Genomic DNA, 72,089 nt, shown 5'->3' with positions numbered 1-72,089 from the left:
GGGCAGAGGAATGACAGAGGAACAGCAGCCGTGGACAGCAACAGCAGCCGAGGTAGGAAAGCAGAAGAAAGCTTCGAAAATTCGAGAGTGTGTTGGATTGTGTCTGATGGAGTTGAAGCTGCCTCTGTTTATAGGCACTCCAGTTCCATATGAATGTAACTGTTGGTCATCCGAAAGGCCAAAGGCCAGCCCAGCTGGAGCACCAACCGTCACCCAGCTGGAGCACCAACAGTCACGCAAGCCATATGAAGAGTTAGGCAGCTGAAAGGTCATTCATAACTGAAATTTCGAAAAAGAAAATTAGCAAAAGCCAGGTGAACTTTGGTGGGAAATTTTGCCTTGATCGGTCCGACATTCGACGCACCCAGGTCGCGCTCGTACGCTTGCACACAAGTCAAGCCTTTTTCCACTGCAAATCGGGCCCATGATTTGCACCCCCCTGCGCCGGCGGGCGCGAGAGAGAGCCTCTTGACCAATCTTACTTACACCTCTACAAAGTGTAAATCAATATAAGCTCACCAATGCCTTGTTCTTTTTCCTATGTGGGACAATTCCCACTTACCATCCACTAATTTGTCCAATTTCTCATTCAAATGGACCAAGCCCAATACACATAAGTCCAACAATCCCCCACATGAATGGAAATTGAAAGATATTCAACGGTTTTCGTGATAAAGTTCAACAGTTGAATCTTGCATAGGATAGGTAGGTATTACCCTTTGAACCTTCCCTTGTGAAAGCATAATAATTCACTGGTTGACAGTAGACATGATGTCTTTGAACTGTACAACCGTTTGTGTGAGTTAATATATACTTCACACAAGACTCTTCCTAATACTATTCAGTTCTCATGATTGTGTTCGTTTTTTGCCATGAACACATTCCTGGTTCTGCAAGAGGGTCTAGAATTGAGCCCTGCAATTCCTTCGAAGCGGCCCCACTTCTCTCTCACATAGGTGATTCTATATTGCTTCTCATCAGAATCATTAAAAGCCGTAAGCTTATCCTCAATATTCACTGTTTCATGATAGGAATGGATTAGGGATAACCCCCACAGTGATTCTCCAAATTAGTGCGATTAGGTTGTCCCATTGAACCTAGTTCTTGGGATCTCCAGTCAGCGTAAGTTGGGTTTTCCTTCACACCAATTTATTCTATAGGCTTGAGCCCCATTCCCCTAAACATTTTCGCAACTAACTCTCTGTTTAACCCTTTGGTTAGCGGATCCACTATATTATCCTTTGACTTTACATAGTCAACAGAGATAACTCCAGTTGAGAGTAGTTGTCTAATGGTATTATGTCTATGACGTATATGCCTAGACTTACCATTATACATATTATTTTGTGTTCTATCAATCGCAGATTGGCTATCACAATGTATGCATATAGCCGGCACAGGTTTTTCCCATCCTGGAACATCTTCTAAAAAGTGACGCATCCATTCAGCCTCTTCACCACACTTGTCAAGAGCTATGAACTCAGATTCCATCGTGGATCTAGCTATTACAGTTTGTTTAGAAGACTTCCACGCAATAGCTGCACCTCCTAAAGTGAATACAAATCCACTTGTAGATTTTGAATCTTTCATATCAGATATCCAATTTGCATCACTGTACCCTTCAATAACAGCAGGATATCTGGTATAGTGCAGCCCATGATCACGAGTGTACCTTAAGTATCTTAGCAATATGATAATTGCTTTCCAGTGTTCAACTCCTGGATTACTCGTGAATCTACTCAATTTGCTTACTGCATATGCTATGTCTGGTCTTGACAACTCATTAAATACATCAGACTTCCAATGACTCGAGAGTATTCTAATTGAGACATACTCTCCCCTCGATTCTTTGATAGATGCTGACTGGAATCTATCGGGGTTTTAGCCAATGCAGAGTCATCGTTATTGAATTTCTCAAGTATTTTGTCAACATAATGTGACTGACTAAGGACTAGCCTTTCTGATGTTCTATGGATTTTAATTCCAAGGATTACATCGGCTAAGCCCAAATCAAATCTTGAGTTCAATAGTTTCTTTGTGGATTTGATCATCTTATCATTACTATCAATGATAAGTATGTCATCTACGTAAATACATAAAATGACATATCCCATTTCAGTGTTCTTTATGTATACACATTTGTCACATTCACTGAATTTAAATCCACTTTCCATCATGGCCTTATCAAATTTTTCGTGCCATTGCTTTGGTGCTTGTTTTAAGCCATACAGAGACTTCACCAGTTTACATACCTTATTTTCTTGCCCAATCGCAGAAAATCCCTCGGGTTGTTTCATGTAAATTTCCTCTTCTAAATCTCTATTTAGAAAAGCTGTCTTTACGTCTATTTGGTGTACTTCAAGGTTCCGCAAGGCGGCAATCCCAAGTATCACACGAATAGAGGTTATTCTCGATACAGGAGAATATGTGTCAAAGTAATCAAGCCCTTCACGTTGATGGTAACCTTTAATTACCAATCTGGCTTTATACTTATCTATGGTTCTATCTGATTTCATTTTCCTTTTGAAAACCCATTTACAGCCTAGTGGTTTACTTCCCGGAGGAAGATTTACTAATTCCCACGTATGGTTTTGTAAAATGGATTCCATTTCGGAATTGATAGCATCTTTCCATAGAGGTCCCTCAGATGAACTAATTGCTTCCTTGAAGCTTTGAGGTTCACTTTCCATCATGAAAGTGATGAAATCCGGACCAAAGGATTTCTCAGTCCTAGCTCTCTTACTACGTCTAGGTTCAATATCTTGATCAAGCTCTTGTCCTTGATCAATTGTCTCATACAATCTTTTGGATGAACTTGGTTCTTCCTTAGATTTGTATGGAAACATGTGTTCAAAGAACGAAGCATTTCTTGATTCCATTATCGTATTCTTATGAATATCAGGTATTTGAGATTCGTGTACAAGAAAACGATAAGCGCTACTGTTTTGAGCATATCCAATGAAAATGCAATCAACAGTTTTTGGTCCTATCTTTACTTTCTTTGGAGTGGGTACTGCTACTTTGGCAAGACACCCCCACATTCGCAGATATTGGTAGGAAGGACTTCTACCTTTCCATAACTCATATGGACTTTTATCTTGCATCTTTCGTGGAACCTTATTTAAAAGGTAATTTGCTGTTAGAATAGCTTCCCCCCACATGTTCTGTGGTAAACCAGAACTTAATAACAACACATTCATCATTTCTTTCAATGTGCGATTCTTTCTCTCTGCAATGCCATTTTGCTGTGGAGAATAAGGTGCAGTTCTTTCGTGTTTGATACCGTATTGAGCACAAAACTCAACAAATGGTGATTCATATTCACCCCCACGATCACTTCTTAGCACCTTAATTTTCTTGCTAAGTTGATTTTCAACTTCACTCTTGTATTGAACAAATTTGTCAATCGCTTCATCCTTACTTTTAAGGAGATACACATAACAAAATTTTGTGCTATCGTCAACAAAAGTAATGAAGTATTTATTTCCACCACAAGTTTGTACACCTTTTAAATCACATACATCACTGTGAATTATATCAAGCGGTTCACTATTTCTTTCAATAGTTCGAAAAGATGATCTTGTTAGTTTTGCCTCAACACACGTTTCACATTTGTGTTGTTTATCAATTTGGAATGCAGGAATGCTTTTCATGTTAATTAGTCTACGAATTGTATCGTAATTAACGTGTGCAAGTCTACCATGCCATAAACAAGAAGACTCAAGCAAGTAAGCAGAAGTATTAACTTTATTGATCACGGGCTTAATAGCCATTACATTTAGTTTGAACAAACCATTACAAACATAACATTTGCCTACAAACATTCCACTCTTTGACAAAACCACCTTATCTGACTCGAAGACAATGCGGAAACCATGCTTGTTAAGAAGCGACCCGGACACCAAGTTCTTGCGAATGTCCGGTACATACAGCACATTGTTTAGAGTCAGTTCTTTTCCAGATGTCATCTTGAGAATAACTTTCCCTTGACCCTTGATTTCAGAAGTAGCGGAATTTTCCATGAATAGTTTTTCACCATTCTCAGATTCCTCAAGAGTAGCAAACATCTCCTTGTCTGAGCAAACATGGCGAGTGGCACCAGTGTCGATCCACCACTCCCTTGGGTTAGAACCCACCAGATTAAATTCTGATATTACAGCACAGAGATTCATATTCGAAACCTCTTGAGATATGTTCTCTACCACATTCGCCTCTCGGTTTTTCTTTGGCTTCTTACAATCAGATGCCTTGTGACCCATGCCATCACAATTATAGCATTTTCCCGAGAACTTCTTCTTTGACACGCCTCCTTTGGGTCCCATGTTCAACCTTTTGCTGGAGGAGGAAAATGTTCTCTTTTTCGAGCTTTGGCCATGCTCGACAATATTTGCCTTAGCGGCAACAGGAGAAAATAATCGTCTTTCCGAACTCTTGTTGTCTTCCTCGATGTGAAGTCGAATAATGAGCTCTTCAACATTCATCTCCTTTCGCTTGTGCTTCAAGTAGGTTTTGAAATCTTTCCAAGCTGGTGGTAGCTTCTCAACAATAGCAGCCACTTGGAATGATTCGCTCAAAGTCATCCCCTCACCGTGAATCTCGTGAAGAATCACTTGGAGTTCTTGAACTTGGCTGATAACCGGCTTTGAATCCACCATTTTAAAGTCCAGAAAGCGACCAACAAGAAACTTCTTGGCCCCGGCATCCTCGGTTTTGTACTTTCTGTCAAGGGATTCCACAGCTCTTTAGCCGTTTTCTTTTCGCAAAACACGTTGTAGAGCGAATCTGCCAATCCGTTTAGTACATAGTTTCGGCACAAGAAATCAGAATGATTCCATGCCTCAACCGCACTAACAGATTCAACATCTCCCTCACCCTCGTTGAGTTTAGGAGCATCCTCAGTGAGGAATCTCGCCAGGTTCAGCATCGTCAAGTAAAACAGCATCTTCTGCTGCCACCTCTTGAAGTCCACACCAGTAAACTTCTCGGGTTTTTCACCGTGACTTGCTGGAACAGCAACCGCAGTATCACGTGGGGTACCATGAGGGACAACTTGAGGAGGGACAACTTGAATAGTTTCCCTTTGCACGTTAGCTTGAGTAGCCATATCTGAAACAAAACTCGTTATAAGTAATCTGTTTTAAGATTGTTATCCAAAATATATGGAATGGTACAGAGCAGAAAGCAATGTGCAAAACAAGCGATGCAGTCCGATAAACAGAACAACAGGACAATGCAAAAAATAAAGCAAACCGAGGCCTGTATGAAATACAGTGTCCTTAAAACAGATTCGTCCCCTCCGGTGTGTGCTGCGAGGATGAACGTGGACGTCTCTTTCCCAGGATACGACGGAAAACCAGCAGTACCGTAGCACAAGGCACCACCACGGCGAACCAAAAAAGTACCTGAACTTTATCACGAGGGCAGAGGAATGACAGAGGAACAGCAGCCGTGGACAGCAACAACAGCCGAGGTAGGAAAGCAGAAGAAAGCTTCGAAAATTCGAGAGTGTGTTGGATTGTGTCTGATGGAGTTGAAGCTGCCTCTGTTTATAGGCACTCCGATTCCATATGACTGTAACTGTTGGTCATCCGAAAGGCCAAAGGCCAGCCCAGCTGGAGCACCAACCGTCACCCAGCTGGAGCACCAACAGTCACGCAAGCCATATGAAGAGTTAGGCAGCTGGAAGGTCATTCATAACTGAAATTTCGAAAAAGAAAATTAGCAAAAGCCAGGTGAACCTTGGTGGGAAATTTTGCCTTGATCGGTTCGACATTCGACGCACCCAGGTCGCGCTCGTACGCTTGCACACAAGTCAAGCCTTTTTCCACTGCAAATCGGGCCCATGATTTGCACCCCCCCTGCGCCGGCGGGCGCGAGAGAGAGCTTCTTGACCAATCTTACTTACACCTCTACAAAGTGTAAATCAATATAAGCTCACCAATGCCTTGTTCTTTTTCCTATGTGGGACAATTCCCACTTACCATCCACTAACTGGTCCAATTTCTCATTCAAATGGACCAAGCCCAATACACATAAGTCCAACACAAAATTCAAAGGCATCTCCGGAGAGGTGGAGATGAAGGTGCTTCTGTAGGAATAGTAATGGTGGGATCATTTGAAATGGTTAAATTAGTAATTGGAGTGGTTAAGAGGCTGTAGACTCTTTCTGGTTTTTTGTAAGAGTCGTATGAACTGGTTTTCTATCACAAATTCCTCAACAGCTTGAGTTTGAAGAACTCCGGTTGGGATTTCTTTTGAGACAGGATGATTGCTTGACTAGCTTTTTCCTTAGTCAACAACAGCTGAAAAATCTTCTTCCTCAGCAACTAGGAGTTCATAATCCTGCCGTTTGACTTTCACCATCATTGACAGAGATAGAGCATCCATATCTAGGTGGCTAATGACGGCAACATCATCTTTGGCTGTCGGACAATAGGAATTGAAGTTGTCCCTTTTTCAAAGCGCTTTATTTTAATTTCATCTCAAGAAATTCTTGCCATTGGAGAGCTTCAAAGATAAGATATATTTCAGTCCATGCCAAAATCTGTTTTAGCTCGGCCACAACCTTGAGATTTTTCTCATTTTTAATGATGGAAAAATGAAAAACGGTTCGATAATAGACCCACATGTGGAGCCAATTCATTCTCTTCTTAGAAATTTCATCAACCCTTTGCATTTCCAAGTTGACCGCCTCTTGAGCATTTGATATTTTCTCTAGCTTGGTGAGTATCCCCTCCCATTTGGCTTTTGCTTCAATGGAAGGTAGTCCGGATTGAGTTGCCACTTCTTCTCAACATTAGCCTCAACTTTTACTGTTATTATCTGCCATCTTTGAGGTTTTATCACCAAAAATGTTTAGAATAATTTTTTACTAAAAAATTGAATATGGCTTCCTCATCTACAACAATGATTAATGATCCATTTTCACAAGGATAAAAACTAGAAAAGTTCAACGGCACTGAGATGGTAGACTCCAAATCTGTGGTGAATCAAGTTCAAGAAATACAAGTACTATTGCAGGAGATTCACGCGGAATATATTAGTTTAAATGAGTCTTTTAAGTTGCTGCACTGATTTAGAAATTTCATCCTTTGTGAAAGGATTCAAAAATCTATTTGAAGAACACACGAAAAAAAATTGGATACGATGATCTGATTGTTCAACCGAGGATTGAATATGGACGTCAAAACCAATAAGATGGTATGAAAATTTAAAATGGTGGAATCTATCAACAAAGGAATAAAAAGAGATTCATAGATGGACAACAAACGTGTCATATCCTCTAGAACACGAGTAGCAGCATCCCCATTAAGAGGTTGGGGTACATTTCCTTGACGATCCTCATTAGTCCCAGCTTTCCTATCGGTACTAAGTGCGCGTCTAGGAGACATTGTATCTGAATGTTTTCCAAATTCTAAACATAACTAGCATGCATTTAAATCTATGCTTCTAATCATGCAGCATATAAAAATCCCTTTTTGAGCAACTTTAGGCATAAATATAGTTTAAATTTAAAAAGCATTTAAACACGTAATTTAAGCATATAAACCATGTAAACGTGCATCATTAAAATCATTTAAAGCATTTAAACTTACAGACTTGAGGCTTGACGACTGAGCTTTTCGGAACTGGCGGTGGCACAAGCCTTTGCAAGAACATTGCTCTGATAACAACTGAAACTTCCACTACTCGTTTTTCTTTAAAATGTATTATAACTTTTTTTATAAACTTTCGGCCATATACCTTCCACCATTTAAAATAAACTCAAAAACTAATTATTTGAAAATCTCAAAACGCAATTCCAAACATAAAATCGTAAATCATTAACCAAACCTAAAACTAACATTTTTCAAAATAAAGCATAAACTCTTAAATCTCTCAAAACCACTCAAAAGCATAACGTCATAAAATCTTTAAAAGTAATCTTAATCATATAAGTGATGAAAAACTAGCAAAAATCATCGGGTTATGTGCACCATCAGTTCAGTTATGGTGAGAACTGAACTGATGGCTACTTGAACTGATCAAATCAGTTTAAAGCAAGGGGTTAACAATTAAAGTACACAAGATATGTTTATGGATGTTCGGAGACTTCAAATGTTCCTACGTCACCCTATCAACCTCCTCGGGTAGGTACCACTAGAAGACTTTGATTTATACAACTACTTGTACAAACCCACTCAGCTAGGACTTACACTACTACCTAACTGAACTCATAGACTAGACTGAAGGCAGCACATTCCAACCAACACTTCTTTAACGTCTATGTGAGAAAGACTACATACACAAGTTTATTGTCTTTGTGCAAGACTGAATTTGAGTGGTGGTGTGTGTGTGTGTGTGAGAACTGATCTCTGAAAACTACCCGAAAGTGTTCTCACACACTGAGGGAAATATGCTTCTAAACTTAGCTGATAACACGATGAAGTGTTCCCTCTGAGCTGATTGCTTTTTGTAAGCTGATATGCAATCTGTTTGCCCTATTTTTTTATCTTAACATGTCAACTCTCATCATCGTATTCACTAAGCTTCGGCTTCTATTTATAGGAGTTTGGCTGAACGTACAGTGAGACTCAGTGAATGAATCCGTTGCAGTTTGAATTTGTTCTCCCAAATAGATATCTGGAACATTTGGCTTTAAGCGCTGCTGCAACGTCTCTTATTGTACCTAGATCATACAATAGCTTTTGTACCTTTGTGCACAGCTGGATTAAGCTTGTCGTATCTGCAAACTGGTTCGCTCCTAACTGATGTTCTGAACTGGTCAATTGAACTGGTTTTGAACTGGTGAGGTGAAATCAGTTGACTCGTCAGCTGAACTGATTTAACTGATTCAGTTACTGATCAGTTGGGCTATTCATCAGTTGAATACTTCATCAGCTGGCCGGGCTTCTGAAGGTCTTCTGCTGAACCACCTATGAACTGGATAGTCATTTGAACTGCTCTTGATACTTCAGTTGTCCCGGTTCAGTTCGATCTATCAGTTGGCACTTTCAGTTTGCGTCTCGATAGCTTCAGTTTAAGCTTGGTAACTGATCAGTTCGATGTCTGGTCAGTTTCAGTTTCTGCGCACTTATGTAAACTCATTAGAAATAAATAAACAAATTTTGTTAACATCAAAATAAAAATTACGAACATGAAATGTTCCAACAATCTCTCCTTTTTTGATGATCACAAAAATTGAACAGTTAAAGCGATTTAAAATAAATTTAAATAGTAAATAATTCTTCCCCTTTGTGAGAATAAAAAAAACCTTTAAAAATATTAAAGCGAATAAAAGAACTTTCAGTTCGAGGGATAACAGAAAAAAAAGCTCCCCCTCAACAACTGAATAAAACGATTTGAAAACAATTTGTCATTTCGAGGGATAGAAAATTTAAAATCAGTTTTAAAGAATAGCCCCATCTCAAGAACTGAATCAAAAAATCTCTCTCAAAAATATAATTGTTGCGCGATTTTAAATAAGAAGTTTAAGCAATAAACACTTAAGCAGTTAAGGCAAAATATAAACTGGAAAAATCAGTTCAGTTACATGGAAACTAACTGGATACACATGATGTTAATTTAATCCATTACACGTCCCTTGTATTAATATAAAGTACACTATCTTTTGTAAGGGAATTTCTACTACACTTAACAAATATCAAATAACATCAAGTACCAATCAATTTATATAAAATAGAACTGAGTGTACCAATAATTGGTTGCCTAAAATACTTGGAATGCTGCATCGATTGTGAGTTTCTTTTGGCATAAGAACTGCTAATTGCATTGGAATTCATCTCTGTGCTGGCTAACTGGTCTAACTGATGCAAACTGGACTCAACTGATGCTGAACCGCAACTACTAGGATCTGATATGGCAATGAAGCGGCAGCACTTCTGATGATTAAGCTCCACTTAACTCATCAGTTTCAGCTGATAGTTGGGTTTCGTCTGTTGATCAGTTTAACTAGTAAGCTGACAACTGAAATCTTGTCTGCTGATCAGTTTAGCTATCCTGCTGTCAGTTGAACTCAAAAATCCTGCAAACAGCTAAACAAACAAAATAGCACAGCAAAAAAATTATTAGAGAGTTTTGAAAACCATTTTAAGACCATTTTAAAACACATTTTAAAAAGTCTATCAGTTTTAAAATGTCCTTATTAGAACAGCTAGCTCTGATACCAATTTTTGGATCGATAAAATCCTCTAAAAACGTTGATGAGCTGCAATAGCTCGTGTTCTAAGAATGTATACACCGATAAATTCGATCGAGTTTGAAATTAAATCAAGCGGAATATTCTCAAAGTAATCATTCGTTAAGAAAACTGATCGGTTAAACATTTTAATCTTGTGTAACTAATTAACTGAAGATAAGGCAGATCAGTTATAGCATGTATCAGTTCAGTTATGGTGAGAAATGAACTGATAGCTACTCGAACTGATCAAATCAGTTTAAAGCAAGGGGTTAACAATTAAAGTACACAAAATATGTTTATGGATATTCGGAGACTTCAAATGCTCCTACGTCATCCCTTTTACCTCCTCAGGTAGGTACCACTAGAAGACTTTGATTTATACAACTATTTGTACAAACCCACTCAACTAGGACTTACACTACTACCTAACTGAACTCCTAGAATAAACTAAAGGCAGCACCTTCCAGCCAACACTTCTTTAACGTCTAAGTGAGAAACACTACACACACAAGTTTATTGTCTTTGTGCAAGACTGATTTGAGTGGTGATGTGTGTGTGTGTGAGAACTGATCTCTGAAAATTACCCGAAACTGTTCTCACACACCGAGGGAAATATGCTTCTAAACTAAGCTGATAACACGATGAAGTGTTCCCTCTGAGCTGATTGCTTCTTGTGAGCTGATATGCAATATGTGTGCCCTTTCTTTTTATCTCCACACGTCAACTCTCATCATCGTCTTCACTGAGCTTCGGCTTCTATTTATAGGAGTTTGGCTGAACGTACAGTGAGACTCAGTGAATGAATCTGTTGCAGTTTGAATTTGTTCTCCCAAATAGATATCTGGAACATTTGGCTTTAAGCGCTGCTGCAACGTCTCTTATTGTACCTTGATCGTACAATAGCTTTTGTACCTTTGTGCACAGCTGGATTAAGCTTGTCGTATATGCAAATTGGTTCACTCCTAACTGATGTTCTGAACTGGTTAGTTGAACTGGTGATGTGAAATCAGTTGACTCGTCAGCTGAACTGATTTCACTGATTCAGTTGAACTGATCAGTTGGGCTCTTCATCAGTTTAACACTTCATCAGCTGGCCGGGCTTCTGAAGGTCTTCTGCTGAACCAGCTATCAACTGGATAGTCAGTTGAACTGCTCTTGATACTTCAGTTGTCCTGGTTAAGTTCGATCGATCAGTTGGCACTTTCAGTTTTCGTCTCGATAGCTTCAGTTTAAGCTTGGTAACTGATCAGTTCGATGCCTAGTCAGTTTCAGTTTCTGCGCACTTATGTAAACTCATTATAAATAAATAAATAAGTTTTGTTAACATCAAAACAAAGATTGCGAACATGAAATGTTCCGACACCTAGGACAAAAAATATGGTTTCCTGCAAATGTAGTAAGTATAAGTTTTGTACTTTTAACGGTTCATTTGCTTCTAAAAGACAAAGTATGATAACATACTCTTAAAAAGAGACCACATTTGTAAGTGTGAGGACGAGCAACCTCAAAAAAATACTTATGAAGCCATATGCGTTCCATGGAAAAACAAACACAACCGAAAACCAAAAGAAACTTATAGAGAAGTTATCGTGTATGTATAGTTGTCTGGTTTTACACAAACCGCCAAGAATTTCAGTACATAATTTTCAATTGGTGGCCGAGTAAATCTAATAGTATTCTATTAAGGAATGTTTAAAGAAAAAAGATACATTTTCCTGATGCTGTTCATGCATTAATTTCATTCATGTGGGAGATTGTTGGAATGTTTAGTCTTAATGAATAGAAATTAAGCAAAAGAAAATACGAAGAAAACTCGAATGAAAGAAATGGAAAAAAACATGGGCCTCAAAAGCTGCCAGAGAATTTTTCAGGCAGCATGAGAAGCACTGAGGCACTTAAAAGAGGCGCCTCAGCTCCTCATTCTGTGCATGATAGGCACGGAGGCGCCTGTTTTAGGCTCCTCATCACCACAAGTGTGGACTGGCTTGTTGACAAGGTGAAAGGGAGGCTCCCAAGCACCCATAAAGTGGCGTTTTGGCGCCCAAAAAGATGTTTCGAATCCGGTGTGAGCTTTTCATGGATCCAGATGATGATATTTGATGTTATTAATTAGAATTTTGGATTAAGAGACATCTAATTTATGAAACAACATGTCCCTGCATATTAATTGTAAGGTCCAAAATTAAGATGACGTAATCCAACTGCATGCAAATATAGGAAATATGAAAAATGACTAATTAAATTATTTTAATTGCTTAATTGATAATGTGACATGTTTACATGACGTTTTAGTAGTTTTTCTACTTACATGCATTAAAAAGGTACTTTTAATGATTATTCGAGTTGCGATCGAGGAACAAAGACCGAGGGCTGAAAAATGGAAAATAATTTTTTATTAAATACTTGTTTTTAATTATTTAAAATATGATTGATGATTTTTCTTATTTATGAAAATAAGGGGTTTTGAGGTAATTTTATACGTCGGGACGTAAATTTTATCGGTGTTGGTTTTTCAACAAAAATACGAACGTTTTGGCAACCCGGCTAATAAATTCACAAACTTATTTAAACAAAATAATTTTTATATTTTAATTAAACACTAATGAGCCTAATTAACCCCACTAATGGGCCTAAGAATGTTTAGTGATTTATTAAAAGTATATAATATACAAACCCACCCCATAACCCTACCATATGCACGCCACTTTCAGAGTTTCACTCCAAAATTTCCCTCATTATACACGACACACACACACAATATTTTGAAAGAAAAAAAATTCGAAAGTTTAAAGGGGGATTCAAGCCAAGGTCGTCGTCGTCATTCTTCGCAATCGTCAACGAGAATTCATGCGTTAAATACGCAAAGGCACGCATAATTCTTTCCTTCAAACATCATCACACCATAATATGTGTTTATGTAAGAATTGTACGGAAAAACAAGTGACACTTTTGTTTATTATCGTTTTTGTACATAACATGAAATTTCAAGCATGATTTTTTATCCAAATTGTGTGGTTTACGTGCATAAAGGGGGCTGCCATGATTAGTACTTGATCAAGCATTGTTTTACATGAGTTTAGAGTCCTCGGAACACACCAGAAACACTGCACATCAAGGCACGATCAAGATGGAACCAAATTCTGTCAAGGTGAACTTAGGGCTTGGTTTTGTTGCTTGTTGCTTGGCTTGGGTCTCTGTTGGACCAGAGCTGGGCTAGATTCTCGTGAGGGGTCAAGGAAGGAGTCCTAGCCATGCTAAGACTCGAGTCAAGAGGGCTGGGAGGAGTCTTAGCAAGCTAGGACTCCTACCCGAGAAGCCATGCAGGTCGCGCTTGGTGCAGCAGCCGCGCAAGGGTCCAAGGGCTCTGCCAGGGGGCTCGGGCTGGGCTACGTCAGGTGGTCAGGGTCCTAGGAGGGTGTTAGGGGTCGGGGCTAGGGGCTTACTCGGTTGGCTAGAGTCCTAGGCGCACATTCAAGAGTCCTTGTCTTGAGTGAAGTCCTCGGTCGTGAGTGCAGCAGGGTTTGTGGCTTGCTGTTGGGGCTAGGGCCGGGTTCCTAGGGTGCTTAGGCTCCAGTAGGGTTCAAGGGTGGGCTGGCTCGATGATGTCTCGAGGCGGCTCGAGCTTGGCTCGTGAAAACATGAAGGTGGCTAGGGGCTAGCTCGGTTGGCTAGAGTCCTAGGCGCACATTCAAGAGTCCTTGTCTTGAGTGGAGTCCTCGGCCATGAGTGCAGCAGGGTTCGTGGCTTGCTGTTGGGGCTAGGGACGGGTTCCTAGGGTTCTTAGGGTCCAGTAGGGTTCAACGGAGGGCTGGCTCGATGATATCTCGGGGCGGCTCGAGCTTGGCTCGTGAAAACATGAAGGTGGCTCGAGTAAGCTTAGGGTTTCCTCTTTGTTAAATAAATCGAAACACGGCTCAAAGGGGTCTAGTCGTGGTTCACGAGGGTTAAAATAATATAAAAGGTCTAAGTTTTGAATTTAAGAACTTTATATTGAAGTTTGGAGTTTTTGGGGATTAATGTGCCTTAAAAATGAATAATTAAAGATTAATTAAAAAACCTAGTATTTAAGCTAAATAAAATTTTGAAAATTTTAATTTAGGCTTAAATAATTATTTGGGACATGTTAGAGTCAATGAAATTAAGAAAAAGTCAAAAACCTTGGGGTAAAACGGTAATTTTACACCCGAAAATTAGTAAACGTCATGACAGTGTCCTGAATGCTGTTTTATATGCTAATATGATTATTTTAAATGTTAATGAAGTTTTTATGTTAAATCATGATTTTTAAATGTTCATGGAATTTTATGATTTGACATTGACATTTAAAAGATATGTTGCATGCTTGGTTTAAAAGAAAAACGATATTATATGCATGTTTTTATTAAGTGATGGAAATACGAAATGTTGAAGTACATGAAGGGATTGTGACTAATACGATGATATGTTGGAGATATCGTGAGGGTTATGGTCACAGTGGGAGCCCGACGATCATGTTTCTTTGGATACGAATACGAATACGTTAATATGTTAATACGTTGGCCAAGGCCCAGTTGACGGGTGAGAGTGTCGATGGTGTCCCCGCCGCCCAGTACTGTTTGTTTTCTCTAGATGGATCCATCGTCCAATACGAATACGAGACACAATCAAGATCTGAATTCGAAAAACATGAATATGAATATGTTAATATGTATGAATATGTTGATATGAAAATATTTATGTTTAAAGTTTATGCATTATCATGAAAATGTTATTTTAAGTACAAGTATTTTTCACTGTTGTATGTGATCTGTATACGTATTATGTTGTTATCAAGAATATGATGTGTTGAGTCTTTAGACTCACTAAGTGTGATTGATGCACGATATTAATAATTATGATGTGGGAGGTCTTGATGGTTGACTTTGCTGAACTGTCGGTGCACATAACCCGAGGACCATCGTTTCTACTTTTCTGCACTTATGATTTAAGTTTATGATTTACGATAAAGATTTTTAAGACTATTTACTTGTAATTTTGAGTGGTTTTTGAGATGATGATTCTTTTAGCAATATTTGAAAAGTTTATTTTTAGATTTGGTAAAACGTTTAAAGATTTCATGTATTGACGATTTTCTTTGACTTTTCAAATACTAGTTGGTTCTTTTATTTTAAAATGGTGCAAAAATATTTATATATTTAATTAGGTAGTTTGGTCGATTTTAATTAGGAAAAAAAATTCTAGTACTTTTCAAATAAAACGAATAGCAGACGTTTCATTAATTTAATAATAATAAATATATGATCAAATGTCATTGTGAAATATACTTTTTATGAATACATTATTCATTTGTTTTGTTTGCACTTATTTATTCTTAAAGAAAGAGAGTCTATACTATTTTTTTGTTATAAATTTAAACTCGTGATTTTCTTTGTTAGTTATCATAAGAGAATTTATAATATCTTGGTAGAAGATCGCCAATCATTAAAATATCAGCGTGGAACAAATTGTTTTTAAAAGACATAATATTCAACATCAGCATCAATTTTTACTGTTCTTATCTTCCATCGAGGTTTCATCACCACAATAATTTTATAAAATTTCCAACAACGAAAGAAAATATTGAATTTTAAATAGTTTTTCTTAAATAACTTTTCTTGCTTTTTGATCAAGTGTTTGACCCAAAATAGAGAATTAAAAAAAAAGGAAAAATGTGGAATAAGAAAAGAATATCTAAAAGTCGGTTCGTTTTTTCTTTCTGTTGCTATTTTTGTTCTAATATAAACCGATTTAAAGTAAAATTTATTTTTAAAATTTTTAATAATTAGGTAAAAATAACAGTACTAGTTGAAAAATATTTTAACTAAATAAATCAATTATCAAATACCATAGAAGATTGAAAATATTCCTTTTTTTTTTTGGAAAATAAACAAAAAAGGTTAACGAGATGTTATACTAAGATTACTAGAGCCAATGCCTTATAATTGACGTGTAATCGGAAATGTTCGGCAAAATTTCAATTTCAGTTTTGTAATGTGACATTTTTAGTCTTATATTGATCGTTCTACCAATTTACGATCCAATCATATAATTAAATAATTAATGAGTAGGTCTCTTGTGAGACGATCTCACAAATCTTTATTTGTGAGACGGTCTGATTTGTGAGACAGATTAACCCTACCGTTATTCACAGTAAAAAGTAATATTTTTAGCATAAAAAATAATACTTTTTCATGGATGATTCAATAAGAGATCCGTCTCACAAAATACGACCGTGAGATCGTTTCACACAAGTTTTCGTTATAATTAATATCATTATAAATTTTTTTTATAATTACACCATTAACAAACAAACACTTCCAAGCCAAGACAAAATTTTTAACCATACAATTTTAAAATTTTAAAAATTATATTAATTATTTGATTAAAAAAATTGCACTCTTATTCTTTCACCCGTATTTCCCAAAATGCCCCTCACTCTCCGGCGCCTTAATTCGTCGTGATCACACATAGATAACATGAAACACGATTCGATGTGGCAAAATTCTCCGTAATGCTACGTTTCTACCGATTCTATCGCCGGAATCTTCGCCTCCCGCTCTTCCGCCGTGCGTTTTCTTCCAATTCTGAACCCTTCAAGGATGTCAGCCTTGTCCCTCCACCGCCGCCAGTTATTCTCCAAAATCAGCGTCCCTCCCCACTCCCCTCCCCGTCGTCTTCCTACTCCTCTTTCTCCAAAATTTCCATCACCGCCGCCATCACCTCCACCGTACTTCTCGCCTCCTACACCCTGACAACCTCCCAAAACGAGGCCCCTTCGGACCATTGGAAGAGAACGAGATTGATGTACGAGGAACTCGAAATTGCGGTCGAAAGATACAACGAATCTTTCAATAGAGTATTGCATAAGATGAAGCAGACCAGCGTGGCGGCGTCGGTTTTGTGGCAGTCGCTGAGGTCGGTGATGTCGTCCGCGAACCATGAGGTTAGGGCGGGGTTCGAACTGCGGGTGGCGGCGCTGTTGGCAGATATTGTGGCGGTGAACGAGAGCCGGAGGGCTGCCATAGTTGGTGCCGGAGGCGGTGCTGTGATCGATTGGTTGTTGGAAACTGTGGCAGTGCCCAAGGAGGGTAATGGGGCGCAGTCTGAAGCCGCCAGGGCATTAGCGTACTTGATTGCGGATCCAAATGTGTGCCAGGAGGTTTTTGCACGGCCTCATGCTGTTCCTTATTTGTTGAAATTTATTTTCTCTGCTCAACCTCGGCGATCAAAGAACGTAAGCGGTTATATTTGTTGATTTCATTGAGTTTTTCATGTTTTATGCATCTGTTTCTGTTCTCTCAAGTATACTTAGATTGATGGAATTGTTGTATGTTTGAGCATTGTATGGTAGATGATCCTGCAATGTGCTTATAAGGGAAAATATTTGATCTGTCTGATTCATAGCAGTCCAATCATTTGGGAAACGCTAATGCTATTTGGTTTATTTAAAATTTTTAGCTCCGATTGTATCAGTGTTCAGAAATTTGGAACCTTGAATGCCAATTCTTTTTTTCTCTTGGTGTCACAATTTTAGAGACTTTGTGTACTATTGTCGTTTCTGTTATGTAAATGATAGACGCGTGAGGAACTGTTTTTTTGTTAAAAACTTTACTTCAAAGGAGATGTCCTTGGCTTTGTCAGAGCCCCATCATTTCTGGGTAATAACTTCTGTCGATGTTTGTTTTATCTATCATTGACTATGTGGGATTGCTTACTTCCAAATTGTGGAGGAATCGCAAAGTACCAATTTTTTTGGAGCCTCTTGGTTTTAGTGGCACTTATATACCGTGTTTTTGTGAAGCAGCAACCAAGACGTAGTTCATTCGATGTTTCTACTTCTTTGAAAGGTAGGAGCATGCTTGTGGCTGCTATTATGGATGTTGTTACTTCCAACTGTGACAGTGTGGAGAAAATAACTTTCAAGCCATTGCTACCAGAGAATGCCGAAACTAGAGATATTGCAGCAGCTATCGAAGTGATCGAGGGAGGCATGCACTGGGATGAGCTGCATGAGGACGAAGATGATAATAATGGTGGAACAGGATTGAAGGGTATCGGAATTAAGGTTCTTGGAGGTACCACAGTTTTGGGCTTTTCAGGAGTTAGTGGAGTTGCAGAAATGGAGCATTCTGATGCCAGTGACCTCAGGACAGTAAAATTGGTGCCAAAGAATTTGTTCTTCAACAAAATAAGTGAAGCCTCTCCTGCACAAGCTAAATTGTCTTCTGCTGTTGTTCCTGGCCTTTGGGATGATTTGCATTCTGAACATGTGGCTGTTCCATTTGCGGCATGGGCACTAGCGAACTGGGCAATGGCTTCTGCAGGTAATAGGTCTCATATTCAAGAACTAGATCGAGATGGGCATGCGGTTATGAGCGCTTTGATGGCACCTGAGAGATCAGTGAGATGGCATGGGAGCTTGGTGGCTCAGTTACTCTTAGAGGACCAAAATCTGCCTCTAAATGATTCCGTTTCTGAATGGGGTTCAAGCCTACTTTGTACTATTTCTCAAGCTAGCAAAACTCGGGACATACCTTTGGCTCAAGTGGCTTTATCTGCATTGTTGGTTTCCATTGAGAGAAGCCCTGAAGCTCAGGAAGTAGTGATGGATAAAGGTCTTCATTTGATGAGGGATGCTGTTAAACGAACGGTGATGCATAAACCTGTCCAAGAATCATTGTCAAAAGCTTTGAAATTATTATGCTCCAGGGAACTGCATATGTCTCTTGAAGAGAGTCAAAAATGGTCAGCAATTTTACTCCCTTGGATATTTGGCAAAGTTTCTTCTGACACAATTCGTTCATCAGCAATAAGTATCCTCTCACACATTCTCGAAGATTATGGGCCATCCTCTATACCAATTTCTCAAGGATGGTTGACTGTTATGCTGACAGATACTCTGAGCTGCAGGAAAGCAACATTAACAAAGGGAAATGCCCAGCTTGATAGTGATAAAGTGAAGGTCTGTTGATGAATTGTACACTGGAGTTATTGATCACATAGATTTACATATCCTGTTTTGAATAAATATTGATCCCTTCCTGTTTTTATTAAAAATTGATTCCATCAAATCATTTTGGTCATTCTCATGATTTTGTGAAAGTTTTCTTCCTTGCAGACTCAAATTGATCTGTCGAATGTTGTTTCAGCTACCCAGACCGCAAGTCAGTTGGCGAATGCCGTTGTTAGCTTAGCAGGAAGGCAACTTGGAATGGCCACTGACAATGACGATATGTTTCCACTAGCTGAGCTTTTCTGCCTCGAACCCTTTGCAGGACCATTTAAGAATCTTAAGAAGGACAAAGCACCAAAAATTACTGCTGCAGATTCTGCTTTGGCCACTCTAAAAGGCATCAAAGCTCTAGCAGAAATATGTGCTGACGATCCCATTTGTCAACACAAAATAGCCGAGTGCGGAGTGTTGTGTTTGCTTAGACGTCTTTTGTTGGAAGATGATTACGAGCAACTAGCTGCAATTGAAGCATATGATGCATCACGAGATCTGGAGGCACAGGAGCGGTTGCAATCTTCCCCTGCTGATTCATCTGTTGATGATGCATATGACCCATCTAATATAAGAGTTCCTGCTACAGCTCATATTCGGAGGCATGCAGCTCGACTACTTACTGTACTTTCAGCTCTTCCTGACATCCAAAAAGCAATTTTAGATGATAAATCTTTGTGTAAATGGCTCGAGGAATGTGCTACAGGGCATATTCCTGGTTGTAATGACCTTAAAATTCAGAGTTATGCCAGGGCAATACTCTTGAATGCTTTTTGTAGTGATCCAGCTTGTTGGATCTCTGAAAATGACGATGCTTCTGAAAGTGGTTCTTTAAACAAAAAGCGGTCCTGCCCTCGGTATTCTGATATGATATTTTTAATTAATCCTGAATTGCCTCACTGGAAATTTATAGAGAAAAGAGCACCAAACTTTGTCGACACATCGCCAGATGATGATGATTCCATCGATACAGAAGATAGGTCACATACCAAATCTTCAGAAGATGACAAATCTCCTGCTTCCACACCCGGAACAAGAAACAGCTTGGAAATAGAGGTTCCTCCATTGGACGTCGTTTTTGTCCATGGCCTTCGTGGAGGTCCCTTCAAAACTTGGCGGTTATCCGAGGACAAGTCATCAACAAAGTCTGGCCTTGTTGAAAAGATTGACGAAGAGGCTGGCAAACAAGGAACATTTTGGCCTGGAGAATGGCTTGCAGCTGACTTCCCCAATGCCCGCTTGTTTAGCCTCAAATACAAGGTTCAAGTTGTCTTATTTAACTCATTACCGTGTTTAAACTACTCCAGTTTCTTGGATTTATTTCAACAATATGCTACCATCAAAGTTGGGTTATTTAATCAGATTAAGAAGCTGGATACTTGAATTAAGAGATCTTTTGGGGGATTATTGTTTACTTTTTCGAACTCTGACTTTTGAGCCAATGATACATGCAGACAAATCTTACTCAATGGTCTGGAGCAAGCCTACCTCTTCAGGTGTGTTTGTGTTTTAGCAATTATGTAGATAAGTTACTGAACATTTGGTACTTAATCATTTACCAAATAACAGCGTGTCTTGATTTGTTTGCCATAGCACATTAACCTTGCCTTGTGTAAATAAATGAACCACAAATGATTAACTCTCACTGGTACCAAAAAACCTTTTTTCTTCATACCGCCACAACTCACAGTTACTTAAATTTCTACTGGATACAAAACAGATAAATGGGGTGTGATAGTAGGCATAAAATGTGATCCATAAATTGGTTAGATAGAAATTCTACTTTGTATAGCCTTGGAATGAATTATGCGAGGACAATGTTGTGCTCTATTTATGCTTATTAGTTCCTTGAGATGACAGTCAAGTGAAATAACTGTTTGGGGCTTGTCAAATATGTAGAATTGACTTTTAATTTTCTTTTAATTTTGTTATTTTTTTCACCAGTCGTTTTGGTTTGCTTCTCTTATTTTTCACTTTATGCTATGGTCTATTTAGATGTTTAGCTGTTCTGCTTTCTTCGCAATTTGCAGGAAGTTAGCTCCATGATGTTGGAAAAACTTGTTGCTGCAGGCATTGGGGATCGACCAGTTGTATTTGTAACTCATAGGCAAGCTCCCATCTTGCTGCGCATACACAATTTCTCTTAGGAAAATTGATGTTTAACTCACATTCTTACTTTTTGCTTCAATATATACAATTCTGCTTTAATGAATTGTATTTATGATGTTTATAATTAATTTTTATGTCTATGGAACGACAGAAGCCTGTCTTAGATAGGAATTGGCAAGCAAAGCACTTAAATAAAATAATAGCACAATATAGCACCCATATTCAAATCTCTTTTACATAGGACTCTGAATTTCGAAAGGTGTTTGAATGAACTAATGAATGTTATTGATATTTGAAAGACGTCAAGGAGATTCATGAAGTCAGGCAGGTGTAGAAAATTTATTATTAGACTCTTAAAGGATGTATAGGAAGATTTTTCTTCTGTTTGCCTGAGATACAGACTTGAACCTGTAGAACAGTATTTTTACAGGCTTGGTTTGTTGAATTTGTTTATTTTTCAGAAATAAAAAACAATTACTTGGAATATTCCTATTGTAGTTGACTATATTTGGTTCAGTCAACCTCCATATCGGAGTTTTTCCATGATATGACAAGATATCACAAATGATTTTCATCCCTGTCTCCGCATCGTGGAAAATTGTAATCCATATGGCATTTGCCTACGGAGAATTTATATCATAAATTTCTTTCTTTTTGCAGCATGGGAGGCTTGGTGGTCAAGCAGATGTTATTTCAAGCAAGGACAGAAAACAAGGATAATTTTGTTAATAATACCATTGGAATTGTATGTGTTTCTGCAGTTGATTAAATTATGCGTGTTCACCTTTCTGTTAGATAAATTAAATTTGCGCTAAAAGGTTCCTTATGCATGAATGTTTTAGGTGTTCTACAGTTGTCCACATTTTGGTAGCAAACTTGCAGACATGCCATGGCGTATGGGTCTTGTGTTGCGTCCTGCTCCTACTGTTCGTATTTTGCATTCTCATATGTGCTGTCCTTTAAATTATCCCCCCTTTTCTTCCCACTTGTGATTGAAGTTTATCTCCTTGTTGCATAACTAGTACTGTGAGTATTGGAATGATGTGGATTGTTTTTGCTGTCACCAGATAGGAGAACTAAGAAGTGGATCTCCACGGTTAGTTGAGCTTAATGATTTTGTCCGTCAACTTCACAAGAAAAGGTTGCTTGATGTCCTCAGTTTCTGTGAGGTAGTTACCTACATTTTGTCTGAATCATTAATTCATTTCGTACCAATCATTTGTTGATTTGATGTCTATCTACGTTTTGGAAGACCAAGGTAACCCCAATTGTTGAAGGTTATGGAGGGTGGGCATTTCGAATGGAGATTGTACCCTTGGAATCAGCGTATCCTGGATTTGGTGAACTTGTTGTAAGTATTGGCTATTTCATTATTTCCCTTTTCAGTGTAAACTATTGAGGCATATGTCTAGCGTTCAGCATCGCGTAATTGAATTGTTATCATCATGGTGTCTAACATGTTACGGACATCTGAGATTTACCTCATAGTAGAGATTGCTTTTCATACTTGTACTAGTAGGAAGTTGAGTGAACACGTGATTATGTGATAGGGAATCTGGGTGGAAGTGTGCAACTCGAGCTCTTCAGAGTGCACGTGAAATTGAGTTTGCTTTTTTTTTTTTTTATATAAATATATATGCTTTTTCTGTGCATCTTTATATTTTTAAAATTTTATATTGCAATTGATTGAAAAACTTATCACGTAGTGGGAAGCATGCTAAATCTTGGTCATTTTAGCGACGGAAGGGTGGCAGTGCAAAATTTTAGCTTCATATTTTTATGGGTAATCTATGGGTTGGATTCGGATGTGTGTACTCCTGGACCTGCATCAATACTTTTAGCTTACTTGATTAAATTCAGATCCAGTAAGATCGTCATTTTTCTATCAAAGTCCAAATTTACACTGTACGTGGTTCTCATTCCAAAAGATCTATGTAATAAAATCATCTCACTGCAGTCTTGTTTTTATGTATAGAAATAATGTAACATGATCATGAAATTCGTAACATCAATGATAACTAATAAAACAAATGATTTATTTCAAATTTGTTTGATTCAGATCTTAATCAGCTTCAATCAAGATTGTATCCATATTCAGAGCATAATCATACAAACCAGGATTGGATCCAATTGCCAAATGCCAAATTAATATGTTAAATTTCATATTTTATGTTGAACACTGATTTGCAATTTGTTGTTTCTCTTCAGGTTTTGGATTCAACAGATCATATAAATTCTTGCAAGCCTTTGAGCCGTGGCGACCCTTCTTATAAAGACACTTTAGAGTTCATACAAAAACTGAAATCACACTATACTTAAAAAGACACTGTACATAATTAGAGATAACAGCCAGTTTATTGGATCATTTTTGTCCGGGTGGTAACCGTGGAGTGCAGTTGGAGCCTAATGAACTGGGGTTTCAACATCTCCATCGTTCACGTGAATCGACGACATTCATGAACAGTCTCAATGCTTGGATATATTCTCTTGTTTGGATCATGGTGCTGAACCTTGGAAACTTAGAAATTCTTTTGTGTAGTGACTTTTTTAAATATAATTATAGGTATAGGCAATCAAAGTAGTCATCTTGCGGTATCGCGACATTGGCTCTTGGCTAGTGATGTTGTTGCATATTAGTTACTCATTTGTCAATAAAAACGTTGTATTCATAACCATAAGGCCATAATGCAGAATGTAAACTTTAGGTGAATACTGCATAGTGTTTCTTGTGTCCTCTCTGTTTATTATTATTATTATTATTATTTTGTCCTCTCTGTTTTTAATCATTTATATATTCAATATGTTAAGATGTTTTTTTTGAAAAAAAATATGAAAAAAACCTCTGTTAAGCAAGAGAATTTTGAATGTTTTGCAATTTTGAAAAAACGTGGTCTCTTTCGCCCCCGAACCATCTCATATTAGACGTGGATGCAGGTTTTGACATGAAAAAATAACAGATTCAGTGCTGGGATTGTGGTGCAAGATGATCAGGGGCTGATTTGGAGTGCACTTGCAACTCCTATCAGATTTCCAGGATCCGTTACAGTTGCAGAGTTGTTGGCAATGAAAAGTGATTTGGATTTTTGTTTACGTTATGTATTTTCTTGGACTCATTGGATCATATTCGGATGGTTATGTCTCCTCTCGATGAGCTTGGTCCGTTCAGTGTCTTGGCTTTCGAAATCTAGTCCTTGTTAGAGCGGAATAAACTCATATCGATCAAACATATGCGACATATGACGAATAGAGTGACGCATTTGTTATCACGTAAAGCCTTTTTTTCCCCCTAATTCAGTTGAATGACTTCATGGTGGTGCTCCTTCGTGGCTTCTAAACATTGTATCTCAATGTTATTCTAATTTAATTTCTAGATTTTATTTTAAAAAAAAATATATCAAAAAATATTATGAAACCATAATTTTACTTATAATAAAAATTTAGGTTTCTTAAATAATTGTACAAATTAGTTATCAAAATATCTCATAAATCTATCAAATTCTTGATTTTTATAATCTCTAATTTCTTATATAAAAATTATCTAATATCAAAAAAAATTATACACCAGAATGTTTTATAAGCATGCAATGCATGTATATATATAATAACAATAAATGAAAGTGCTGAATAACACAATGGTTTCATGCCATGACTTACAAAATAACAAGATCAACTCTACTCTAATCTAAATATCACAATTAAAAGATAAATATAAATTCCAAAATATATATCGAAGGGACCAGTTACATCTTGAAACTAAAAATCTTCATATCAAAGTTCCATCGACATCTCAAAATTGAAATGTAGATTGGTGCACAGACGGGACAGAGAAGGTGGACACAGATACGACACGCTCAGGGGAGACAGTCTCTTAGGTGTAGCACTGACGAGGGAAAATGCGGTTGCAGTGATTTTAGGGCTATACGGGCTCGAACCATTGACTTTCTTGGTAAAACATATCAAACTTATTATTATTATTATCAAAATGATCATAATTGTTTCAAAGATCCCACGTGCATTTTTTGCATTGGGCTCGTGCGTTGGGATCAGAAGAGATGGAGACAAATACGGTGTGCTTAGGTGTGCGACGGTACCTTGGGCGCAAAACCGCAGAGGGCAAAGATGATTGTGTCGAGAGGAGAGGAGAGGAGAGGAGAGGAGTGAGAGACGTGTTACATTCGTTGGAAAGTCTGCGAGGATAAAGTAAGTGTGATGAGAAGTTTGAGGGATAATTGAAGTGTTTGAAATTACCAATTACCCTAACAGTTCTCTAAAACTTCACCCAATTAATTAAGAAACAGTTTTTGAAAGGGTTTTATACTATAATAAGATAGTAAAATAATAGATTTCTTAGCCTTTTCTTTTCAAAGTTGAAGGATTAAGGATAATATGTTTTTCGTCTTCAAATCAAGGAGAGCTCTCAATAAATCGAAATCATCCCATTCTAAAGTTTTCTTACATGATTCATCTCAACCCATTCAAGTTGTGTAAGATTTTATTTCTATAACACTTTGTGAGTTGCAAATATGTTAATATTTAGAGTAATATTTTCTTTGTAAAATGAGTAGGTTTCTCGTGATACGGTCTCACAAATTTTTATCAATGAGACGGGTCAACCCTAGCGATATTCACAATAAAAATAATATTCTTAGCATAAAAAATAATATTTTTTCATGAATGATCTAAATAAGAGATCCGTATCATAAAATAATAATTTTTTATGAATGATCTAAATAAAAAATTAGTATAACTTGTTTGTGAGAACTCATCACGTTTTTTGGCATTTTGAAATGCAGAAAAGCTCTAATAAACAAAGTTAGATTTCAGATGCTTCATTTTCAAACTTTTCAACTCCCGCTCCTCTGTCCCTTCATTTGCACCTCCGAACGCCGCCGTAATGGGAGCCGGCCACAGCCGAGAAGATCTTGATCTCTCCGACTGCGAATCCGAATCAGAATTCCTTGAAACCGCCACTCATGAATCTGAATCGGAAGATACCTACGGAACCCCATCGTCGTACCTCTCGGACAAGAAACGCGACCCCAAATCGCCGTCTTCTTTGGAAGATGTTGAGTCCAGGCTCAAAGCACTCAAGCTTAAGTACAATAACGTCAACAACGACCTGAGTCCCAAGAATGCGGTGAAGCTGTACCTCCACATCGGTGGGAACACCGCTAAATCCAAATGGGTTGTGTCGGAAAAGCTCGCTTCTTACTCGTTTTGCAAGACTAATGCTGATGGAGATGATGATGATGGAGATGAAGAAGGATCTGAGCAGAATGACTCCTGGGTTTTGAGAATTGGGTCGAAGGTGAGAGCTAAGGTTGATGAAAATTTGCAGCTGAAGGCGTCTAAGGAGCAGAAGCGCGTGGATTTTGTGGCCAATGGGGTTTGGGCAGCCAAATTTTTTACCACGGAAGAGTATGATGATTTTACTAAGAGGTATCAGGAATGTGTGTTCGAGAATACTTATGGGTATGAAGCTAATAATGAGAATAAGCTGAAGGTTTATGGGAAGGACTTTATGGGGTGGGCGAACCCCGAGATTGCGGATGATTCTATGTGGGAAGATGCGGAAGAGAATTCGGCAGTGACTCCTCTGGTGAAAACAAATGTAAGAGGGCATGATTTGACAGAGGAGTTTGAGGAGGCTGGGGTCACTGGTAGCGCAATTCAGAGCTTGACATTGGGTGCTTTAGACAACAGTTTCTTGGTTGGTGACTCCGGGATTCAGGTCGTGAGAAATTATCATCATGGGATTCAGGGGAAGGGGATTTATGTGAATTTCAACGAAGGAAGGTTGAGTAGGACAAATGGGGGTAGTAGCACGAATTACATGACTCCAAGGAAGACTTTGCTGATGAAGGCTGAGACTAATATGCTTCTCATGAGTCCAGTGATGGATGGGAAACCACATTCCACTGGGTTGCATCAGCTTGACATTGAAACCGGGAGGATTGTGAGTGAGTGGAGGTTTGAGAAGGATGGGACTGATATTACTATGAGGGATATAACGAATGATAGTAAAGGAGCTCAAATGGATCCATCAGGAGCAACCTTCTTGGGTCTGGATGATAATAGGTTGTGTCGATGGGATATGCGTGATCGCAAAGGTATCGTTCAGGATATCGTGAATGAGAGCACCCCTGTATTGAATTGGACTCAGGGGCATCAGTTTGCAAGAGGGACTAATTTTCAGTGCTTCGCAACCACTGGTGATGGATCGATTGTGGTCGGGTCAATTGATGGCAAGATTAGACTGTATTCGACAAGTTCTATGAGGCAGGCCAAAACTGCATTTCCAGGACTTGGTTCCCCCATTACTCATGTGGATGTTACCTATGATGGGAAATGGATCTTGGGAACCACCGATACTTACTTGATTCTCATATGTAGTCTGTTTTCAGACAAGGATGGGAAGGTAAAAACTGGATTCGCTGGTCGCATGGGGAATAAAATCTCGGCACCGAGATTGTTGAAGTTAAATCCTCTGGATTCACACATGGCAGGGGCAAACAACAAGTTTCGCAACGCACAGTTCTCGTGGGTATGTGAGCATTTGAATTTTCAGACTTCATTTATTGTTAGTGAATTTGATTATTCATATGTAGTCCTGTTTGCATAATTTCTTGCAGCTTGATTTCATTCTTGTATAGTATTGGCTTAGTAGTATTCTACTTGTCTTATTAAAAGCTTTTTATTCACGATGGATTAAAAGAGCTGGTTAGTATTAATATCAAAATCATTCATATCATGATCTTGTTCATCACCATCATAATAATTATTGTTATCATGATTATCATCACTGTTATCATTACTGTGAATACCATTGTTATTATTCTGAATATCATGACAACGGTCTGTTATCATTACTGTGAATACCATTGTTATTATTCTGAATATCATGACAACGGTCGATCATTGCTGTCATTGTTGTTATCAGCATCATTGTTATTATTTTCTGGGTAATGATTACTGTTGATAGAAATCCTTTATGGTGAAACTGGAATTTTAGATATTAAAATATTTTGGGAAGAGATTTACGGTGTTTAATACTGTCTTGTATCTGACAGCTCATGGTTTGGTTCTGTTTGAGAAATGTTGAATCTATAAACTCACTAAACCATGCCGTTTTCTGGCATATATATCAATCAAATTCTGGAAATCTCATCCTGAGACTTTTTAGTGATATTTTAGCCAAGAAGAAGAGAGAAAGATGGATGATTTGTTTGTGTCATATTTGATATCGTGATTGTTACTCTTTGTTACGTGCATGTGCTTTACAGCCCATGTTTTCATTGACCTATTCAAGAAGTCAAGGGTAGTATAATGATTGTGGCCTTTATCGAATAATTAACCGGTAACCATTGATGCATTAAAAGAGTCAGAGGGTTGCTGGCTCATCCATACTTTCTTGGCTGGAATAGGTATAAAGTATTGGTGAGTATAAGGACTAAGGAATCTGACATTGGTGGTCTTAGTAACTTCATGAATGGCTTCTTTTATAAATAAGGAATTTCTGTTGATCCCTTTTCTGTTTGCAGAGTTATGGTAATGCCACCGCTATGTTGAAACAGTAGGAATACCTCAATTAATTTCCTTACTATCGATCATTTTGGGGAAGAATGTGTTGTTTCGAATTACTGGCTGCATTCTAGTCTTACTAGTGGTAGACATCTTTACATTTTCTGCACGTTCAATTCTTGGAAAATGATGACATTTCATCTTGCCCTACATATATTGTTGGAGTCTCCATATGTTTTGTTACAGCCTTCATATTTAACTGATAGTTTAACCAAGGAACATGCTGATTCACTTAGGTAACTGAAAACGGGAAGCAGGAGCGCCACCTGGTTACAACTGTCGGGAAGTTTAGTGTGATATGGAATTTCCAACAGGTGAAGGATGGATCCCACAAATGCTATCAGAATCAGGTGGGATTGAAGAGCTGCTACTGCTACAAAGTAGTTCCGAAAGACGAGTCTATTGTTGATAGTCGTTTCATGCATGAGAAGTTTGCGGTTAGCGACTCACCTGAAGCACCACTTGTGGTGGCAACTCCAATGAAAGTTAGCTCCTTCAGCATATCAAGCAGTAGATTGCACATGTGAACACACCTCATGCTCCTACTTATATAATTGTAGAAATTCTGTAATCGCTTGTTCGTTGCTTATTTTGATTGTTGTGTTTCTACTCCATAAGTGATCATGCCGATCTGCTAATTGGGGTTTGACTGCTGCCAGTTATCTTACTGTTGTAATATTTGATAAAATCTCAGCCATCGCAATTAGTAGTGTAGGCCTATGGATGACAACGGGACGGAGGCGGGTTTTTTTATACTCATTCTCATCCTCATTGGGATCAAATCTCCATCTTCGTTTCAAAATATTAATGAGAAAGCAGGGCGGGAAGGGGTGGTTGTTATTATTATTAATGATAATATTAATATCAATCAGTAATAACTATGATATTATTAACTTTAATTTGTTAAAAAAATATGGAAATAACTTTGATACTTCTTCAAATTTAAGTAACAATCGGATATTTTGTTGAAGTTTTTTTGAATTTGAAATCTATTTAATGAACAAATTATAACATTAAGGATAACAATTCATACCAATAATTTAATAGTAACAATTCATGTTTTTTTTTTCAGTCGTTATTCATTAGTGTACACTAAGTAAACATCCGAAATAATGTAGTAGTTTACAAACTAAGTTAGCCAAGTAAAAATTACCGAGCAAGACATGTGCGACATGCTTGTCCTAGAAAGTATTGACAGAGGAAAATCGAATTCTTGACCACTTGTCAAACGCTCACCTAATCTACCAACTCAAACGCTCCTTAAGGTAGTAACCATATATGATTGACATTGTATACCAGACATAACACAATATTAGATTTTACTCTTTAAGTCTAAACATCAAATTTTAAAAGAAATATTTCGATCCCAAAAATAGTATAAATGTAATCAAATAAAAATGTTACCAAAATTAGGAAAATTCAGCGAGTGAGCGGACATCCTCCTTGCGAAACAAAATAGCAGATCCTCACTTATGGCACAGACATGACATTAGAATCTCTGGATAAATGAGAAACTTCCTAAAACAAGTAGACATTACATTGTTAAATAAAATTTTATTACTTAAAATTTTAAAATCTCTCATTTTAATCACACTAAGAAAAAGCTTATTTTTATTCAACTAAATCAAATGTCATATTACTAATTAAAAAATTTGTATTTCAATGTTAATTTTTTAAATACAAATGATACAATTTATTCTTGATATAAGATAAATAAAAAATATAATGAAATAATATATTTGTTTCAAATCCTCTCAATTGATTCAACAAATAAATTTTTTTAGCTTTATAATAAAGTTTAAAAACTTGTACACCACAAATAATTACAAGTTTAGATAATTAAACAAGAAAACAAACACAAACCAATAATGCAAGCCAAATTGGAACAAGTTTTATTATATTCATATCATACACACAAACATGAATCTAAAGATAGATGACAACTATTGAAATTGAAACATAATATTGATTGAAATTATATTTTGTCAAGTAGATAAATAACAGCTATATTATTTAATCAGATAAATAATACATTTTTTTTAAAAAAAAACATAATGTGCTTCCATCAAATCTTCTAATACTTTATCTTAATCACAAAAACTATTTAATGACATTTTATGTCATTAAGTCGATGCATCTCACGATTAAATATCCATAAATACATCTCACAATAAAATTACTTTAAAAAAATTAAATAATATTCATCAATTTCCACATAAAAAATGAAAAATAATGAACCCAACCATCTAAGTCCATTCGGAAGTAGCTCAAAGTATATCGTGTGTATTGAAGTTCTTGTATTGACATAATTGTAGAATGAGCATAACTTTTGTGTCCAATGAAACGTTCACTATTCGTTTTTCTTTAAAATGTACTAGAATGTTTTTTAAACTTTCGGCCATATATATATATATATATATATATGAATATACATTGTACCATTTAAAATAAACTCACCAACTAATTATTTGAAAATCCAAAAACGCAATTCAAAGCATAAAATCGTAAATCATCAAACCAAACCTAAAACTAACATTTTTCAAAATAAAGCATAAACTCTTAAATGTCTCAAAACCACTTAAAAGGATAAAGTTATAAAATCTTTAAAGTAATCTTAATGCGAAAAACTAGCGAAGGTCCTTGGGTTATGTGCACCATCAGTCCAGCTAATTCAACCATCAAGTCCTCCATCATCAACAACATCATTCTCACCTGCTTCGATCACACCTAGTGAATCTATTGACTCATCAAATTTTAACTATGATAGCAAGTAATACATATACATTCACAAGCAACAGTGAAATATACATTCACAAACAACAGAGAAATATACTTTTAATAAAATAACTTTTCATGAACATGCATATCTTTAAACTTTTTCCTTTCATCATAAACATTTCATTTCATCATATACGTATACATTTTCTCTTTTTATTGAATTCAGATCGTTAATTGTGACTTTTGTATCAGCTATAGGTCGATGGATCTCTCTACGTATAACCATGATACCAGGCGGCGGAGACATCAGAGACACTCTTACCCGTCAACTGAGCCTTGGCCTTACATATCATCATATAATCGTATTAGTCACAATCAAGTCACCTCCTTCAAACTTTCATTATTCTCATCACTTATAAAACTTCATGTATATATATAATTTTTTTTAAACCAAGCATACAACACGTCTTTTGGCATTATCGTTTTTCATAATAAAGTTCCATAAACTTTCAAAATAAACATTTTATCAATCGTTACAGCATTCAGGGCACTGCCAGGATGTCTAACATTTTTCAGGTGTAAAATGACCGTTTTGCTCTTGAAACCCTAACTTTCCTAATTTATTGTTAGACATTAAAACGACGACCCAAATCCAACCAAACTTCTTAAAACACACCCATAAACATCTATTAGACGTAAAATCATGCTCCTCGACAAATTTTCCAATTCATTTTTAACATTAAACGTACGCCTTGATTTTAGCCCGAATAAACTTGAAACTTACCAAAATTTACTAAACTTGAACCGTAACTTATTAACACCTAAACATACTCTATACAACCCAAAACAAGACAATTAAAATATTTTTTAAAGGTTATTCGAGATGTGATCGAAGAACGAAGACCGAAAGCTGAAAAATGAATTTTTTTTATTAAATAATTGTTTTTAATTATTTAAAATATGGTTTATACTATATGATACTTTTGAAGATAAGATGTTTTGAGGTGATTTTATACGCCGCGTCGTAATTTTTAACAGTATTCGATTTTCGACGAAAATATGAACTTTTTGAGAACTCTACTATAATAATTTCACAAACCTTCCAAAACAAAATATTTTAAATATTTATAGATGGGCTTGTTGGGCCTATTAAACTAGACTAATGAGCCTTAGCTTGCACACATGTTTAATTAACAAATAAATAGCCCTAAAACCCTAACCTAAAGCCATAAAACACACGCCATCACTACAAGAAATTTTCCTTTCAACAACACACATACGACAACGATTTTTCACTAAAACCGTTGTCTTTTACTTTTTAACAATGGTCTTAGTGAAAACCGTTGTCGTACAGCGTTTTTTTAAGCAAAAGACAAAGGTTTTCTAAAAACCGTTGTCTTTTAGCGTTTTAAAACAGTTGTCTTTGACCGTTTTTTTAGGGTCAAAGACAACGGTTCTATAAATCGTTGTCTATTAGCGTGTTTTTTGGACAATCAAAAAGGTTTTAGAAAACCATTGTTAATTAGCGTGTTGTTTGGACAAATAACAACGGTTTTTGTAAATTATTGCTATATATAACAACGGTTTTTGTAAACTATTGCTATATTTAGCGACAGTTTTAGCAAAACCTCGCAATTCTTAAATTAGCGACGGTTTTTCAAAATCGTCACTAAATTTAGTGACGGTTTTAAGCGCAACCGTCGTAATTTTTAAATTAGCGACGGTTTAGTCAAAAAATTTTAAATTAGCGATGATTGAATAATAACCGTCGCTAATAGCGAAAGTTTTTACATAACCGTCGCTAATCACGACAGTTTTTCTTAACAGTCGCTAATCGCGACAGATTAATAAACTACCGTCGCTAATACCGACGGTGTTTGGCTAATCGTTGTTAATAGCAACAATTTATCAATTTAGCGACGGTTACACCAAAAATCGTCGCAAATTGTCTATAAATATCCGCGTTTTTAGTCCATTTTACACCACTTCACGACATTTAAAATTTCTTTCTTAGACGATTTTAGTTTCGAGTTATGATAAATTTTTTCGCTTCAATAATATTGTTAGCATAGTCAGATTGTAAGTTTTTTTTTAGATTTATTAAATTATTAAAAGTAATTTTTTTTATTTTGCTGCAAAAATTAACGACAGACATCATGAAAAACCGTCGCTAAAATTAGCGACGAACTATATGGAAAACCGCCGCTAAATTTAGTGACAATTTTTTGAACTGTCGCTAATTAGTGACGGTTTCTCATGAAGCCCGTCGCTAATTTTAGCGATGGTTTTTCATGATGTACGTCGCTAATTAGCGACGGTGAAATCCGTCGTTAATTTAATAATCCGTCGCAAATGATAGTTATGACAACGGTTTAACAACACCCTCAGTTAAAACCGTTGTCGTTGAACGTACTTTCAACAACACCCTCAGTTACAACAATTTTAAATCGCATTCGACAATGGATAAAATTCGTTGACGTTTTACGTTTTTGTAGTAGTGCATACACACACTAGAACTCTCCTAGCAGCTACAACACACACACCACATGCACATATTGAGAATGAAAGCCACGCCTTTGAGAGATGAGCAAACAAGGGTTTCGTTCGTCGTCGTTTTTCGCATCTCAACTTAATTGTCGTGCGTAAATTACGCAAAGGCATGCCTTAACTTTCTTTCAAACATCTTTCATACCATATTATGTATATTTGTTTAACTTTGCATGAAAGTATGTCGCACAAGTTTTATTTTCGTTTTTATGGGCATAAATGCATATAACTTGTGTTTTGATGATATAAAACTCTTCCTAATGATGCATAAAGGGGCGGCCATGGTAGGGTAACATGGAGGGACGTTTTTCCAACACAATAAGGGTCCATAAGTGCCAAACCAAAGGCTGCACATGCATAGGAGAAGGATTGAACAAAATAGTGCAAGTTTGTGCACTAGGGTTCGGTTAAGGGGCTAAGCACCGAGGGCTTGGCTAGGGCTCGGCTGGGGCTCGGTGAGGGTCATGGTTAAGGGTCTGGAAGGGTCCTAGCTATGGTTGGTCGATAGGGAAGAGCCAATGATCGCATGGACTCTTCCCACGCGTATAAAAATGCGGCCACGACGGCTGTTGCATGGAGGGTCTAGACTTGGTCAGGGTGGTCTAGGCTAGGTGTCAGAGTGGTTCAGGGGTTGTTCGGAGGGCTGGGGCCCGAGTGTTGGCTCGGGGATAGAGTCCTAGTGGAGTTAGACTCCTAGGAAGCAAGTCACGGCCGCGGCTCATGCTGGGACTGAAGGCTTGGACTAGGGGCTGGTTAATTGGGTCAAGACTGGTCACTAGGGTTCATAGGTGGTCTGGGTAGAGTTTGGATCGAGGTGGCTTGGATACGGCTCGAAGAACACGAGAGTTGGTTTTAGGGTAGGCTAGCTAGGGTTCGGTTGTTCGAACGGTATGGTTAAGGGTTCGAACCATGCTCCACAGGGGTCGATTCATGGTTCACGAGGTTAATTTGAGTATAAAGAGTTTATGTTTAAAATTTGTAACTAAAATATTAAAGTTTGAATTATTTCGATAATTAAACGCTCTACGAATTAATAATTATGAAATTTAAATCAAAAGCCTCGAATTCAAGCTAAATAAAAATATTAGAAATTTAATTTAACCTAAAATAGTTATATGGGATATTTTAGAGTCAATGAAAATAAGAAAAAATTTAAAATCGAAAAAATCCTAAGTCTAGGGGTAAAACTGTCATTTTATGCCTAAAAATGATAGACGTCCTGGCAGTGCTCTGAATGCTGTAAAATATGTTAATATGCTTATTTTAAATGGTTATGAAATGATATGATGAAAAATTAAAGTCAAAAGACATGTTGCATGCTTGGTTTAAACGAAAAATGATTTATATATGCTTAAATTTTTATAAAGTGATGAAAATACAAAAATTTGAAGGAGGTGAAGTGATTGTGACTAATACAATGATACGATAATTATGATGATAAGATGATATGTAAGGCCAATGCCTAGTTGACGGATGAGAGTGTCGGTGATGTCACCGTCGCCCAGTACTGTGGTTACACGTAGATGGATCTATCGACCTTCAGCTGATATGAAAGTCACAATTAAATCTGAATTCAATAAAAGAAAAATATATACGTATATTATGAAAAATGAAATGAATATTGAAAGAAAAAATGTTTAAGTTTATGCATGTTCATGAAAATTATTTTATGTAAAAGTATTTTCACTGTTGTGTGTGATTGTATATATATTACTTTTTATCATGATTAAGGTTTGCTGGGTCAATAGACTCACTAGGTGTGATCGATGCAGGTGAGCACGATATTGATGTTGTTGAGGGACTTGATGGTTGATCTTGCTGGACTGAAGGTGCACATAACCCGAGGACCAACGCTAGTTTTTCGCAATTTAAATTAAGTTTATGATTTAAGTTTACGTTAAAATTTTTTTTAACTTTTATGATGCTTTTGAGATGTTTTTAGAGGATGTTAGAGTTAGTTTGATTTTGAAATATTACTAAGTTTAGGTTTGGTAAACGATTGACGATTTTATGTTTTGAATTCTTTCCTTTGGATTTTCAAATATAATTGGTTGTTTTATTTTTAAAAATGGTTCAAAGATAATTTAAAATTAATGTCTATATATATGTATATATATTTGGCCGAAGTAAAAGAGGGAAATATTTTTTTAGTAACTTTTAAGAAAAACGAGTTGTGGACGTTTCAGTTGGTATCTGAGCCATGTTCCTGCAAAGGGTTGTGCAACCGTCAGCGCCGGGAAGCTCAGTCGTCAAGCTTCAAATTTGTAAGTTTAAATGTTTCATATGATTTTATTGATTAGAACCTGCATGATATCATGAATTATATGTTTAAGATGCATGTTTATTAAAGTTTAATGATATTCATGTTTAAAGCTTAAAGATAAATGAAATTTAAATGCTGCATGATTAGAAAACTTATATTTAAATGGATGTTGGATACGTTTAGAATTTGGACACGTGATGTAGGTGAATTTTACGTTTTTTTCATAATATGTGATAGTTCATTGCGTTGCACATATCGTTTAGATTGCATCCATTTTGTGACATTTTGGCATATATTATGTTTTATTGTTGATCATGTGTCTCGTAGGTGAAAATGCAGGAAATTTGTTAATAAACTGAAGAAAATGCATCATGTGCAAGAGACCTCCGCCCGGGGGCACATTTATGTCCGCCCGGGCGCCTGCAAATTGTGAGAAAGAAGCATTTTTGCGAAAGTCATCCGCCCGGGCGAAAACTTATGTGGGGACCCGGACGCTAATCATGTTATTAATCATCATTGGGACTAATTAATCAATTATAATAAACAGGGTCTAATTTTTTTTTTTAAGTAATGCGGAACGTAGTGACATAAAAACATATATACATCTCAGTATATAAAAGTACCAATTCTGTACCACATACATTTATTTAATTAAGGTTTAACAGCTAATATCAAGTGTCCAACCCTATCTCTAATCCAAGTCCGGAGCCGCCACTCTAATCACGATCTCTCTCTTTATCTCCGTGACCCTGAACCTGTCCCACCTGTTGTCATGTACACATACAGACAAGACAACAGCCGGATAATTCCGGTGAGAATATAATCCCAGTATAAATCAACGAAACATGCAATCATATAAACAATTATAAAGCATGTAACAGGTAACATCAATATGTATCAAAATCTGAAACATAACTAATATCAAACTGTCGACAATACTCGTAGCTACACAATTTAGACTAGACTCAATCCTAGTCTAGGGATCCCGGTTTCCAGAAGTTGGCATTCCTATATCGACCAACAGTAATAGAAAAGACTCCAGTTCTATCCACGTCGATAAGGTATCGATCACCAGAAATAGAAAAAGGTCTGATTCTATCCACACCGATATGGTATCGATCACCAGTAATAGAAGGAACTCTAATTCTATCCACACCGATATAATATCGATCACCAGTAATAGAAGAAGCTCCAATTCTATCCACACCGATACGACATCGATCAACAGTAATAGAAGAAACCCAAATTCTATCCACATCGATAGCCAATCATCCGGTGACAGACTTTGGCACTATCGCCAATACACTATCTTGTGACATCTTGCAATGTGCCCGTGGCGATCCCGCCACTATCAGGCACTTCTGTAACAAGATTACTCGTCTAATACCTGTTATCTATTAATCATGAAAACAAGTACATCGATCAAATCAATGCAAATATCAATGCAATAAAGTAAAGTATGTGATTTAGGGAAACTCAAGTCTAAACCGACTTAAGTTGATCTACCGATACCACATTGACTTATACCTTTCGTTTGTAGTTTCGGTCTTGAATTCAAACTCTGTCAATCCCTCGATCTGGCAATGGCAATATCAATGATATCATATCAATATACCGTTTAAATCGTTACCAATCTGATCAATAATTCAAAATCAACGGTATAACCGTACAATCCCGATATCCCGGTCAATATAACATTACCAGATAATAATTCCCTCAACTAATAATCGATACCAATACAATCTGATATCATATCTCAGTCAATTAACTTCAGAAAATCATAACTATTCCATAATCAGTCCGTTTCTTAATCTGACTTCGATTCTATGATGTCTAACATGTCAAGAACATCATATATGAATTCCATTCAATTCTAACAACATCATAATTTCAAATCATATCAAAACGTAGTAAAACTTACGTCCAGTTGTAGCCTGCGTTGATATGAACACAGTACTGCAGTCAGATTCAAAATCAGACGGACGGATTTTTCACAAAAGGCGTAAGGATTTTTCACAACTTTCCCCTGACCCTTTCTCGGTTTTCTTCAGAAGAAACGAATTGCATTGTACATATATATATATATATATATATATACACATCAACGTACATGCAGCAAAGCAAATGGTGCGCCCTTCACGCAACACGTCTCGTGCATATGCGCGACCTAAATCGGCGCATACGCGCGAGACCTTCTGGTCTTCGCACATTTCTTCTCGGCAGCTCGCGCATATGCGCGACACCTTCCTCGCATATGCGCGAGAATCTCTGGAATTGTGATTGAACTTTCACACAGCTCGCGCATATGCGTGCCTTCCTGTCGCGCATATGCGCGAGACCTTCTGTCCAATTCGCGCATGTGCGCGTCTCATGTCGCGCATGGGCGCCAATGGTACTGTCCTCGCACATACATTATCACACGTTACTTCAAATCGTGTCTCGGTTAATCCTTTCATAATCATATCAAATTATAAATCCATAATTACAGATTACTAGGATTAAATTTCCGGGCATTACATTTCTCCCCTCCTAAGATATGATTTCGTCCCCGAAATCACAGGCAATCCATCATATCAATAAGAAGGTATGTAATAAAACTGAACAGAAATTTACATCAGTGAAATAATGCTGGGAATTCTTGTCTCATATCTGATTCAGTCTCCCAAGTGGCTTCTTCAACGCTATGACGAGTCCATTGTACTTTCACCAACGGAATCATCTTTGTTCTGAGCTGTTTTTCCTTACGATCAATAATCCTGATCGGTTTCTCAACATAACTCAATGTTTTATCCAGCTCGGTCTCGTCGGGTTGAATAACATGTGAATCATCAGGGAGATATTTCCGCAGCATTGATACATGAAAGACATCATGTATTCCAGATAATGAAGGCGGCAATGCTAGTCGATAGGCACGATCTCCTATCTTCTCGAGAATCTCATAAGGACCAACATATCGTGGAGACAATTTTCCTTTCTTACCAAATCTAACTACACCTCTGAATGGAGAAATCTTCAAAAATACTCGATCTCCAATCTCAAATACCAACGGTCTACGTCGAAGGTTGGCATATTTGGCTTGTCGGTCCTGTGCTGCCTTCATTTTCTTCTGAATTAATTTCACTTTTTCAGTCATATTTCTGATCATATCAGGTCCAGTCTCAGAAACTTCAGAGATATCATCCCAATACAGAGGGGATCGACATTTTTTCCCGTACAACGCTTCGAAGGGAGCCATCTCAATACTCGTTTGATAGCTATTGTTGTACGAAAATTCACAAAGATGCAATGCATCTTGCCAATTAGTGCTAAAGTCAAGCACTACAGCTCTCAGCATATCTTCCAATGTCTGAATCGTCCGTTCTGATTGTCCGTCAGTCTGAGGATGATATGCGGTACTCAGATGTAACTTTGTACCGAGAGCTTGCTGCAAACTCTGCCAGAAGTGCGAAGTGAACCGAGGATCTCGGTCTGAAACAATCGACTTCGGCACTCCGTGCAATCTAACCACTTCCTTGACGTAGATATCGGCCATCTGATCATATCTATAGGTCATCTTGTATGGAATAAAGCATGCGGATTTGGTCAATCGATCAATCACGACCCAAATCGCATCACAACCTCGGGAGGATCTCGGTAACTGTGTCACAAAATCCATGGAAATGTGATCCATTTCCATTCAGGAATAGAAAAACTCTGCAACAATCCTCCTGGTTTCTTCCTCTCAGCTTTCAACTGTTGGTAATTCAGACACTTGGCTACAAATTCAGTAACATCAGATTTCATTTGCTTCCACCAATACTGTGTCTTTAAATCATTATACATTTTCCTGCCACCAGGATGAATGCTAAAACGACTGTTGTGCGCTTCTGTCAGTATTTGCTGTCTCAATTCTGAAACATTTGGCACAACAATACGATTATTCACATACAAAATACCATTTTGAACACGATATTCCGATCGATGTCCAGCTCTGACCATAGCAATCGACTTCTGTATATTCTGATCAACTTCCTGAGCTGCTTTAATTCTCAAAATCAGCTCTGGTTCAGCTTGAATCGCATATAATTTTAGAGGCCGACAGTTTGTTTCAAAGGCTAATCCAGACAAACAGCAGTCTTCAATCAAATTCGAAACACCTCTAGTCGATAAGGATAGAGAACATACGTTTCGACTCAGTGCATCAGCTGCTGCATTAGACTTTCCTGGATAGTATTTGATTTCACTATCGAAATCTTTAAGCAAATCAAGCCATCTTCGCTGCCTCATATTCAATTCGGACTGGGAAAACAGATATTTCAAGCTCTTATGATCAGAATAGATTTCGAATTTCTCACCGTAAAGGTAATGTCGCCATATCTTCAAAGCAAAGACTATGGCTGCCAATTCAAGATCATGAATTGGGTAACGAGATTTATGGGGCTTCAGTTGTCTCGAGGCATAAGCTATAACATGTCCTCGCTGCATCAACATACAGCCCAATCCTCGGTGAGATGCATTGCAATAAACAACAAATCCACCAGTGCCTGAAGGAATCGTCAACACAGGAGCACTGGTCAATCTTTTCTTCAATTCGAGAAAACTGGTCTCACATTCCTCAGACCAAACGAATGGAGCATTTTTCTGAGTCAACTGTGTAATCGGTTTGGCAATACTCGAAAAATCTTTAATGAATCGGCGATAACATCCTGCCAAACCCATAAAGCTGCGTATCTCTGGTACAGATGTCGGTCTCGGCCAAGAAATCACTGCCTCAACCTTACTGGGATCAACTGATATCCCGTCTCCGGATATGATATGTCCCAGAAATACTACCTGTTTCAACCAGAACTCGCATTTCGACAGTTTAGCATATAATTTCTCCGCCCTCAAAATTCGCAACACAGTTCTTAAATGTTCAGCATGCTCCAACACATTCTTTGAATAAATCAAAATATCATCGATGAAGATAATCACGAAATCATCGAGATATTTCTGAAAGACTCGATTCATCAATCCCATAAATACCGCCGGTGCATTCGTCAAACCAAATGGCATGACAATAAATTCATAGTGTCCATACCTGGTTCTGAATGCTGTCTTTGAGATATCAGAATCCCTGACTCTCAGTTGATGGTATCCAGATCTTAGATCGATCTTAGAATACACCGAAGAACCCTGCAACTGATCAAATAAATCATCAATACGAGGCAATGGATATTTATTCTTTATCGTTGCCTTGTTCAGTTGCCGGTAGTCGATACAAAGTCTCATCGACCCATCCTTCTTCCTCACGAACAGTACTGGAGCGCCCCAAGGAGAAACACTCGGTCTGATATATCCCTTGGCCAGTAAATCCTCCAGCTGTTCTTTCAACTCAATCGGTGCCATCCTGTACGGAGTTCTCGAAATCGGAACTGTTCCTGGCATCAACTCAATGCTGAAGTCTATCTCTCGAATCGGAGGCAATCCAGGAATCTCATCTGGAAAGACATCAGCAAACTCACACACCACTGGCAAGTCTGCCAATGATGGGCTCGACTTCAGTAAATCAACTGAATATACCAGGAATCCATCCACTCCTTTCTGCAATAATCGAGTCATATTTATTGCAGATATCAAAGGAGTTCTAGCTCGAGAAACCTTATCGTAAAATTTCCACTCCTCAGCCATCTCAGGTCTGAATCTGACGATCTTGTGGAAACAATCAACTGTAGCCCGGTACTTAGTCAACATATCGATACCGATAATACAATCAAAATCAGATAAACCAAGCACGATACAGTCTAATTCAATCGTATGCCCATTGTACTGCAGTATACAAGATTTCACAGACTTCACCGATATCAAACCTGTCCCTAACGGAGAAGAGATAGACACTACCGCAGACAATGACTCAATAGGTAACGCATGACTCAATGCAAACCTTTCAGAAATAAAAGTATGCGATGCACCAGTATCAATCAATACGTATGCAGGATAACCAAAAATAAAACAGTTACCTGCCACGACATCATCAGGTGCATCCTGTGCCTGCTCCTCAGTCAAAGCGAACAGTCGGGCCTGCTGTCTAGGAGGCTGGCTCGCTGTCTGGCTTCCTCCTGGCCTCTGCTGTGACTGAGTAGACGGTGCTGGCTGAAAAGAATGAACAGCAGATGGTCATCTACCTGTCTGAGCCGCTGATCCAGATGACTCAGCTGCCTGGGATCCCTGGGTACCTCTCTAGGGACACACTCGGGCAAAGTGTCCCTGCTGCTTACAAATACGGCAGTTGCCGAACACTCCTCGGCACTGTTTTGTGGAATGCTTCCCTCCACAAGTATTACAGTATGGTCCTGTACAACTCTGGCCCTGACCAATCTGTCTAGAGCCACTCGAACTGGATGAGCTACTTCCAGCTTTCTTGAATTTCTTCCCCTTAGCTTTCAGGAAGTCTTTCTTCCCACTACCACTGCCGCTCTCAAATCGAGGAGCTGGTGGAGGCATCTGTGATCTCGGTGCTGAAGGCACAAACGAAGCCTCTTTCTGTCTCATCACACCAGCTTCAGCTCCCTTGGCTCGGTTCAAGGCATCAGTAAAGTTGTTTGGCCTCCCGGTATTCATCAAGGTAAAGATTTCAGGATTTAGGCCATTTATGAACTGGTCCGCAACAGCCTCATCATGTTCATCTACGTGGGGAGCAAATCGGAGCAGTGTAGAGAACTTAGCCACGTATTCCTCGATATTTAGTTGGCCCTGTCTCAAGTTGGCAAACTCGGCTCCCTTGTCCTTCCTATATGAAACTGGAAAGAACCGTTGATAAAATTCAGCCTTAAACACATTCCAGGTAATGGCCGTACCTCGTTGTTCCAATGCCCGTTTCGTTGTGATCCACCAGTTTTTGGCAACGTCATGCAACTGATGTCCGATCAGTTTCACCCTCTTCTCATCAGTATACTCCAAAGATTCGAACATCATTTCAATATCGTCCAACCAACTCTCACATTCCACGGAATTATCCGTACCCTTCAACGTCGGTGGATGGAATGACTGAAACCTTTTCAGCAAATTCTCCATAGGAGTAGCTGTCACATCCATGGGAGGATTTGAAGTACTACCCTGTTCTGGTACTCTTCTCAGAGGCATATCTGATAATCAAGGAGGTTAGTAATTCCAACTACCACATATCAGTTTCAATCCTCCTCGGATCATCTTACAGCTGATCCATTCCAAATAATACACAATACCATATCAAAATCAGATATTCAGGCAAACATGTATTAAACAGGAATTTATGCTAGCAATCAAAAGCAGGAAAGAAAACCTCAATCTACCCCGCTCACTAGCCCCTATCTCAGTCTAAAGGATCTATCGCTCTGATACCACCTGTTGTGGGGACCCGGACGCTAATCATGTTATTAATCATCATTGGGACTAATTAATCAATTATAATAAACAGGGTCTAAATTTTTTTTTAAAATAATGCGGAACGTAGTGACATAAAAACATATATACATCTCAGTATATAAAAGTACCAATTCTGTATCACATACATTTATTTAATTAAGGTTTAACAGCTAATATCAAGTGTCCAACCCTATCTCTAATCCAAGTCCGGAGCCGCCACTCTAATCACGATCTCTCTCTTTATCTCCGTGACCCTGAACCTGTCCCACCTGTTGTCATGTACACATACAGACAAGACAACAGCCGGATAATTTCGGTGAGAATATAATCCCAGTATAAATCAACGAAACATGCAATCATATAAACAATTATAAAGCATGTAACAGGTAACAGCAATATGTATCAAAATCTGAAACATAACTAATATCAAACTGTCGACAATACTCATAGCTACACAATTTAGACTAGACTCAATCCTAGTCTAGGGATCCCGGTTTCCAGAAGTTGACATTCCTATATCGACCAACAATAATAGAAAAGACTCCAGTTCTATCCACGTCGATAAGGTATCGATCAACAGAAATAGAAAAAGGCCTGATTCTATCCACACCGATATGGTATCGATCACCAGTAATAGAAGGAACTCTAATTCTATCCACACCGATATAATATCGATCACCAGTAATAGAAGAAGCTCCAATTCTATCCACACCGATACGACATCGATCAACAGTAATAGAAGAAACCCAAATTCTATCCACATCGATAGCCAATCATCCGGTGACAGACTTTGGCACTATCGCCAATACACTATCTTGTGACATCTTGCAATGTGCCCGTGGCGATCCCGCCACTATCAGGCACTTCTGTAACAAGATTACTCGTCTAATACCTGTTATCTATTAATCAAGAAAACAAGTACATCGATCAAATCAATGCAAATTTCAATGCAATAGAGTAAAGTATGTGATTTAGGGAAACTCAAGTCTAAACCGACTTAAGTCGATCTCCCGATACCACATTGACTTATACCTTTCGTTTGTAGTTTCGGTCTGGAATTCAAACTCTGTCAATCCCTCGATCTGGCAATGGCAATATCAATGATATCATATCAATATACCGTTTAAATCGTTACCAATCTGATCAATAATTCAAAATCAACGGTATAACCGCACAATCCCGATATCCCGGTCAATATAACATTACCAGATAATAATTCCCTCAACTAATAATCGATACCAATATAATCTGATATCATATCTCAGTCAATTAACTTCAGAAAATCATAACAATTCCATAATCAGTCCGTTTCTTAATCTGACTTCGATTCTATGATGTCTAACATGTCAAGAACATCATATATGAATTCCATTCAATTCTGACAACATCATAATTTCAAATCATATCAAAACGTAGTAAAACTTACGTCCAGTTGTAGCCTGCGTTGATATGAACACAGTACTGCAGTCAGATTCAAAATCAGACGGACAGATTTTTCACAAAAGGCGTAAGGATTTTTCACAACTTTCCCCTGACCCTTTCTCGGTTTTCTTCAAAAGAAACGAATTGCATTGTACATATATATATATATATATATATACATCAACGTACATGCAGCAAAGCAAATGGCGCGCCCTTCACGCAACACGTCTCGCGCATATGCGCGACCTAAATCGGCGCATACGCGCGAGACCTTCTGGTCTTCGCACATTTCTTCTCGGCAGCTCGCGCATATGCGCGACACCTTCCTCGCATATGCGCGAGACTCTCTGGAATTGTGATTGAACTTTCACACAGCTCGCGCATATGCGCGCCTTCCTGTCGCGCATATGCGCGAGACCTTCCGTCCAATTCGCGCATGTGCGCGTCTCATGTCGCGCATGGGCGCCAATGGTACTGTCCTCGCACATACATTATCACACGTTACTTCAAATCGTGTCTCGGTTAATTCTTTCATAATCATATCAAATTATAAATCCATAATTACAGATTACTAGGATTAAATTTCCGGGCATTACAACTTATGTCCGCCCGGCACGTCGATTTAAAAGTTAAAGCAAGATATGCGCAAGCTATCCGCCCGGGCGGAAACTTATGTCCGCCCGGGCGCATTTGTAATTTCGAAAAGATTTCTTTGCCGATTTCTTCCCCTATTTCTGGATATGGATGATATGGAAGGGGAGATTTGGACGTTTTTGAGGGGATTCAGACAATATTCAGCATCGAAGGAGCCGAAGGAGAGGAAAAAAGCTTGGAGAAAACGCTTGGATTGAATATTCGAAGATTTCCGGGCATCGTTATTCGTGTTTTTCGTCAAATATATTATTTCTAATTTAGTTTTTATCCTTTAAACATTGTTGTGTTTATTTTTACTATGAATTCGAGTAGCTAAACTAAAATATTTGTTGGGATTTAAGGGGTCCTACCCCGAACTTCGATTTGGTTAATTTATATTTTGATTTTTGCTTTGTTCTTGAGTATGCTACTGTTTTTCATTGTGTTGTTAGGGCATAGCTAACTTTAACAACGTTTTATATTGCGAGTGAGTTCGAGAGAATAGCTTGTGATAGGAACGAGTAGCATAGTCTGTGGATCTACAATTTACATAGACATATGAAATTGGATACACGCTGATAGTCATAGACTGGTAGGACGAAAACTATGAGATTTCATAGATCGACATGCGATTCACTCTTGATAAATAATTAAAGACATTTAATTACTTCATTGAGTAGAGTTAGTTTGGCATAGCTCAAGAGGGCGTGTTCAATCGAATAAGAAATCCCGTCGGAAGCGTTAATCACTATCGAACGAATTAATTAATTAACGAGGGGTAGGTGAACTGAAATTCTCAACAAATTCACTTCTCATTGAATATTATTATCCATTCTAGATATTATACCTCACTATTTAATTCCTGAACCTTTTCATTTGCATGTTTATTTGATTTTAGTAGTCATAAACAACAATCCAAATTTCGTTGCTAAAGATTTGATAACTGGAAATAATAATTGTCAAATACAGTCTCCAGTAGAACGATACTCGTACTCGCGTACATTATACTATTACTTGACATCGTGCACTTGCGATTAATTTTCGAGCATACAAAATCATATTTTTATTAAGGATTCCACAGTGTAAGTTTTGATCGATCAAGTTTTTGGCGCCGTTGCCGGGGACTGTTAATTCACAATTTTATTTTTAGTTATTTTCTTTACCATTGTCTTATTTTCTTAAGCTAACACTTCATATTCTGTTACATATATCTCTTCCATTGCATGCCAAAGTCACTTGACGTGGAGCTTGAGCAGTTTGACCCTGAAATTGAAAGAACTTTCCGCAGGAGAAGACAGCAGCAGAGGCTGAAGGAACTGATGGAGAGGCACGAGCACGAGCATGAGGAGGAACACCATGAAGATAGATATGTTGAGATGCCACGCCGCATACCGATGTTAGAATATGCCCAGCCTTCTTTGGATGGTGCACGCCCAAGCATTGTGAGGTCCATTGTGCGGGCAAACAACTTCGAAATCAAACCAGCCATAATCCAGATGATTCACAATACAGTCCAGTTTGGAGGATCTGCAGTAGATGACCCAAACATGCATATCGCAGATTTTCTTGAAATTTGTGATACTTTTAAATTTAATGGAGTTTCTGATGATGCTGTTAGGTTGCGTTTATTTCCTTTCTCTTTACGTGACAAAGCTAAAGCGTGGTTAAATTTTTTGCCTGTAGGTTCGATCACCACATGGGAGGACATGGAGAAAACGTTTCTCATTAAATACTTTCCTCCATCTAAGACCATGAAGCTGCAGGCAGACATCACTACATTTGCTCAATTCGAGCAGGAGTCTTTATATGAAGCATGGGAGCGTTTCAAAGATCTATTACAAAGATGCCTTCATTACAAATTGCCACTTGGTTAGTCGTTCAAACCTTTTACTATGGCTTGCTTACTCCTAATCGTACTATGATAGATGCGGCTGCTTGTGGAAACCTCTTGAGAAAAACTGCTGAGGAAGGATACGAGTTATTGGAGGAGATGGTTGCTAGCAGCTATCATCCTCAATCTGAAAGGAACAACCAGAGAAGAAGTGCAGGAGTTCACCAGGTAACTGACCTTTCCGCTATTACTGCACAACTTTATGTCTTGAACAGGAAATTGGACGGCTTGAATATGGGTGGCACGGCTATGCGTCTTCAAGAGATATTTTGTGAAAAATGCGGAGGAGAACACTATATTAAGGACTGTCAAGACAGTGGTCCTTTTTATGTGCAATAAGGGGCACCAGTGAATCAAGTGGGAGTCCAAACCCGTCCAAGGAATGATCCGTATTCGAACACATACAATCCTGGATGGAGGCAACATCCCAACTTCTAGTGGGGTGGCCAAAACAGTCAGAATCGATCACAAGGAGAGCAAACATATGGGAAACAACCGGTTTACAGATCTGACCCTCCTAGAGAAGAGAAGTCTAATTTGGAGCAAATGATGTCTAAGTTTATCTCGTCCACTGAAACTAGACTCCAAAATCATGATGCATCGATAAAGGGGCTAGAGAATCAGATTGGACAGTTAGCAAAGATGATAGCAAGTAGAGAGCCGGACACCTTGCCAAGTAACACAGAAATCAATTCAAAAGAGCAAGTGAAGGCCATCGAGTTGAAGAGTGGGAAAGTTTTAGAGTCCAAGGAAAAGGAAAAAAGTGAAGTACTGGAGGAACAGACTGAGTCATCAAAAGGTAAGTCTTCTAACTCTATATCAGCACCCACTGCACAATCTAAAATTGTTATCCCTCCACCTTTTCCTGCAGCATTAAAAAAGGTGAAATTAGATGCGCAATTCGGTAAGTTCTTAGAAGTATTCCAGAAATTGCACATCAATATTCCCTTTGCTGATGCTCTGATGCAAATGCCAAGCTACGCTAAATTTCTGAAGGACATCTTAGCAAACAAGAGAAAATTGGAGGATCGCATGACGGTTAATTTAATTGAAAATTGCTCTGCTTTGGTGCAAAACAAGATCCCACCGAAACTTAAGGATCCAGGGAGTTTTTCTATTCCTTACATGATTGTTAATGTTGTTTTTCATAAAGCTTTGTGTGATCTTGGTGCGAGTAATAATCTTATGCATCTGTCTGTGTTTAGGAAACTTGGATTGGGAGAACCTAAGCCAACAAGGATGTCTTTACAGCTAGCAAACAGATCTGTCAGGTATCCACGGGGAGTTATTGAGGATGTGCAAGTGAAAGTGGACAAATTCATTTTTCCTGCAGATTTTGTGGTGCTCGACATGGAGGAGGATATGGAGATGCCTTTGATTTTGGGGAGACCGTTCTTTGCAACTGGCAAGGCTTTAATTGATGTGCAGGAAGGGAAGTTGAAATTGAGAGTGGGAAAAGAGGAGATTACTTTTAAAGTTTTTAATGCACTTAAGCACACACTGCATTCTGATAATTGTTATAGAATTGATGCATTTGATTCTCTTGTGTCTGACTATGTGCAGGATGCTCTTAGGGACCCTTTGGAAGCCACTCTCACTACTGAATTAAGAGAAGACGAATTGGATGCAGAGAAAGCCAAAATAGTGGCATACCTCAATGCCAACCAGCAATGTAAGAGGCCGATAAGGATGAGATTAGAGGACTTGGGGGATCGAAGAGACCTGATCCCTCAGAAGTCATGCCTAGAGGAGCCACCAACTCTGGAGCTCAAGCCATTACCTCCTCATCTGAAATATGTCTATCTAGGTGAGAATAATAAACTTCATGTGATTATTTCTTCTTATTTGACAGATGTGATGGAGGACAAACTGCTGAAAGTCTTGAAAGCGCACAAGAGTGCATTTGCATGGAAAGTGGCATATATCAAAGGGATCAATCCATCAGTCCGTATGCACAAGATATTAATGGAAGAAAAGTACTCACCCCTTGTGCAACCTCAGAGAAGATGGAATCCAAAGATGCAAGAGGTAGTAAAAGCATAAACTATCAAAATCCTTGATGGAGGTATTATCTATCCCATATCTGATAGTGCATGGGTAAGTCCTGTTCAATGTGTGCCGAAAAAGGGTGGGATTACTGTTATCACGAATGAAAAAAATGAATTAATACCCACTAGGACAGTTACGTGATGGCATGTGTGCACTGATTATAGGAAATTAAATGATGCTACCCGTAAATATCACTTTCCACTGCCCTTCATTGATCAAATGCTTGAGAGGTTAGTAGGTCATTAGTTTTATTGTTTTTTGGATGAGTATTCAGGGTATAACCAAATAATGATTGCGCCCGAGGACCAAGAGAAAACCACTTTCACTTGTCCTTATGGTACTTTTGCTTATCGACGGATGCCTTTTGGTTTGTGTAATGCCCCTGCCACTTTTCAGCGATCCATGACCGCTATATTTCATGACATGATAGAAACTTTCCTTGAGAGATTTATGGATGACTTCTCGATATTTTGCTCCTCTTTTAATGACTGTTTGCAGAATTTGAAGCTGGCGTCACTCCACCGGAGGAGTACAAGAAGGATGATCATTGAGAGAGGAGTCACTTATGTCTCTTTTTTTTATTTCTTGCATTTCGTTTAGATCATTTTATTTATTTCTGTTTCTGTTGCATGCTTAGGTTATATTGCATCCATTTTGTTTTGCACTGTCTGTCTCTTTTTCTATCGTCTGTTGCATTGGGGACACTGCTCGACTTTAGTATTGGGGGGTGGATGGGTGTTGTTTTGTGTGTTCATTTTTGGTGCTTTGTTGGTTTTATTTGTTGGAATTTAGTTTTAGTCGTTTTGCATTGGTGTGTGTGTCAGCCGACAGTGTTCGAAGTAGTACTTGTTAGCCAAGGATGATTAAGAGGTGATGAGACATGCCCTGTCTGTCGTGTACTCGCATTTCTTTAGCACATACTGGGGTGAAGACATGAAGTTTTATTTAAAACATTGAATTCTCTTTGCACGAATGTTAAAACTAGAAGCATGCATGATAAGATGGTGAAAATTTAAAACCAAAGTGGGGAACAAAGAGGTTTGAAGGTGTGAATTGAGCTTGACTATATTATCTTGAATCGAGGTATTTATCACCAACGTTAAAAAAGAGAAAGATGGAGATGTAAGGTGTGGGGGAGCCGAATAAAGGAATGAAATCCTATTCCTAGCTAAAGTTGGAGATGTAAGGTGTTGGGAAGCCGAATAAAGGAATCAAATCCTATTCCTAGCTAAAAAAATGTAAAACACATGGATTTGAATCTGAAATGAAAGGTTCTAACACGGTCCTTTTATTACTGTATTCCAATTCAGTCAAAAAAAAAGTTTGAAAAGAGAAGCTGCTGGTGATTATTGAGTGCAGAGGAATAGAGGAGAGTAAGATTCACACTAACAGACTGATTTAAATATCTGATAATGGTTGAGAATGGATCCTTCTGCCTCCTAGACGCGCACCTAGTACCGATAGGCAAGCCGAGAATGTTGATGATCGTCAAGGGAATGCACCCCCACCTCCTAATGGGGAAGCTGCTATTTGTTCACTAGAGGGCATGACACGTTTCTTTGAGCAGCAGTTTCAGCATGCTCCAAGGCCTTAGCACGATGTTTATGATAAGTTTCAGAGGCTCGGTCCGAAGGAATTTTTGTTACCATCGACCCTTTTGCTGCTGAGGGTTGGATACGATCTCTTGAGGTGCACTTTCGCTATTTGAATATGGGGGATGCTGACAGAGTTAGGTGTGATACTTATATGTTTAGAGATGATGCTTCCCTTGGTGGGAAGGGGCAGAGCATGTGATTGATTTTGCTACAATTTCTTGGGTTCGATTCAAGAAGATATTTTATGAGAAGTACTTTACTACTGACGTCCGAGGAAGCTTGAAGAGGGAATTCATGACTCTCCATCAGAGAGACAATACAATGGCTGAGTTTTTTAAGAGGTTTGACAGGGGTTGTCACTTTGTTCCCCTTATTGCTAGAGATGCTGCGGAGAAACTTAGGCACTTTTTGGATGGTCTATGACCTACTATACGACGTGATGTGATGATGATGCGACCGACGGATTATTCCGCTGCCACTGCCTATGCATTCCAAGCCCAGCAAGCTTTGAAAGATATTGAATTTGAGATGTTGCGCAAAAGGCAGCAACACCAACACAAACAGAATTCCCAGTCCAGTAAGAAGCCATATATGGGACCTCCTAGACATCAAGGGCAGCAAAAGCCCCAAGGGCAAGTGAATAAGCCATGACAGCCAAAGCCACCACAATCTGGAGCACCAAAATCTGAGGATAGGCCACTATGCAAAGATTGTAATCATCAACACTATGGCAAGTGCATGTGGAGGACTTACAAGTGCTTAATATGCAAGGAGGAGGGGCACAAAGCTGCTGATTACCCGAAGAAGAAAGCACCAACTGTGGGGAGAGCTTATGTTATGCATGCTGAAGAAGCTGAGGAGGAGCCATACACGACCCTTATCACCGGTAACCTAGTTATTTAATGTTTTTATATTGCTTTTATTGCATGAAATGTTAAATTGGTTATGAGAATTTATTTGGGATCAAGAAGAACCTAGTGGAAAATAGGTTACGTGCTCTACCTTAGTTGGAATTAAGAGATGACAATGGAAACCATAGAAATGAGACTTGAATTATGAGCTTTAATTATGTAAGGGAGGTAATTATTTTCAAATAAAAGTTTTAAGGCTTAAAATTGAGAAAATCAAACTTTGGGCATGATTGGATATTTTCGAAAACTATGAGGGGATAAATTGTAATTAACCAAAATTTTAGGGACTATGTTGCAATTTCCGAAACTAGTGGGGCTATAATGCAAATTTCTGAAAAAAATATAAGGACCAAAAATGTAATTTTCGAAATTTAAGGGGCCAAAAATGTAATATTCATAATTTAAGGGGCCAAAACCAATTTTCGAAAGTCTTGGGACTAAAATGAAAATTTCAAAAGAATTGAAGGTTAAAATCCAATTTTTCAAGAAATATTAGGGTCCAACCGTTACATTTTTAAAATTTTGGGAAAATAATGATAGAAATTCCTTAAGATTCAACACGAGTAGATTTAAAGGCGTATTCGTCGCAGGAAGGAATTCATTCTAGGTGTAGCTACCTACGCGTTGCTAGATTCTAGAGCTACACACTCATTCATATCCGAGACATTCGTCAAGCGACTAAATATTATACCCGAGGATATGGGATTGAGATTCAAAGTTTCTATTCCTTCCGGTGATCAAATGATCACGTCGAACATTGTAAAGAATCTGGAGCTTCGTTTGCAAAAAGATGTTGTTCGGGCATATCTCATCGTACTCCCTAGGCCTGAATTTGACATCATACTTGGCATGGATTGGCTATCACTGAATGGAGCTTCGATAGATTTTCGTCAGAGGTCAGTGTCTATTCGACCGCCTAGTGGGAAATCTTTTGTCTTTGAGGCGGCGAGGAACAAGCAAATGCCGTACATTATCTCTTGTATGTGCGCGAGGAAGCTTATGAGACAAGGATGCCAAGCTTTTCTAGCATGTGTTACGACATCGAATGCCCCTATCAGTCAGAATCTAGATGATGTTGAGATCGTCAGAGACTTTCCTAGCGTCTTTCCCGAGGACATTTCTGGCATTCCACCTGATCGTGATGTGGAATTTTCTATGGAGTTGATGCGGGGAACTGTACCCATTTCTAAATCACCCTATCATCTACCACCTGATGAAATTAAAGAGTTAAAGGATAAAATCCATGAATTGCTGGACAAGGATTTTATTCGCCCTGGTTGTTCTTCGTGGGACGCAGCGGTATTGTTTATGAAGAAGAAGGATGATACTATGCGACTCTGCATAGATTATCGAGAGTTGAATAGAGTCACCATCAAGAATAAATATCCCTTATCGAGAATTGAAGACTTATTTGATCAATTACAATGAGCATCGATATTCTCGAAGATAGATCTTCGTTCGGGATACCATCAGTTGAAAGTGAAGGAATTGGATGTTCATAAGACAGCGTTTAGGACTCGATTCGGGCATTATGAGTTTATGGTCATGCCATTTGGGTTGCCCAATGCGCCAGCGATCTTCATGGATCTCATGAATGCGTATTTCAGCCGTATCTGAATCAATTTGTTATAGTCTTCATCGATGATATTTTGATCTATTCGATGAGTAAAGAGGAGCATATTCGACATTTGAGGACAACAATGTAAATTCTGCAAGATAAGAAATTATATTCAAAGTTCAGTAAGTGTGAGTTTTGGCTTGAGAGAGTGGCGTTTTTAGGCCACATCATTTCCAGAGATGGAATGGAGGTTGATCCAAGAAAAGTGGAAGCAGTGAAAGAATGGCCCATACCGAAGAGCGTAACCGAGATTCGTAGTTTCTTGGGACTAGCTGGCTATTACCGAAAGTTTATTCAAGAATTATCATCTATTATGATACCCATGACCGCCTTGACAAAGAAGAATGCAAAGTTTATATGGGGATCCGAGTGCCAAGAGAGTTTTGACAATTTGAAACAAGCTTTGATTTCAGCACCGGTACTATTGATGTCATCGAGGTAAGGAGAGTATTTTCTTTATCCAAACTCTTCGAAACTTGGTTTGGGTGCAGTTCTGATGCAAAATAACCGAGTTATAGCCTATGCGTCGAGACAGTTGAAGGTATATGAGAAGAATTACCCTACACATGATCTTGAGCTCGCCGGAGTGGTATTTGTACTAAAGATTTGAAGACATTATTTGTATGTAGAGAAGTGCAAGATTTACAACGACCATAAAAGTTTGAAGTAATTCTACCCAAAAGGAGTTGAATATTTGGCACCGAAGATGACTAGAGTTGGTAAAAGACTATGAATGTGACATTAGCTACCGTCCGGGAAAATCTAATGTAGTAGCGGACGCATTGAGTAGGAAGACAACAGTTATTATTCAATTATCACTTCAGAGACCTCTGTAGCCTGAGATACAACGATTTGAGCTTACAATATATGCTAGGGGAGAGGCACCTAATCTTTCCACCATGACACCGCAGTTGACTTTGAGAGATAGAATCAGTGAGGGACATTCTTCTGATGAGCAATTTCAAAAGTGGAGAGTGAGAGATGAAGCCAACGGCCGGAAGTTTTATTATGAGGTCGATGGTATAGTTCGATATCGAGATCGACTTTGGGTTCCCAGTGGCGATTCTTTGAAGGAGGTTGTTATGAAGGAAGCTCATGACACGCCATATTGCATTCATCCTGGAAGCACGAAGATGTACAAGGATCTTCAATTATTGTATTGGTGGCCGGGCATGAAGCGAGATATCTTGCGATTTATATCCGAATGTTTGACATTCAACAAGTAAAAGCAGAGCATCCGAGGTCAGCAGGGAAACTTAAGCCACTTCCTATTCTCGAGTTAAAATGGGAAAATATAACTATGAATTTTGTTGTGGGATTGCCGAGGACTATCAATGGATACATGTCATTTGGGTGATAATCGATCGTCTTACGAAATCATCACATTTTATACCTATCAAGACGACATTCACCATGACACAGTATGCCGAGTTGTATATTCGAGAGATAGTTTGACTACATGAGATTCCCGTGTCTATCGTTTCTGACAGAGATCCGAGGTTCACATAGTCTTTTTGGAAAAGTCTGCATGCAACGATGAGGACTAAATTATTATTCAGTACAACATTCCATCTTCAAACCGAAGGTCAATCTGAAAGAGTGATTCAAATTCTGGATGACCTACTTCGAGCTTGTGTGATTGATTTTCAAGGAAGTTGGGAACGAAGTTGTCTCTAGTGGAGTTTACCTATAATAATAGCTATCAATCATCAATAGGGATGGCTCCTTGCAAGGCACTATATGGGAGAAAGTGTAGATCACTCATAAATTGGGACGAGGTTGGTGAAAGAGGAGAATTTGGACTGAACTTGATCAAGCAAACATCATAACTAGTAGTCAAAATCCGAGATAGAACGAAGATTGCACAAAGCCGACAAAAGAGTTACGCCGACATGCGTCGAAGAGAGTTGGATTTTGCAGTGGGTGACCACGTATTTGTGAAAGTAGCACCCATGAAGGATGTTATGAGATTTGGTAAAAAGGGCAAGCTCAGTCGAGGTTCATAGGACTGTTAGAGATTCTAGAGAAGTTTAAGACACTAGCCTATAGAGTGACGTTGCCATAGATGCTAGCTGGATTGCATAATATGTTTCACATCTCGATGTTGTGTAAGTACATGTCGAACCCTTCACATGTACTGAATTATGAGCCCCTACAATTAACTCCAAATATCTCATATGAGGAAAGGCCCGTACAAACCTTAGGAAGAAAAGAAAGGAAGCTTCGAAACAAGGTCATGCCAATGGTCAAAGTTAAGTGGCTAAATCACTCGGAGGAAGAAGCTACTTAGGAAACTGAGAGGGACATGAGGAGTCGCTAGCCGGAGTTATTCGGTAAGTTCTAATTTCGAGGATGGAATTTTATTTAAGAGATGGAGGAATTTTAAGGTCCAAAATAAGATAACATAATCTAACTATATGCAAATTTAGGAAAAATGAAAAATGACTAATTAAATGATTTTAATGGCATGAATTAATTATGATATGCATGATTACACGTTTAAAAATAAGTTTACTGTTAGAATGCATAAAACTGTATTTTTAAAATGTTATTCGAGATGCGATCGAGGAACGGAGACCGAGGGGTGAAAAAGAGAAAATATTTTTTTTAATAATTATTTTTTATTATTTAAAATATTGTTTATACTATATGATACTTTTGAAGATAAGGTGTTTTGAGGTGATTTTATACGCCGAGTCGTAATTTTTAACTGTATTCGAGTTTCGACGAAAATTTTAACTTTTGAGAAATCTGCTAATAATTTCACAAATCTTCATAAACAAAATATTTTAAATATTTACAGATGGGCTTGTTGGGCCTATTAAACTAGATTAATGAGCCCTAGCTTGCACACATGTTTAATTAACAAATAAATAGCCCTAAAACCCTAACCTAAAGCCATAAAACACACGCCCTACACACCATACACACACTAGAACTCTCCTAGAAGCTACAACACACACATCACATGCATATATTGAGAAGGAAAGCCACACATTTGAGAGATGAACAAACAAGGGTTCCGTTCGTCGACGTTCTTCGCATCTCAACTTAATTGTCGTGCGTAAATTACGAAAATGCACGCCTTAACTTTCTTTCAAACATCTTTCAGACCATATTATGTATATTGGTTAATTTTGCATGAAAAGTATGTTGCACAAGTTTTATTTTCGTTTTTATGGGCATATACGCATATAACTATAACTTGTGTTATGATGATATAAAACTCTTCCTAATGATGCATAAAGGGGCGGCCATGGTAGGGTAACATGGAGGGACATTTTTCCAACACAATAAGGGTCCATAAGTTCCAAACCAAAGGCTGCACATGCATAGGAGAAGGCTTGAACGAAATAGTGCAAGTTTGTGCACTAGGGTTCGGTTAAGGGGGCTAAGCACCGAGAGCTTGGCCAGGGCTGGATTGGGGCTTGGTGAGGGGCATGGTTAAGGGTCTGGAAGGGTCCTAGTAGGGCTAGGACCCGTGGTTGGTCGATAAGGAAGAGCCCATGATCGCTTGGACTCTTCCCACGCGTATAAAAGGGCAACCGCGATCAGCTACTGCATGGAGGGTGTAGACTTGGTCAGGGTGGTCTAGGATAGGTGTCATGGTGGTCCAGGGTTTGTCTGGAGGGCTGGGGCCCATGTGGTGGCTCGGGGATAGCGTCCTAGTGGAGTTAGACTCATAGGAAGCAAGTCACGGCCGCGGCTCATGCTGGGACTGAAGACGTGGGTTAGGGGACGGTTAATTGGGTAAAGGCTGGTAACTAGGGTCCATAGGTGGTCTGGACAGAGTTTGGATCGAGGTGGCTTGGATATGGCTCGAAGAAAACGAGAGTTGGTTCGAGGGTATGCTAGCTAGGGTTCGGTTTTTCGAATGGTATGATTAAGGGTTTGAACCATGGTTCACGGGGATCGATTCATGGTTCAATAGGGTAATTTGGGTATAAAAAATTTATGTTTAAAATTTGGGATTAAAATATTAAAGTTTGAATTAATTCGGGAATTAAAAGCTCTACGAATTAATAATTATGAAATTTTAATCAAAAGCAACAAATTTAAGCTAAATAAAAATATTAGAAATTTAATTTAAGCTTAAATAATTATTTGAGATGATCTAAAGTCAATGAAATATGGAAAAAGTCAAAATCGAGAAAATCCCAAGTCTAGGGGTAAAACGATCATTTTGCACCTAAAAATGATAGACGTCCTGACATTGCCCTCAATGCTGTAAAATATGTTTATATGCTTATTTTAAATGGTTATGAAATGATATGATGAAAAGTTAAAGTTAAAAGACATGTTGCGTGCTTGATTTAAAAGAAAAATGATTTATATATGCTTAAATTTTAATAAGTGATGAAAATCCGAAAAGTTGAAGTAGTGAAGAATTGTTACTAATACGATGATACGATGATATGTAAGGCCAATGCTCAGTTGACGGGTGAGAGTGTCGGTGATGTTCTCGCCGCCCAGTACTGTGGTTATACGTAGATGGATCCATCGACCTTCAGCTGAAAAGTATTTTATGTAAAAGTATTTTCACTGTTGCGTGTGATGTATTACTTGTTATCATGATTAAGGTTTGCTGGGTATATAGACTCACTAGGTGTGATCGATGCAGGTGAGCACGATATTGATGTTGTTGAGGGACTTGATGGTTGATCTTGTTAGACTGAAGGTACACATAACCCAAGGACCAGCGCTAGTTTTCCGCAGTTTAAATTAAGTTTATGATTTAAGTTTACGTTAAAGATTTTTGTGACTTTTATGATGCTTTTGAAAGGATGTTAGAGTTAGTCTTATTTTGAAATATTGCTAAGTTTAGGTTTGGTAAACGATTGACGATTTTATGTTTTGAATTCTTTCCTTTGAATTTTCAAATATAGTTGGCTGTTTTATTTTTTAAAATGGTGCAAAACTAATTTAAAAATACATGTCTATATATTTGGCCGAATTAAAAGAGGGAAATTTTTTTTTTACTTTTTAAGAAAAACGAGTAATGGACGTTTCAACCATGGCTCGTGGCTAGGACCCTCACGAGCCCAGCCCCTCGCCTGGACAGACGCTGCACAGCCACTATTCTATTTCCTTCCCTTAAACCATGCCCTAGCCTTGTGAACCCAATTTTCGTTCAGCCTCCATTCCCTCACGTCCAGCCCTTATGCATCCTTATATAGGCTCCCAAAACCTCTGAAATTCATCCTTTCTAATAGCCCTACCTTAGCAGCCCCTTTGTGCATCAATACCATGAATTTAAGAAGATGAAAACGATAGTTTTGTTCATGTTTTGCGATAAAAATAAAAATATAAGATAGTGTATCATATTTTCATACAAACATCTATCCATACATATAGTATAAACAATGAGTGAAGGAAGATTAAGGCGTACCTTCGCGTATTTTACGCACGAAAACAATTTGAGATGCGAAGAACGTCGACGGAGAGGGACGGGACTTGCTGCATTTTTTCTTCAAAACCAACGTGAAACTCATTGAAAGTGTGGTGTGTGATCGCGTAAGCTGCTGATGGAGGAGTCCTAGTATTTCTTCTAGGGGTGAGGCATGTGTTATGACTTGTTTTAGGGTTTGGAAACTTAATTTTGGTATAAATAATTGTGTAGTAAGTTAGGCCCAATAACCTAGGTATAATAGACAATTATAAAGTAGTAAAACTATTTTTTTTAGAAAAGTTTTTGAAAATATTAGCCGAATCCCTAAAAAGTCCCAATTTTTGTCAAAAATCGATTACAGGTTTAAAATACGACTCGGCGCGTAAAAACATCTCAAAAGTTTCTATTTTCGAAAATATCATTTAAAATATACCATATATTAAATAATTAAAAATAATCATTTAATAAAAATATTTTCCCTTTATGGTCCCCGATCTCCATTCCTCGATCTTGTCTCGACTTCAAGATGTTCCCTAGAAGAAAGAAAGAGCTCCCGAGAAAGCTCGTCAGTGAAAATTGTAAAAAGTATTGATTCCGGGGAAGGTGTAGTCGAGGTGACTACAATTTCTCAAGTAAGAGATAGAATCTCACTAATTGGAAGGAAAGGGGCGGCTTTGATCCATTGTGATTCGGTTTCTTGGTTGGGAGAGATCTCTGCCATAAAAGAGAGAGCTCCTAGGCCTTATTCTGCAGATCAAATAGGGACTCCCCATTCATCCGAAATAGTATTTTAGTAAAGAACAGAGGCATTTTTGGCCGACTACATGCCCATCCAGTGCAGTGGCTTGGTATAAAAGTCTTGACCATCTTCCGAAGTTCTAAATAATCTACTGATCAAAGACTATAGGGGCAGACTGCTCTCCATTCAGCCACACCACATACGAATGAATCCTAGGTCACAATGGAACAAGAAGGCTTGGAACTATACTGATTGGCAGTAATGCGAAAAAGAAAAAAAATAGAATAAAGATATAGGGAGAATGCGGATGTTTGAATCCATTCTCCCTGACCTTCTTTTGCAGAGTGAATGGTCCCGCAATGGTTTAAGCTTGCGGTTGGTACCCTTCCTTAGTCTTTTAGCTGATCGCTTACTACTAGGTTTGATCGAGTGTCAACCTGTGGAGACACCATTTGTTACTATTGGACAAATTTCTCATTTTCTTTTCTTTTTCTTTTTTGCCATAACGCCCATTCTGGGATGAGTTGGAAGAGGATTTCCTAATTCTTACACAGATAATGAAATTCAAAAAAGAAAAGAAATGGTTTGATAATAAGAACTTGGAGTCCGTATCATTGTGAAGATAAGGTAAAGCTGTGCCATAAGAACTTGGAGTCCGTATCATTGTGAAGATAAGGTAAAGCTGTGATTCTTGCTTAAAAAAAGACCGAATGCGTTCAAGTTATTGGCTCGTCCAACCCGTCAGCATTCATGAGTCCCTCGTTCAAATGTCTCTCGGAGACAGGGTTGAGAAGTACCATGCGCCCCCCGTCCTTTCTTTCTATCAGTCCCACCCAGCAAAATACGGCTCAGAAAAAAAAGGTAAACGCCTAGCGCGAGCACTTTTTTATTAGTTTAGTAAAGTAAAGCTTTGGCTCCCTAAAGAGTAAACAAATGGATTAAAATAAGGGGGGACTCCTTTAAAATATAGTTTTATATTAGATATATGGTTTTATGCATTCTAATATAAAATCATATTTTAACCATGTAAACATGCCTACCACATTTAATAAATGCAATTAAAATAATTTAATTAAGCGTTTTCCATTTTTCCTAGATTTGCATGCAGTTGAATCACGTTATCGCATTTTGGACCTTCCATCCAATGTTTCAATTGAATAATATTAATAGAAAATGAAAGCTAACACTTAGATATACAATTTTCATGTTGATAATGTTTGCTAATTCGAAGTAAAAATAGAGTTTCAGACATAAATAGATGAATATTAATGGTTGTATAAGAATGAATTATTAGAATTTATAATACAATATAATTATTCTGATAGTGTGAAATTTAAACTGAATAGCATAGAATGAACCAATACATTCAAATTGTGGGGACCCGGACGCTAATCATCTTATCAATCGTCATTGGGACTAATTAATCAATTATAATAAACAGGGTCTAATTTTTAATTTTTTTTTTAAAATGCGGAACGTAATGGCATACATCTTAACATACATGTCAGTATTAAAAGTACAAATCTTGCACTATATACAATCAGTCTCAACTAAGGTTTAACAACTATATAACCAGTGTTTAAACCTTAACTCTAGTCCAAGTCCGTAGTCTCCACTCTAACTTGATCTTTCTTCACCTCTGTGACCCTGAACCTGTCCCACTGTTGCCATGCACACATACAGACAAGACAACAGCCGGATAACTCCGGTGAGATATAAATATCCCAGTATAAACAATGTATCAATGCAATCATATAAAACATATATAAAAGCATAAACAAATATTAAAACATGTATCCAATCTGACTACATGAATCAATACGAATCTGTATTTAAGTCAATCACTTATTATCTTATCTCAACTTATTTATAACCTAGGGATCCCGATCTAATATAGACTTTGGTATGCTGTATCGAATGTCTACAATAGACGTCGATCTACATCTAAGCTCATCGATACACCGTAAGTCTAGAGTCTACGCGGTTCTGACAAAGACTCGGCGGTTCTGCCCTAGCTAGGCTGATCTGCCCTAGACTCAAACTCTGGCTCTGCTATAATTCAATAGACTAAACATATCAATCTGATAATCTGCAAATATCAATGCAGTAAAGTAAAGTATGTGATTTTGGGAAACTCAAGTCAAACCTAACTCGAGTTGTGCAATCCCGAATCAACATTTATTTATACCTTTCTTGCTGTCGCTCTGATACAATCGAAGTCTCGACTCAAAGCCTGTCAATGTTCAATCTGGCAATGACAATATCAATATACTGTATCAATATTCTATTCAAATCAAAACATCCCCGTCTTATCAAATTCTGACGGTACAACAGTACAATCTTGCGATACTGATAATACTATATCAGTCTATACCAATTCCAATCATTTACAATCAACCACCGTACGAATCTGACATCACATCTCAGTCAATTTAACTTTGAAATTCATAACAATTCCATAATCAATCTGTTTCTTAATCTGACTTCGATTCTATGATGTCTACTATGTCAAGAACACTATATATGAATCGTATCTGATTCTGGACATAGCATGATTTCAAATCTTAACAAAATGTAACAAAACTTACGTCCTGTTGTAGCTGTCGTTGCTAGGAACACGGTGCCGTAATCGGATTCAAATTTGGACAGACGGATTGATCGCAAATCGAATTGAACGTAATTCCCCCAGAAGCTCTCGTTTCCTTTCTTTCCTCTGAGGAAAGCGTTGCATGTATATATATATATATACACGTAACATGCATAAGGACGAGTGGCTCAATGTTTGTAGCACACGTCTCGCGCATATGCGCGACCCCAATTGGCGCATATGCGCGAGACACTCGGTCTCCGCGCGTATCTTGCACATCGCCTCGCGCATATGCGCGAGACTCTCTGGAGTTCCTCGCATAGGCTTCGCGCATATGCGCGACATCTTCCGCGCATATGCGCGAGGTCTTCTGCCTGTTTGGCGCATGTGCGCGCATCCCGGTCGCGCATATGTGCCGATGCTACTGTCCTCGCACATCTATTTTCACACGCAATCTCATTTCGTGTCTCGGTTAGGCCTTTCATAATTATCTCGATTAAAAATCAATAATCGTAATTTAACACGGTATAAAATCTCGGGCATTACATTTCTCCCCCCTAAGATATGATTTCGTCCTCGAAATCACAGGCATTCAATTATATCAATAGGGAGTATATACAGAAACGGTCTAAAAAGTTTACATTATGGAAACAACTCAAGGAATTCTTGTCTCATATCTGATTCAGTCTCCCAGGTTGCTTCTTCAGTGCCATGACGAGTCCATTGAACTTTCACAAGTGGAATGGTCTTCGTTCTGAGCTGTTTTTCTTTACGATCAATAATCTGAATCGGTTTTTCAATATAGCTCAACGTCTCATCCATTTCGGCCTCGTCTGGCTGAATCGCATGTGAAGCATCAAGAAGGTATTTCCTTGATAACGATACATGAAAGACATCATGTATCCCGGATAATGAAGGCGGTAACGCGAGTCGATATGCACGATCTCCTATCTTTTCGAGAATCTCATAAGGCCCAATATATTGTGGAGACAGTTTCCCTTTCTTGCCAAATCTGACAACTCCTCTGAACGGTGAAATCTTTAAAAATACTCGGTCTCCTGCCTCAAATACCAACGGTCTACGTCGAACATTGGCATATTTGGCCTGTCTGTCTTGTGCTGCCTTCATTTTCTTTTGAATTAGCTTCATTTTTTTTGTCATATCTCTGATCATATCAGGTTCAATCTCAGGCACTTCAGAGATATCATCCCAATAGAGAGGGGATCGACACTTCTTTCCGTACAATGCTTCAAATGGTGCCATCTCAATACTCGTCTGATAGCTGTTGTTGTACGAAAACTCACAAAGTGGCAATGCATCTTGCCAATTAGTGCTAAAATCAAGCACTACTGCTCTCAGCATATCCTCCAGTGTCTGGATAGTCCGCTCTGACTGTCCGTCGGTCTGTGGATGATATGCGGTACTCAGATGTAACTTCGTACCGAGAGCCTGCTGCAAACTCTGCCAGAAGTGCGAAGTAAATCGAGGATCACAGTCTGATACAATTGACTTCGGCACTCCGTGCAATCTGATCACTTCTCTGACATAAATCTCTGCCATCTGGTCAAATCTGTACGTCATCTTGTACGGAATAAAACATGCGGATTTGGTCAATCTGTCAATCACGACCCAAATCGCATCACAACCTCGGGAGGAACGCGGTAACTGCGTTACAAAATCCATGGAAATGTGATCCCATTTCCATTCAGGAATGGACAAACTCTGTAATAAACCTCTTGGTTTCTTTCTTTCTGCTTTCACCTGCTGGCAATTCAGACATTTGGAAACAAATTCGGCAATGTCAGTCTTCATTTGTTTCCACCAGAACTGTCTTTTCAAATCATTATACATCTTTCTGCCACCAGGATGAATACTGAATCGACTGTTGTGCGCTTCTGACAATATCTGTCTTCTCAAATCTGAAACATTCGGCACAACCAAATGATTATTTACATACAAGACGTTATCACGTACCTGATATTCCGATTGATGTCCTGTTCTGATCATCGATACTGATTTCTGTACATTCTGATCAACTTTCTGAGCTGCCTTAATCCTCATAATCAGCTCTGGTTCTACTTGCACCGTATAAAGTTTCAACGGTCTATAATCTATTTCAAATGCTAATCCAGACAAACAGCAGTCTTCTATCAAATTTGAAACACCGATCGTCGACAAGGATAAAGAACATACCTTTCGACTTAGTGCATCAGCTGCTGCATTAGACTTTCCTGGATAGTATTTGATTTCACAATCAAAATCCTTAAGCAAATCAAGCCATATTCGTTTTCTCATATTCAATTCAGACTGTGAAAACATATATTTCAAACTCTTATGATCAGAATATATTTCAAACTTTTCCCCATAAAGATAGTGTCGCCATATCTTTAATGCAAAGACAATGGCTGCCAATTCAAGATCATGGATTGGATAACGAGTCTCATGTGGTTTAAGTTGTCTTGAGGCATAAGCAATAACATGCCCTCGCTGCATCAGAACACATCCCAACCCTCTGTGAGAGGCGTCGCAATAAACCACAAAAGCACCAGTACCGGATGGGATAGTCAACACCGGAGCACTGGTCAATCTCTTTTTCAACTCCAGAAAACTGGTCTCGCATTCTTCAGACCAAACAAATGGAGCATTCTTCTGAGTCAGCTGAGTAATTGGTTTAGCAATACTTGAGAAATCTTTAATAAAACGACGGTAATATCCCGCTAAACCCATAAAACTGCGAATTTCGGGCATTGACGTCGGTCTTGGCCAAGAAATCACGGCTTCAACCTTACTGGGATCCACAGATATCCCATCTCCGGATATAATATGCCCCAGAAATACTACCTGTCTCAATCAAAACTCGCATTTCGACAGTTTAGCATATAATTTCTCAGCCCTTAAAATTCGCAACACAGTTCTTAGATGCTCAGTATGCTCACTCATATTCTTTGAATAAATCAAAATATCATCAATGAATATAATCACATAATCATCGAGATATTTCTAGAATATACGGTTCATCAATCCCATAAACACCGCTGGAGCATTCGTTAAACCAAATGGCATGACAATAAATTCATAGTGTCCATACCTGGTTCTGAATGCTGTTTTTGAGATATCAGAATCTCTGACTCTCAGCTGAAGATATCCAGATCTCAAATCGATCTTGGAATATACTGAAGAACCCTGCAACTGGTCAAACAAATCATCAATACGAGGCAAAGGATATTTATTCTTTATCGTTGCCTTGTTCAGTTGCCGATAGTCGATGCAGAGTCTCATGGAACCGTCCTTCTTTCTTACGAACAATACCGGAGCACCCCAAGGAGAAACACTCGGTCTGATGTACCCCTTGGCCAGTAAATCTTCCAGCTGGTCTTTTAATTCTTTCAATTCTATCGGTGCCATTCTGTACGGGGCTCTAGAAATTGGCACTGTACCTGGCATCAATTCAATGCTGAAGTCTATCTCTCTAACTGGAGATAATCCCGTGATCTCATCTGGAAAGACGTCAGCAAACTCACGTACCACTGGAAAATCAGCCAATGATGGACTCGACTTCAGTAAATCTACTGAATATACAAGGAATCCCTCTGCTCCATTCTGTAACAATCGAGTCATAGATACTACGGATACTAAAGGAATTCTCGATCTAGAACCCTTACCGTAAAATTTCCACTCTTCAGCCATGTCTGGTCTGAATCTCACTAACTTGTGGAAACAATCCACAGTCGCTCTGTACTTGGTCAACATATCAATACCGATAATACAATCAAAATCTGACAACCCAAGTACTATGCAATCTAATTCAATCTCATGCCCATCATACTGTAGTACACAACATTTTACAGAATTTACGGATATCAAACCTGTCCCTAAAGGAGAAGAGTCCGATACTACAGTAGCTAAAGACTCTACAGGCAATGCATGACTTAATGCAAATCGTTCAGAAATGAAAGTATGTGAAGCACCAGTATCAATCAATACATAAGCAGGGTAACCACATAAAGAACAGTTACCTGCCACAACGTCATCTGGTGCTTCCTGGGCCTGCTCCTCGGTCAAAGCGAATACTCTGGCCTGCTGTCTAGGAGGCTGGCTACCACTCTGGCTACCTCCTGGCTTCTGCTGTGACTGAGCTGGCGCTGGCTGGAAGGTGTGAACAGCAGCTGATCGTCTCTCAGTCTGTGCTGCTGATCCCGATGACTCGGCTCCCTGAAATCTTTGGGACCCTCTCTGTGGACACACTTTAGCAAAGTGTCCCGGCTGTTTACAAATGTTGCAACTACCAGTCACTCCGTGGCATTGCTCAGTTGCATGTCTTCCTCCGCAAGTCTTACAATAAACTCCAGTGTAACTCTGGCTCTGTCTGGAACCACCGGAGCTAGAAGAACTGCTGCCAGATTTCTTAAATTGCTTTCCTCTGGCTTTCAAATATTCTTTCTTCCCTCCACTGCTGCTGCCACCCTCGAATCTGGGAGGTGGTTGCTGTGGTCTCGGTGCTGGAGGCACAAAGGAAGCCCCTTTCTGTCTCATCAGACCGGCTTTTGCTCCCTTAGCTCTGTTCAGGGCGTCAGTAAAGTTATTCGGTCGCCCTGTGTTCACCAATGTGAAAATTTCTGGGTTCAAGCCATTGATGAACTGATCAGTAGTAGCTTCCTCGCTGTCAGCCACATGTGGAGCAAATTTCAATAAGGTGGAGAACTTGGACACGTATGCTTCTATGTTCATCTGTCCCTGCCTTAGATTAGCAAACTCTGCCCCTTTGTCCTTCCGGTACGACACTGGAAAGAATCGTTGGTAAAATTCAGTTCTAAATATATTCCAGGTAATAGTCGTACCTCTATGCTCCATGGCTCTCTTTCTAGTAATCCACCAGTCCTTAGCAACATCGTGTAACTGGTGTCCAATTAATCGAACTCGCCTCTCATCTGTATACTCCAATGAGTCAAAAAGCATTTCAATATCATCAAGCCAACTCTCGCATTCCACAGCGTTCTCTGTTCCTTTCAAAGTTGGCGGACGAAATGACTGAAATCGTTTCAGTAACGTTTCCATTGGAGTCGGTGTTACATCCATTGGAGGATTTGATGTACTTCCCTGTTCTGGAATTCGTCTAGGAGGCATATCTGGTTATCAACAGAATTAGTAACTCAAATACAACAACCAACTTCAGTCCTCCTCCGATCATCTTACTGCTGATCTAGAATCGTTGCTGATCCATTCTCAATAAAACATATTACTATATCAAATCAGATAAGCAAGTAACATGTATTAAAGCAGTAAGACATGCTAGCTTTCAAAAGCAGGAAAGAAAATCTCAATCTACCTCGCTCACTAGCCTCTTCTATCTCCATCTAAAGGATCTATCGCTCTGATACCACCTGTTGTGGGGACCCGGACGCTAATCATCTTATCAATCGTCATTGGGACTAATTAATCAATTATAATAAACAGGGTCTAATTTTTAATTTTTTTTTTAAAATGCGGAACGTAATGGCATACATCTTAACATACATGTCAGTATTAAAAGTACAAATCTTGCACTATATACAATCAGTCTCAACTAAGGTTTAACAACTATATAACCAGTGTTTAAACCTTAACTCTAGTCCAAGTCCGTAGTCTCCACTCTAACTCGATCTTTCTTCACCTCTGTGACTCTTAACCTGTCCCACCTGTTGCCATGCACACATACAGACAAGACAACAGCCGGATAACTCCGGTGAGATATAAATATCCCAGTATAAACAATGTATCAATGCAATCATATAAAACATATATAAAAGCATAAACAAACATTAAAACATGTATCCAATCTGACTACATGAATCAATACGAATCTGTATTTAAGTCAATGACTTATTATCTTATCTCAACTTATTTCTAACCTAGGGATCCCGATCTAATATAGACTTTGGTATGCTGTATCGAATGTCTACAATAGACGTCGATCTACATCTAAGCTCTTCGATACACCGTAAGTCTAGAGTCTACGCGGTTCTGACAAAGACTCGGCGGTTCTGCCCTAGCTAGGCTGATCTGCCCTAGACTCAAACAGTGGCTCTGCTATAATTCAATAGACTAAACATATCAATCTGATAATCTGCAAATATCAATGCAGTAAAGTAAAGTATGTGATTTTGGGAAACTTAAGTCAAACCTAACTCGAGTTGTACAATCCCGAATCAACATTTATTTATACCTTTCTTGCTGTCGCTCTGATACAATCGAAGTCTCGACTCAAAGCCTGTCAATGTTCAATCTGGCAATGACAATATCAATATACTGTATCAATATTCTATTCAAATCAAAACATCCTCGTCTTATCAAATTCTGACGGTACAACAGTACAATCTTGCGATACTGATAATACTATATCAGTCTATCCCAATTCCAATCATTTACAATCAACCACCGTACGAATCTGACATCACATCTCAGTCAATTTAACTTTGAAATTCATAACAATTCCATAATCAATCTGTTTCTTAATCTGACTTCGATTCTATGATGTCTACTATGTCAAGAACACTATATATGAATCGTATCTGATTCTGGACATAGCATGATTTCAAATCTTAATAAAACGTAACAAAACTTACGTCCTGTTGTAGCTGTCGTCGCTAGGAACACGGTGCCGTAATCGGATTCAAATTTGGACAGATGGATTGATCGCAAATCGAATTGAACGTAATTCCCCCGGAAGCTCTCGTTTCCTTTCTTTCCTCTGAGGAAAGCGTTGCATGTATATATATATATATATATATACATGTAACATGCATAAGGACGAGTGGCTCAATGTTTGTAGCACACGTCTCGCGCATATGCGCGACCCCAATTGGTGCATATGCGCGAGACACTCGGTCTCCGCGCGTATCTTGCACATCGCCTCGCGCATATGCGCGAGACTCTCTGGAGTTCCTCGCATAGGCTTCGCGCATATGCGCGACATCTTCCGCCTGTTTGGCGCATGTGCACGCATCCCGGTCGCGCATATGCGCCGATGCTACTGTCCTCGCACATCTATTTTCACACGCAATCTCATTTCGTGTCTCGGTTAGCCCTTTCATAATTATCTCGATTAAAAATCAATAATCGTAATTTAACACGGTATAAAATCTCAGGCATTACACAAATGCACTATTAGAGTTGTATTTGAATGAATGAATTAATTAAAATGAATATTTGGATTATGTAGATTGAATTTCTGCATTGAAATCCTAATTTCAAATTGAGCTATATTAAACTGAAGAGGAAGAATTGAGGTATGTTTCGATCGAGTAACATACGGCATGTATCTGTGTTATTTGATATATGATCGATTTATTTGAAAGAAAGTACATGTGTATGTGCCTCATTTGATTTGACGTGACATACATTACATTCATGATAGATAGATCGATGTATAAAATAAATATTTTGTTAACACAAATCATTTTATACATACATCGATGCATTACATATATGTTTAATGCTGATCTTTGGATACCCTGATATAATTGGATTTTGAGAACGATATTATTTTTGACATTATGTGACTCATAAAAGCATAGTCATTCATGGCTCCTATAATTAATTAGTTGAGATTTGAGATTTGATGGCGCTTTGACGACGCTATCATATGGATATTCTCTTATACTTGACAGAGACTAATGTGTCTGCTCGAGCTTTGATGATTTGATATTGATTCGTTTCATTCTAATGTTCAGTGGATGGGCAGTTGACCTAATACCTCCACGGCATGTGTTGCGTATTTTCTTAATTGCTCGCAAGCGCACAACGTCAAATTATAGTAAAATGTATGTTTTTGTACAAGTGTCGATCCCACGAGGAATATGTATATAAATGTATATTAGTGCTTGTGATTAAAATAGTCTCGACTTTATTTAGAAAAATCAATTAAAAGATTTGGTTTCAAAAATAACTAAATTGACAATGGATTTAAATGTAACACCAAATTGTAACAAATAACAATGGAATAAAAGATCTAGAGGTCCGATTTCACGCAACTGTCCATCATGTGTAATTTCTTGTAGCTATGTTATAAAAATTCTTCTTATTCATTAGCCAAGAATCCTATAATTATCTACTCCCTCTCTCGAGTGTTAAGTAGACTTTAGTTATCTAAAAATGGATTGCAACGTTCCCATCAACAGTTTACAAATAAATAACACATCAAGCACTAGATTCTCTATGGGCTTCGATAGCATTATAAGCCCTCCCGAACTCTATAAATACCATTGATGTATTTTTCTCATTTCTTGTTTATAATTTTCTTTTCCGAGTGATAAATTGTAAACATATAAATCATTCAAATTATGGCCAATAAGTTGAAAGCATTAAGATTAGAACAATACAAATGAACAATATGAAGAACTTAAATAGCTCAGTTCATAGATTCTAACACATGGTTTCTAGTTTTGTTCCATCTTTCCTCTAGAAATAAAAATTAGTTCATAATAACACAAGCAAAACAACAAAACATGGTTCTAAAACAAGACATATCAAATGAAAAATAAAAGAAAGAAGAACTTAGAACAAGAGTTTGAAGTGCTGATTCCGTCCCCGGAGTTGTGAAAAAGATTTCCCAAAAACTTGATGAACTTGAGTCTTCAATCTTCTAGCAGCAGCCTCCACTCTTTCCTTGGCTCCCCAATACCCTAGATGGTAAGTAAATGATATATTTTATAGTCCCAGACAAGCCTCAATCCGCAGCACACCAAAATCTTGGACTTCCATGCGCAGCACACCAAAATACAGATTTTTCGGATTCTGTCGTGCAAGGACCGCAGGTGCGGTTAAGAAGTCATCGCGGGTGCCGTGGTGCGATATTCTTTCTAGCGCAGGTGCGGTGAATGTATAAGTGCGGGTGCACTGTAGCTTCTGTATTTTTGCATCTTTTGTACTTTCTAATTCAATATTTTAATACTACAAAATCTCATAAAAAGCTTCCAAACTACAACAACAAAAACAACAACAAATCTCATAAAACCTGCTCAAGAATCACAAAATTCCAAGTTAAATACAAGTAATAAAAGTGCAATAAATTGCACTTATCAGCATGCAATCATTGAATATCATATATCATTGTATAGATACATGTTGTATTTATTATAGTTGTTCCATACAGAGCGTTCGCAAAACCCCAAAGGAGGACTGTTATTTTGTTTATGTGTGGACAATGACAGGTACTTCAGTTTATCAGGAGACCCGAGATGGTATTTCTAGAGGGGGTCACATCATAGTTGATGTTGAGTAGTCTTTCCCTGTGTATATGTGTATCTATATAAAAAGGCATGTCCCGAGAATATGCGTTGTTTGTATATAGTTGATCTCAGTCATATGTGGGCTTAATTTATACTTTGACGCGTCTACATGAGATTTTAATATATACTATTTTTAGTAATATAATCATATTTGGCGTATTTTGGACTCATTTTAAAGAAAAATATAACTTTTTTCCATTGCAATGA

The 72,089-nt window shown here is 38.2% G+C and overlaps 2 protein-coding genes and 1 non-coding gene across 4 annotated transcripts; 2 read left to right on the top strand and 1 right to left on the bottom strand.

Annotated features, from left to right (window-relative positions):
- Nucleotides 1–16,647: 16,647 nt before the first annotated feature.
- Nucleotides 16,648–24,023, top strand: LOC142520119 (uncharacterized). Of its 2 annotated transcripts, XM_075623097.1 has the most exons (10): nucleotides 16,651–17,432; nucleotides 18,003–19,160; nucleotides 19,317–20,462; nucleotides 20,657–20,698; nucleotides 21,233–21,309; nucleotides 21,972–22,056; nucleotides 22,154–22,237; nucleotides 22,379–22,480; nucleotides 22,564–22,662; nucleotides 23,520–24,023. In XM_075623097.1, exons 1-10 carry the CDS (start codon nucleotides 16,710–16,712, stop codon nucleotides 23,628–23,630), a joined length of 3,627 nt encoding a protein of 1,208 aa, XP_075479212.1. In that variant the 5' UTR covers nucleotides 16,651–16,709; the 3' UTR covers nucleotides 23,631–24,023. The 2 variants fall into 2 exon arrangements, with proteins under 2 accessions (XP_075479213.1, XP_075479212.1); XM_075623098.1 differs by lacking the exons at nucleotides 22,379–22,480; nucleotides 22,564–22,662; nucleotides 23,520–24,023 and having other exon boundaries at nucleotides 16,648–17,432; nucleotides 22,130–22,237.
- A 2,081-nt stretch (nucleotides 24,024–26,104) lies between these two features.
- Nucleotides 26,105–29,615, top strand: LOC142521118 (protein CYPRO4). Its single transcript, XM_075624313.1, has 2 exons — nucleotides 26,105–27,855; nucleotides 29,129–29,615. The coding sequence occupies exons 1-2, from the start codon at nucleotides 26,206–26,208 to the stop codon at nucleotides 29,417–29,419; spliced, it is 1,941 nt and encodes a 646-aa protein (XP_075480428.1). The 5' UTR covers nucleotides 26,105–26,205; the 3' UTR covers nucleotides 29,420–29,615.
- A 17,977-nt stretch (nucleotides 29,616–47,592) lies between these two features.
- On the bottom strand, nucleotides 47,593–47,698 carry LOC142521565 (small nucleolar RNA R71). The gene has a single exon (XR_012814272.1). It is a non-coding gene; the product is annotated as a small nucleolar RNA R71 (small nucleolar RNA).
- Nucleotides 47,699–72,089: the final 24,391 nt, after the last annotated feature.

Source organism: Primulina tabacum, chromosome 12 (genome assembly GCF_025594145.1).
Source record: "Primulina tabacum isolate GXHZ01 chromosome 12, ASM2559414v2, whole genome shotgun sequence".
Lineage (NCBI taxonomy): Eukaryota > Viridiplantae > Streptophyta > Magnoliopsida > Lamiales > Gesneriaceae > Primulina > Primulina tabacum.
Note: the sequence above shows the minus strand (reverse complement) of the source record. Positions and strands in the feature narration are given on the sequence as shown.

Excerpts from the sequence above, each read along its gene's own strand:
- LOC142520119 (XM_075623097.1), top strand. The coding sequence starts at position 16,710 with ATGCTACGTTTCTACCGATTCTATCGCCGGAATCTTCGCCTCCCGCTC. Across the intron at positions 20,699-21,232 it reads GAGCAAGCCTACCTCTTCAG|GAAGTTAGCTCCATGATGTT; the intron begins GTGTGTTTGTGT and ends CGCAATTTGCAG. Across the intron at positions 22,057-22,153 it reads TTAATAATACCATTGGAATT|GTGTTCTACAGTTGTCCACA; the intron begins GTATGTGTTTCT and ends TGAATGTTTTAG.
- LOC142521118 (XM_075624313.1), top strand. The coding sequence starts at position 26,206 with ATGGGAGCCGGCCACAGCCGAGAAGATCTTGATCTCTCCGACTGCGAA. Across the intron at positions 27,856-29,128 it reads GCAACGCACAGTTCTCGTGG|GTAACTGAAAACGGGAAGCA; the intron begins GTATGTGAGCAT and ends TGATTCACTTAG.